Source organism: Mya arenaria, chromosome 17, assembly GCF_026914265.1.
Source record: "Mya arenaria isolate MELC-2E11 chromosome 17, ASM2691426v1".
NCBI classification, from domain to species: Eukaryota; Metazoa; Mollusca; class Bivalvia; order Myida; family Myidae; genus Mya; species Mya arenaria.
Genome location: NC_069138.1, coordinates 23220321 through 23292409, shown reverse-complemented (window position 1 = coordinate 23292409; position 72089 = coordinate 23220321). Strand labels below are relative to the sequence as shown.

Below are 72089 nucleotides of genomic sequence, written 5' to 3'. Positions count from 1 at the left end.
TAATCCATGGCCACATTGTCAGCATATACGGTACGCTTCCATACTCCATGATCACAGTGTCAGTATAAACGATATACGCTTCCATACTTCATTACCACATTGTCCGTATATACGGTATACGCTACCATACTACATGACCACATTGTCAGTATATACTATAAATGCAACAATACGACATGACCATATTGTCCGTAGATATGGTATACGCTTTATGTTCATGCTTTTCGGTGAAGCAGGAAGTTTCGTCAGTGATATATCGACAGTAAAAATAACAACTTGTAAAAATGATAACTTTGAAATTTACTTTAAAATCAATTTTTGTTATAGGCGAACTCAACTGGTTCGAACTCGCCTGGACCGACCAGAAATCTTCGAGCCAAGAACAGTTCCGGACTAGCGGACTCGCATATTCCCAGGATATACCTTGATACTTTTCAAAAGTCAAATCTTGTCGCACAGTATTTTCCAACCCCCACTGGTACCAACTAAGATCTAACGCCAATTTAAGAGAACAATCTTAGTGTTTTGTGTGATTGTAAAATTTATTGACCAATAGAGTGAATGGATTCACTTGGGCATTTTAAGGTATGTCTAAGAATTATATTAAATAGAGCCTCAGAAAGGAAGAGTGTTTATACATTGTCAACATTTTCCCCGTACCCTTCTGTTCTAATTCCGTACAGATTCCGTATTATTCATACAAATGACAATGGATGAGTATGCCTTAAGATAATGCACATAAACTCAATGTTATATCAACAATTGAATATATTTTCAAACTCTCTGACATTGTTATACGAACTTCAAGAACAATTCACACACAAATTAAACAATTTAAAACATCCAACCTATAATAACTTGGAAAAAGGTCAAATGCGAAAAACATAGAGTGGTCCTCAACTCTTCAGCTAAAACAACACCTGTCTAAAATGCGAATCGGATTGATCTCAGACAGTAAGGGTGATTGAATGCTATGAAAAAAAATATGGAAACTTGTAAACTTGTTTTAAACTTACCGTAAATTGACATTAAATTTGTTAACACTTTTGACCTTTCAAATATTTCATATTTATGTGCTCTACAATTTAATTTGTTTTGAATATAAACTTGCAATAATTGAGCATGAATTATTATATTCAAACAAAACAGATCTGGGAGAAAAGAATAAAAAAAACCGGCGAAGGAATAAATGACTACGTCATCGGCAATAAAAAAAAAGGCCAAAAGGGCGTCCCACGGATAGCAAAGGTGTATGCAAACACAAATAATCATTTACTCACTTATTCCTTGTTTAAACCACTTACTCTCAATTCCGTCATTTACATTGTCAACGTGGTATCGACCGTGAGCTGCACATCGCCGCCTTCCAAGACTGGTACCATACAAGTCCTTGACGGAAATAACTCAATTAACCCTGTTCATATTATAATAAAATTATATATTTTGTTTTTCAAAGGGTATATCTGGCAACAACAAAAATGACCTGCACCCGGTCAAGTTAACACGGGAAATAGAGATTGACAATGCGGTTTTAAGTAAGGATGTTAAAATGTGAAAGTTCGGAAATAGATAATACGTTTCTATTTTTTTTCCTCAAGTGAAGCGTTAGAAATAGTGTTTAGTATATATTATGAAAATATAAGGAAATGTTTTACTACGAATATAGTCCAAACCGAAGTACTACTAAACGTTATGGTAATTACAATTAACTATCTAGCACATGTACTTTTGAATCTTGAATATTTATATCTGATCGAAAAAAAAAGATAAAAAATAAATATATGACCTTGGTTGTCGGTAGTAAATTTCGAGACAAGCAAAGAAAATAGTTGCTAAATTTTTTGAAAACTATATGACAATACAATAAAACATAAGATATAATATACCCATTATACATATCAAATCATGCCCGCCATATCTACAGCGAACAGCGCAACGAGGAGAAATGAATACGAGCATTTATCTGCAAAGGCAAACATCAAAAAGAGCATTAAAACTGCACTCTCACAGATTGAACGTTTTGATAACTTTTCTTTTTTGTCTTGGAACAAGCTAATTTTGGGGAACATCTATGTAAACCAGTTCTATGAGACTGCTGACAAAAAATTAGGTCGCACATTTTATATACAAGTTCAAAAATGGATGTTTTATGCATTTTTCTTAAACCGTTAGTTTAAGCCATAAAACATTAAGTTTCGAACGGAAATATGAAAATCTACGATCTGATTTTTTGTCAGCAATCTTATATCATTGGTTTGCAGATATTTATGCAAAAAATATCTCTTTCCAAGACACACAATAAAAAAGTTGTAATAATGGTATATCTGTGAGAGTGCAGCTTTAAGGTAGGGGTTTTAAGTAGGGTTTAACTTAGGGTTTTAAGGAATGAAGATTCAACACGCTATAGGACTATATATATATTTTAATACTTCTAAAATTACATGCTTGCTATGATTCTATCAATAGAGAAGTGAACTCAATTATAAAATTTGGAGGCGCTGCCAATATAGCTAGGCGTGGTTGACAGATTGACATTTAAGTAACAATACACATTACACTTTCTTTGACTTTCTAAGCCAAATGTCACAAAAGGGCTTCTAGGCATGGATATCTAAGCCGAATATCACAAAAGGGCTTCTAGGCATGGATATCTAAGCCGAATATCACAAAAGGGCTTCTAGGCATGGATATCTAAGCCGAATGTCACAAAAGGGCTTCTAGGCATGGATATCTAAGCCGAATGTCACAAAAGGGCTTCTAGGCATGGATATCTAAGCCGAATATCACAAAAGGGCTTCTAGGCATGGATATCTAAGCCGAATATCACAAAAGGGCTTCTAGGCATGGATATCTAAGCCGAATATCACAAAAGGGCTTCTAGGCATGGATATCTAAGCCGAATATCACAAAAGGGCTTCTAGGCATGGATATCTAAGCCGAATATCACAAAAGGGCTTCTAGGCATGGATATCTAAGCCGAATATCACAAAAGGGCTTCTAGGCATGGATATCTAAGCCGAATGTCACAAAAGGGCTTCTAGGCATGGATATCTAAGCCGAATATCACAAAAGGGCTTCTAGGCATGGATATCTAAGCCGAATATCACAAAAGGGCTTCTAGGCATGGATATCTAAGCCGAATATCAAAAATAGATATAGTGTATATTCGGAAAAGTCCATTTTGGGGGAAAACATCAAGACTGTACAATTTAAACTTTATAACTAAATGTCTTTGAAATCAAGTGTGCGTAATATCGTTATATCTAAATGTTAAAAGAGCTTGAAAACTTAAAAACAAATAAAAATAAAAAATAAAAATTGCTAATGATTCGCTATGAACGCAAGATCTTAACAAATAATGTTCAAGCATTTAAAAGGAAATGGTAATGAAAGTCTGTTAGTTCTACCTGTAGCAACACTATTTACATCTCTAAAATCACAGGTTTATACTTCTCGATGTTAATGTCACAATGATTGTAATAAACCGGCTTCAAAAAGTCCTTCAATATGACTAAAATCCTAAAACTGTGATCACTAAATAGTAAAATGATTCTTGTGCGTGTTTCATCATTCGTAGATGTCAATTATAAGTGGCCCCTAATCAACCAGTCCTGCCGTTTTTCTTTTTCATCCAGAAAGTTTCAACCAGGCATCCTCACAACGATTAATGTTATTGGCAATATTATGGGCCCAATTAATACTGTGAAAGTATACTTCAATTTGATTCTGTGATTTGGTTTTCCTGAGTAGTTGTTAATAAATACACAGTCAACACCACTCAAAACTGCTTGACTCGAAATCCTTGTTGGCTCGAACTGGATGTAAAGGACCGATTTCTTTATACTGAAGGTAAGCATTTCCGGGCGCGCGTGCGTGCGTGCGTGCGTGCGTGTGTGTACGTGTGTGTGTGTGTGTGTGAGTGTCACTACATATCAGCTACATAAAAATTAATCAAATATTAAACAAATTATTTGCATATCATGCAAGTAACGTTTTCCATTTGTTTACACAACACTGTGCCTCTCGTGTTAACGAACGTAAGCGTATTCATTTATTATACTTTAATATGCTGATATATAACTAGCGGCGTATGATCTCTGTCATGACCATGAACACCAGAATAAACAGAAGGCCGAAAATTAATTCCATATAAATATGAAACGAAAACAACGACACAATGATTACGTTTTCAATCATTCTCAGTAGCAACCAACATTTCACAGGTAATCATTTACAGCGGACGAACGTTCGGTTGTCAAAATAATAGTCTAGTGTTATTCTTCGAAGAAAATTAAAAAAATATCATAAAATGTGTGGTAAATTAAGACAGATGAATGTTTGTTGTTATGTTTTTCAAATTGACGTATTTGTTGAAACCAAATTACATGTATTTCTATTTTCTGTCAGCAATTTAACCTCCATTTTTATGTCAAGAATATAAGAACCCGAATAAACATTTGATCCTTCAACAGATATGCAATATTTTATATCATTTTAAAAAAATCTTTAAGCTAGAAACTCTCTTAAATGTAATTATAATATACACGTTGGAATAGTTGCTTTATGATCATGTTTAACTCAATTGACTTTAACGATCAAAACAAAACAAAAACTGTTCGATTTGTGTACAGATAAAAAATATTAACCTTCATAAATGGGAATTTTGAAATAATTGCTGCGTGGCCACAATTTACCCCGTTAAAAAACGCCAAAATATTGGTAATTCATTTTTAAACTGTACACAAATCATATGTTTTTTGTTTGATCACTTAGGTCAAATGAGTAAAACTAGTCCACATTAACAGCCGCTTCAGAGTTTTTGACGATTTTTGATTTGGCGACTCTACGTTTAGGGAACAAAATAAGTATCAAAATGTTAAAAAAAGTTCCCTAAATGCGCATTATTGTGGTTAGAGTTAAACATGATCATAAAAAAGTATTTTTGGCATCAACCTATATTCTGCGTCTGTATTATATAAAGCAAACCTAAAATGAATTACGGTGATAAATAATATGCTTGTTCTTTAATGTATAAAGTATTTTGAAATGTTTGAGTTTCCCCCTTGACTGGAACAAATCACAAAACCCATGTGCAAAAGTAGAAACATGAATCGGCTTTCGTTCTTTCTACATAAGACTATTTCAAAATATATATTATAAGTATATTTACGGAATTTTCTTGATTTAAGATTCTTAAAAATTATATTAAATATTGCATATATGTTGAAGGATTAAATGCTTATTCGGGTCCCTCATTTTCCTGATATAAAAAATTGAGGTTAAATTGCTCACAGCAAATAGAAATAAATACAATTTGGTTAACAAAATATATCAATAGGACACAACATTAATAGATCTTAATTTCGTATCATATTTATATGAACTTAATTGTCGGCCATCTGTTTGTTCATGGTCATGATAGAGATAATACGCCATTGCAATAGTATCTGGAAATATTCTGTATTGTACTTAAATATTTTTTCGCTCGTAAACATGAGAAGTAAAAGTTTGTGAAACCAAAGCGATAATATGTCAGCTGCAGGATATGTAAAAATTTGTTAAACATTCCGATTCATTTCCATGAAGTTTGATAGTAGTGAAAGAAGGTTATTTCGGATGTTATTAACACACACACGCACGCAGGTACGCACGCATGCACGCACATACGCTCGCACGCACGCACGCACACACGCACACACGCAGACACGCACGCACGTACGCGTTATACTCGCAAAATGAGAATGTAATCCTCGTTAGAGCTACCCTGGTTTTAAGCGTGCACCATTGTAAAGCACTGTCACACAAGACCTCCCATTTAACGTCCTTTTCGGAAGACGGTAAGTATCTTTTCAGTGGTGCGGCTGGGAATCGAACCTGCGACCAATGGATTGACAGTCAAGCGTGTTACCACTAAACCACGGATCCGCCACACGTATACACGTCAAATATACCTTATCTTTATATAGCGTTGGCTTTTATGATAAGTGTCAGCATTCAAGGCGTGTGTGTGAAATAAAACTCGTGTTAGCTATTTGACACTCTTACCTACAGTTATTTCCCTTGTATTGTGGTATATCTGGATATGTTTTCAGAGTGTGTCAGATTGTTTGCAGGGAGTTGTGAGATGGAGGAGACGTCACTGCGATATGTGTGTTAAATTTTGTCAATAAACGTTTTTGTGCAACGATATTAAGCAGTGTGTTTATCCATACGTTCACGGAAGAGATTGAGGTAATTTATGAACGATGCTTTGCTGATTTGTAGGTATATGATTTATACACTATGGCGAAGTCTTGTTTTATTTGGTATACAACCCCGTTTAAGTAATGGTCATGTATACGTATCAGTTTCAGTAGTGTTTCGCAATATCTCTTATTAGAATCAAAGCACTGGTAGTGCTGAGCGGCTTGAACGACAATTCCTTGTGTGTGATACTCAAAACAGATCATATGAACGAAGCATGGCACTCGCTCCCTCGCTCTCACGCTTGCCCGTCCACACATCTCACCTGCCGTCATACCCTTCCGCCCACTCTTTCACTTACTACTCAAAACCCACTCACAAACTCACCCAAACACCATACTGATTCGGTGTATTGAGCAGCAGAATAAAACGTGCATCATAACAGAAGGTGGTATTCAGACTTAAAATAATCTTCCGACAAACTGTTAAAGTTTGAAGTACATACTTCTATGAAAATCAGTTGCATGGGATAAAATTCATACTTTTTACCCGAAATATATCATAAAAAAGCAACTAAAATTAAAATGCCAACCTACTGTGTCGATCATAAGGACTGTTTCGGATGATTTTGTACCGGGCTAGTCCCTTTGTTAATATTTTTTATGAACTGTATTATTACATATAATAATAAATGTATAATCGGCGGCTTCATTCAGTAGGCATATCGGGGTTGGTATTCATTACAAGTTTTAATCGGATCTTAGATTGTAGCTTATCGGATATTTTGCATGATAAAAATAATGGACATATTCAGTAAATGAAGTCAACGATGTATGACCTTAAGATTAACTTCAGTTGCATATTGAAAACCCCCCGAGTGAATTTACTATCAAGAGTTATCTCTGAACATATGACCCTCATATAAGTCGTGGGGTTAATACCGTTAGGTTCCAAATCTACTCTATTTTAATATCGTTGGTATCTTCAGCGGTTGCAAAATATGTAGTTTAAAGGCCTAGTTTAAGGAATGTTTGGCATGAAAATCCCCTGCTGTGCATCTCCTGCTAGTTGCACTGATGTCACAGTAGGGGCCAATATCCTGTGTATTTGTTTATTGGCCCAGGGCCAATTAGGGCCCATTTCTATAATACAACTTCCAAAACTGCACAGCAAGATACTCAGATCGGAGATCTGAAAAGAGGGATCAAGGTAAGTAGATTAAGATCAATAAACAGAGGTTTTGTCTGTTCACAGTTTCGGGGGGGGGGGGGCACTTATAGTAGGATTAAAATATGCCTTTAAGTCGAATTTCGCTTAAAAAAGAGCGCAAATACAATCTTTGATACATTTTGTGTTTTATTAAGTTTCTGTCACCTATTTCACATAATCATCATCAGTAAACAAATACATTTCAAATGATAACAAAATTGTATGGGGTCACCAGGCACCAATACACGAGCTAGCAGAGAAATAGCAAAATAGTGAGTCAAATACCATAATACATTAAAAGTTTAAGTGTGTTTTATATCATTGAAACTTATTTTCTTTATAAAAATGTACTTTATATCTATAGTTTGTTCAAGTCGCTACAAACACAAGTATCAATACGCTTTCCTCAAGATTTCTTGTTTAACACATAAAATCATACAATATTTTGCATTCAAATGAATGGAGTTCAGTCTTTAAATCATATAATAATAAACAAGTTATCAATACCGCCAATAAAAGTATTTTGTAGAACCATTCATACCTAAGTAAATGCCACTGCAGATGTGTGTTTACTTGGGTCCTGTGTCAGTTAAAAATAATATTTCAATATTTGCATAGAGGCCATGTACCTCCCCTTTGTATTGATATCAATTTCACAACCCTTTTGTTAGCATTGTGTTGTCTGAATTATGATTGTATTCACACATACACGCAAACAAAAAGAAATAACACAAAAAGAACGGTTTCCGGCGCTTAATTGATTTGTTCATCTTTCAGTGAAAAACATTGAATTGAACGTTTCAATACGTTGCAATAATTTATCAATAAGAGTTAGACCATGTGAACAGTTTTTTTCAAAATAATGTGCTTAACGGCCTTTCGTGACATTGACCGTGACCAGATGTCATACATTCTAACTTTATAAACAAATTCGTATGAGCTTCGATGACCTTGACCATGACGTGTTTACATTGTTTTCCTTTGATTTGAAAGTAACGCATTGCCATTTGGACAATGTGTACAGTTTTGCAAATATATTCATATATATTGGCTGTGACTTTTTGAATCTACAGCAAGTTACAAGTTTATTTAATTTCCAAACAGCATTATCACACAAGGCATTGCAATATTTTCCAAGAAATTTACGATACTTTATCTCACGGGAGCGGTTTCGAACCATTTAAGCCCTCTTGTTTTCTTACATAACCAAGACCGCGTAGACATACCTATGCTTTAACATAACAGAACAATGAACTGAACTTTTATTCACAAGAAAAAAACCAAACAAGTACATTGTATGTGGCGACAAACACAAAACGGTAAAGGTACATTCAAAATATAAGCATATGCAAACAGTGTTTGTTTAAACGAAAATATATTATTTAGTATAAACACAACAATTTATTTATTTGTTACTGTCGATCATTTCGTTTTATCCATAAAATATTATTTATTAGACTATAATATACACAGACAAAGCAATTCACCCAAACAAAACTCGCATATACTCATATATAATCGTCAATGAATGTTAAGATATAATAAGTGCCAGCCTAAACTGCTCACATACTGCTTAGTGGTATTAACATCGTCTTCTTACAGAGTGTGGTGACATTGAATTGGTTTAGTTCTACCATGTTATGTGTTTTTCGATTCGCCGATATGAGGAAAGTACAAAACAAATGTATCATTATGCTAAGAGATATGACACGGACCACCAGAGATATATGACCTTGACTTTAATCCGGTGTGGTTCCAATATAGGTTTTATTGTAGCCTTGCTTAGTTGACCACGTCAGTAAATGGATCAGTTATCAAAATATTTATATCAACCTATTTTAATTTGAAAATGTTAATTGTTACCATATGTTTTTGTTACATTACGTTTATAAACTTGAGACCTTTTTTTTTACTTCGCTGTAACAAAAGATGTGTTTATTTTTCTATATTGTACTTATATTGTACATTATGGGTATAAATGTGCGTATGCCGTTTAATGCTGAATAACGATATGTTGTATTATGTTATGTAATGTTATATTATGTTATGTTATGTTATGTTATGTTATGTTATGTCAACCAAGATTAGGTGTATTTGGTGTAGAGATGTACGAAATATTAGAACGCTGGACATATAAAGTAAACTGCATAAACATCTATTCATATCGGTTCCTACTTTGACATTTGTGCTTCGTGTACATTAAATGAATAAATAAAGTATGACGCATACAAGACAGTGTTACACAGCGAAGTATGGATTGACTCGTAACGGATAGCATGGCGATAAAGCAGGGTAAATAATTTACTAAGTTTGAAATCACGAGGAATTAAGTGTAAATGTTATTTAACGATTGGCAGTCGACGTGCATCATTTGAGTTTGAATTTTTGTGTTGAAAGTTACTAATCGTGTGGAAGAAAAACGTGTTTAACATGAATGTTAGTTATAAAACATGGATGATGGTAATGTGATTTAAAATTAGCTCTGTTCTATTCGGTTTAAATATGTCTGTGTGTTGTTTTAACAAATGTGTAGATGTACAGTTGGTTGCCCAAGTGCTTAAACCATAATAAAATTTAATAATATGCTTTGTGTTTCTTGAAATAAATGCTGTTTTATTTTTGATATGTTAAAGGATGCCTTTAATAGCTCATCCTCGAACATTAAGATTAAACCTTGCTCTTTAAACCTTTCACCTGGCACACCCTTCTACCTGTCACATGATATTCAGATACACATTTGTGTAAATCATTTGAGATCCAGAAACACACTTCTGCCTCTAATTTTATATTCAGGCACACACTTCTGCCTCTTATTTGATTTTCAGACACACACTTCTGCCTCTCATTTGATATTCGGACACACACGTCTGCCTTTTCATTTAATATTAAGACACACACTTCTGTCACTCACTTGAGATTCAGGCACACGCTTCTGCCTCTGACTTCAGATCCAGACACACACTTCTGCCTCTCATTTGATATTCAGAAACACACTTCTGCCACTCACTTGAGATCCAGGCACACGCTCCTGCCTCTCACTTCAGATCCAGACACACACTTCTGCCTCTCATTTGATATTCAGACACACACTTCTGCCACTCACTTTAGATCCAGGCACACGCTTCTGCCTCTAACTTGAGATCCAGACACACGCTTCTACATCCAACTCGATATTCCGGCTCACACCTCTGCCTCTCACTTGATATTCAGATACAGACTTCTGCCTTTCACTTGATATTCAGATACACGCTTCTGCCTCTTACTTGATATTCAGATACACACTTCTGCCTTTTACTTGATCTTCAGATACACACATCTGCCTCTCACTTGATATTCAGATACAGACTTCGGCCTCTCACTTGATATTCAGATACACACCTCTGCCTCTCACTTGATATTGAGAGACAGACTTCTGTCTCTCACTTGATATTCAGATTCACACCTCTGTCTCTCACTTGATATTCAGATTCAGACTTCTGCCTCTCACTAGATATTCAGATACACACCTCTGCCTCTCACTTGATATTCAGATACAGATTTCTGCCTCTCACTTGATATTCAGACTCACACCTCTGCCTCTCACTTGATATTCAGATACACACTCCTGCCTCACACCAGATATTCAGATACACACTTCTGCCTCTCAGTTGGCATTCAGATACAGACTTCTGCCTCTCAATTGATATTCGGATAAACACTTGTGCCTCTTACTTGATATTCAGATACAAACTTCTGCCTCTCACTTGATATTCAGATACTGACTTCTGCCTCTACTTTGATATTCAGATACACACATCAGCCTCTCACTTGATATTCAGATACAGATTTCTGCCTCTAACTTGATATTCAGATACACACTTCTGCTCCTCACTTGATATTCAGATACACACATCTGCCTCTCACCAGATATTCAGATACAGATTTCTGCCTCTAAATTGATAATCAGATACACACTTCTGCCCCTTACTTGATATTCGTATACACACTTCTATCTTTCACTTGATATTCAGATACACACTTCTGCCTCTAACTTGATATTCAGAAACACACTACTGCCTCTCACTTGATATTCGGACACACACTTCAGCCTCTAACTTGATATTCAGATACAAACTTCTGCCTCTAACTTAATATTCAGGTACACTCTTCTGCCTCTCACTTGATATTTGGATACACATTACAGCCTCTCACTTGATATTCAGATACACAATTCTGCCTCTCACTTGATTTTCAGATACTTACTTCTATATCTCATTTAAGAATCAGACACACACTTTTGTACCCCACAAGATACAGATAACTTGCTTTTATGTGCACTTTCGCCCTTCATAATAAAATAATTGCTGATATAAATTCAAATGAATAAACTTGTTTTTGCTGAGAATAGTATATTACATAACTAATTTATATCTTGATGAAATTAGAACAGATAAAATGCAAATATGTAATTTAATATATACATTTTATATGAAGGGCTTATGTTCTTTGTATGTAAAGTTTATCAGCAATTAGTTGTATAAAGTCATTTACTCAGCTTTTTATCGATCCTTTAATCCAATCCATTTCTGAGACGGTTTTGAGCCTTTGAAACAAATATACCATTTGTTTTATTTAAAGTCAGCTTGTTATTCAAGTAGTAGTTACACTTATTCTAATAACTAGATTTCAAATAATGGTTAGCTTAGACCTAATATGTTATCATATAATACTTTGATTAATAGTTTATGTATTTTTCCCTTGAACTCACGGAAAAGTGTGAAACTCAAATAAAACAGTTTTAATATTGAAACCACGATTGCGTTAGTTTGTGATTATTTAACAACAAATATATTTAAGAAAGGCTTACATTATTATGGAAATTAATAACTTTTAAATGTAAGTATCGTATCATGAAAAATAATCAAAACCATATCCCCTTTTCACATAGATAAAAGAGATATGTAACCATGCCAGAAACGTCATGCCACCCATTGATATATTTAATTCCAAGGACACCTTCAACCGTGCCTCCATCCGGCTGTCCCTCAGCAAAATGCTCATAAGACCAAACCTCACGCGACTCCCATTTCCACTGTCCTTTCATATCCCTATCGTTAGCTCCGATATAGACTTTACTATTTATTCCATTAAGCTGTGCGTTGATGAAGTCGTCTTCTTCCTGACTCGTTATCGAAGCAAGCGATGCGTTAGCCTGCTCGCATGCGTACTTTGCAGCGTCCCAGTTTTTGTTGATACGAAACAGCTGGTAACAGGATACGTCAAACACGATCTAATCCACTTCACACTATCAAAAACAAAAAAAAAGATGTGTATAATAGTATGCGAGTCATTGCGGAAGTTAAGTTTGTAACGCATGGCCTGTAATTCACTTGTGTCATATCTTTGGCACTGGTTTGAGTAGATGATTAAGTATGAAACCACATTCTTAAAATGGCATCAACTAAGTCATTTAAACTTACAAGCGAAATAAATAGCATTGCGATGTTTGACTGGATAGCAATCCATGAAATATACTGTTTGGGTTTGGGTTCTTTTATTTGTATTTTGGGTTTACCCATGATGATGGTTTAAGTTTCTTTATACTCACACTCGGGCAAGGCCCATTCTGCGAGTGCCCCTATAAGATTTTGAGTCATATAAGGTTTTTGGAGCATAGTGTACAGACAGAATGTTAGCCTGTTAAGCCACCTGTTATTATGGTTGATAATGTTTTAGCTATTACGCTAACTGCTGCTTCTGCAACTGCTACAGCTACTGCTACTGCTAGTCTGCTACTATTGCTACTTCTGATATTACTACTTGTCATACTTCTACTATTTTAACCCGCATCCTCATCATACCCATTTCACTTATAATAAGAATACCACTACTACTTTTACCCTCACCACCACCACCACCGTTACCTCTACCACTGCAATCTTTAACATTGTTTCCCTATCAATTGAAAAATTATTTATGTTTAAGAAATGATAGAATGCATAATTATCAGACATGTTTTCAATGATCGGTATTGCATTTATAAAGCTCCTATGCGCGTACAATATATCTCGGGTTTAAGTCCCGTTTTGGCGTAAGTTGGTTTGGTTTGTGGGGTCCAAGCCAAGTGGGTTTCCTCCGGGTACTGCTGTTTCAAACTTAACACATAACCATACTGTCGGTCAAAATCGTGCCAACGAGAGTAACTTAGCATAAGTAAATTTAAATATTTTTTTATCCCAATGATGTAAAATAAATCAGTTAATCATTAATTTAATATATTATTATACGTCAACATCAAAATGTATGCAATCCAAAACATACAAGATAAATGAGCAGCATTGACAATTAAACTTGATAGGAATAAAGTAGAAACCTCATGACGCAATAAAACTACTTTAATAACGTCGCATAAGTTGTGTCATTATATGAATATGAGTTAGAACAACATTCATTTTCAAAAATATGACCACCGCCCCTAACACCATCAATTTACTACACCTACTTTAATAAAATGTATTTATCTATTGAAATGTACCACACGTACATACTGGAACATTAACAAACCTTGCTTACGAAGACCTTCCATTGGTTGTCGACCTGCCATTGCACCACTCCCGTGCTTTTGCGTGACATCAGTTCACAATTGCCAGTAACTTCGTTGTATCGAGCCGCGTCACAATCTCTGTGGGACGTGTGCTCAAAGCCAGAACACAACGTCAGGCATTGGACGACCGATGGTGCGGCGGTCAAATTCAAAGAATTGCCCGTCACGGTTGTACCACTGATTGTCTTGTAGACTTTCGAAAATAAAAGGGCTCCCATTGCAAAGTTAACAAGCTGTAGCAGCGAAAGACAAATCCTGGTAACATTCATTTCGTGGAGCAGCTGAATGTTCACGAATATCGCAAAAAATAAGGATTGAAGACGCCTTAGCAATTTCCGAACAATTTCGTTGCGCAGCTTGCTCCAAACTGAGAGCAACACTCGGCCTCAGCAATATATGGTGGTTCGATGAAACCTTAGCTACCTCTGCAATGGATTTCCACACAAATGGTTTTTAATGTATTCAAACTATTGAAGCTTTTTAGTATCAATGAATAACTGATTCAGTTCATTTTTTTGTTTAATTATTGATTACCTTAATTCAATACGATAGATTTGAAGTCTTTTATATCTGTTGTCTGTTGTAGGTATTCATCCGATGCCATCAATTGTTTGAAACAGGTTTCTTTATAAGCTGCTCGGTTGCTATAACACTGTAACTTTTCCTCTGGGAACAAAAATGTATAAGTCATTTATCTGACCCTTTATTGACGTTTCAGCATTAAACAATTTTAAATAAGAAAGCTTTTTTTAAACTTTTTCAGACTTACCATATATACTATTATATGTATTATATTTGACATGTTAAGTCTCAAAATGAAAGGTAAAACGTTAATAAAGAGTTAAATAAAGGATTTACTGGGTTGTTTTCAACAATTACAAAATTAAGGTGTCAAGTACGTATGCTTTTGTATTGATTGATAAAAATCAAGCAAAATACTATGAAATTTACGAAACTGCTATAATATGTTATTTGCTGTTATGTTTTTTCTCATAGGTGCGGTAGCATATTGCCTTTTGTGTCGTCTGCAAAGCATAGCAGTCACAAAGGGATTACATTGCCCTGCATCGTCGTCCTCCTCGTCGATCAATAACTGTTGAACGATTTCGTGTACAGTATTCAATCTTAGAGTGTCAATTGACCATGGTCAGTAGATGATTCAAAATGGCAAGGCCATTGTGACCTTAAATGCAGTTGCAATCGGCCCTCAAGACACGCGACACAACCGATTCTCAGAAATGTAGTTTTTCTTTTGTAAAATACAATTTAAAGTTTATTTCTTTTTCAGATAACAGGATATAGCGATGACTACCAAAACGCGTTGACATGTTCATGTCATGATTTTTCACATAAAATGCAAGCGGAATTTAAGCATTCCTCAAACAATGATTGCTGAACTCCGTATAACACCAAACATGCTACACATTGAACCGACTGATAGCCAGTTGGTAATCTGACAATATATAGCGCTTTTCTTGTCAATATAACCTCAAGGTTTGAGCAATATAAACATCAAATATGGTCACATACGTCTGCAAAAATGTCTGTAAACAAAGTAAATCTGTTTCAGCAATGTAAGTTGCACTTTCCGTCCCGGATGGACAATAACAGTGAGTGTAAGTTTCGTAGTCCCTCATTCAGTGCTTGCCAATGCATTTTTTTTCAAACTGTAGCTAATGGATCTGTGAAGATATACGGACAGCTACAAGTAGCGAAACAACAAACGATGAACCTGTTTTAAAACAAAATAAAGTCAAACCCAAATAGATAGATAAGGAGAGGGAGAGACAAACAATGCATTCGAAGCGCAGACAGGCCACATAAAACACAATAGACATAAAATTACTGCAGTTCATCTTTATTTCAACCGAAATCACACATTAATATATATTTTGCAACATTTGAATTAAATGAAATACATTTTAAATACATAAATATACTCTTTTTTTTCTTTTTATTCAGACAAAACACCATACAAATGATACCCAAAGTCGCCACGCATCTAAAATCGCGCAATAAATGCTTTACTACAGAAGGTAAACCAACGTAAAATATAAAAAACTTTTTTTAAATATATTTCGATTTCCCCAGGAGGGATGAAATAACTGCATAGTATGAATACTGCACAGACCATTTAAAAACTGTATGCGTTATAATTATCTTAAATTGTCATCCAATCGAAGTAGTTGCAGGATGAACCAATCATAAGATGGCGGACATTTGATGATCAATTAATATTTAAGGCTATAAGATTTAATGTCATTTATTGAATAACTACATATTTGATGTGCGAAATCATTTACAGACTTTCTTAATTTCTTTTGCAATATATTCTTAATTTCGGAATAAGCGTCTTTGCAGATAACATCAAACGCAAACAAACATGTTGGTAATATGTTGCCTGGGATTTCCCCCTTTATATATTGAAAACTACACCCAAGTAGTATATGAATCAGAACAATGATTAAAAGTGCAGCATATTTATTGTTTTGTATTGCACATTGTTTGCCAAAAGTGTATATTAGTAAAAGTTATGTATGTTACGTGTTACTCTATATGACAATGTCATAAGCTTTTTTTCATATCAACATCAAAATGATTAAACGTTAAAGAAGACACCTAGGTTAAAATAACAATGATAAACAATGATCAGCATATCTTCAAACTTGTATAAGAATACAACCTACACGAACTTTCAGATCATTAAGTACTAGACTTGATCATTAAGAATTTCACCTTTCGCGGGTGTTTAAAGGTCCGTCTTCTGTCTCTCATCCGATACTGACTCCGTGCATAAGAGTTTGCGTTGCAAAAGTATCAAACATTGACGTTGTTTTCTAAGTCAGTAAGATGACCTGAAGAAATTTCTAAATGATTAATAAAGAAAGTCTCGTTCACTACGCTCACTCCGCCCATTCTTATTCATTAAGAACTTACTTCATGTCATCTAACTATTACTTAACTAGAAATAAAAAAAGTCGGATAATGAAATTTAAAACTCTCTGAAACGCCGTCAAGTTCACTCTTCTGTTGTGCCTAAACATTGAAGCGTTTGAAGAATTTTAATAGCGAACTATTAAAAACTTGATTTTTTTCTTAATTGAGTTCCCTTTTGTCATGGATACCTCTGTTGTTTTTAATACCGTAGTACTTATTTATATGTTGATTTTTTATTGTCTTTGACCTTTTTTTATTCAGTGGCATTTTGTCGGTTATTCAAATAACAAACACTTTTCAAAATCAAGAGATTACTCAAATTCGCTGCAAAATCACTAAGAGCATAATAGCACAGCAATTCAAAACATATTCAAATAGTATTCTCTCTTGCGTATAAAATGAGACGCGGGGATACTTGCAATAGAATTGATCAACAGTTGCTGCATATGATTCATCAGATAAAATAACATTGATTGATATATCGCCGTAACAAACAATAATAGACTGTAGGCCGCTAGGCCGCTCTTATAACCGTATCTCGGAATTTACCATCGGCAGATCGATATAACATTTTTAACTCCTGACGAATTCACGCGCGTACGGGTCTATCAACCTCAGCGCTGTTAGAACTGCTATGGTCAATGATATTATTTACAATTACATATACATATAAATTACCTAGTTACCAATCTGCTCCAAAAGCTACGGAGTGCGTTCTGCATATTAAGAAGCTTGCTAAATTAATATCTATTTTTAGATTTTGGCCGGGCCTGGGAACTAGATACTCGGTATACTCAAAATGTCAGCACACACAGGGCTGGGAATCAATTTCAAGTGAAATGAAATTGATTTTAAATTATTTTAAATAGTTTGCATACTTTTTAGAGTGCTTTACTAAAAAAGAACAATAAAATGCCATTTAATAACCCTTTAAGGCATTTGATAAAAATAAAAAGAATTTGTTTCAGTGACCGATCATAAAATATTTCACCTCGTGAACACCAAGAATACAAATTTCACTCGTGGTTACGACACTCGTGAAATATAGCTAATGGTGCTTACTCGGTGAATATATTGCGATCTTACAGTAAGGCAAACCATATCCTTTATATATTTGGACGCATAAGCCTTAATTGAAATCAAAGCACTGAAAGTACTGAGGGACGGTGCCTCTGGTGTATGTGCAAAAAAATATACAGGGAGAGCTGCCTGGTTTCAAAATCGTGTCGTTGTTATCATCTATTGACAGTTTGGTTATTTCAAGAGCCAACTTTCGTCATGCATGACTATTTTTTATGAATGCATGTTTTCGAAGAATCAAAATAGACATTTAGTATTTATTTTGATAAATACAGTGGGTGGTAACGTTTTGTCGACTACGGTTGCTACGGCATGGTTTGACCCGTTTAAACAGCTGTTTCCTGTGTCACATTGCAATGTTTTCAGGTTATGACACATTTCGATACCAACTATATTCATTTCTTATCGCTTTTATTGTGTATAATAATTGTTATGGCGTTAACATGTTAAATAATCACATCCCAAAAGGTAAATGTACTATTACGTTCGTTAATTCTTTGTTCTATTCGATTGAAAACCCCAGAAGTACAAATTTAAGAAAGAGTTTAGTTAGCGAATATTATTTGAACTGTTTCCTTAAGGTATGTAAGTTTACACACGCAAATATGTTTTAATATACAATTCTATATACTAACCAGTATACAAATGATATTTGTCATTACAAGTAGGTAGACCTATTGTCAATTACAGTATCCTCTTTGTTTGTTATTGATATGATTTATTAAGTTTTTCCTTGCAGGCAATCTTTTGAAAGAAAAGCTCAGTCATCTGAGATGCAGTGTTGCAGCACTGAAAAGCATTGGGTATGACTGTATACCTCAACGTATGATTAAACCAACTATTGCAAAAACTATGCAAACAGTAATCGGGGAGTAGGATTATTATTATATTTTTTAGTGTTATTAGACCCAGTCTTTTTAAAACAGACGCAATTGCCATTATAACATAGTATGAAATAAGAAAATACTTGCTACTGCTTCTTGCAAACTACCGATTTTTTTTACCAATATATGTAATCTTAATACAAAATATCACTGTCAAGGCAGGCATTTCATTTGAATTTGAGAAATGGCTTTTAAAAAACAAATTTGTACTGTAATGTTTTTTTATCTCTTAAGATAAATGTGTACTTTCACAAAAAATATTATCAAGAATTGTATTTGAAAAAAGATGTTAGACCATTTCTTTTTTTATTTTACTAACAACTTTCACGTTTTATGGATAATAGTAAAAAATATGAATCTTCTATTTTACAGTTGCCCATCATAGAGGGTTTCTCTTTGCCTGTAATCAGGATACATCAACTGACCTTTGAACTGCTTTTTCCAACTTGGGATTCAAACACATGCCGTCTTGGGTAGGAGAAAGTCAGACAGACACCTGTGGCTATATCACTATACTTCTTCAAGTCTTGCTCTATGAGTGATCATGATGTGAATAAAACAAAATGCGGTCATCTTTATGTTATATTAAATAAGTTATGAACAAATAAAATATTTCAAACATTTTATTAATTCGTTATTTTGAAAAACAGTATGAATAAACATACATGTATACCAATAGACAAACAAGTAATTGGCAAAGAATGGGTACAGAAATATAAGAATATTGAAGTTGGAGATTTCTTGTAAATATTGATTTTAATGTGACAGAAAATGCCCCAATTTGCCAAAAAGCATTGAATATCAATTGACAATGCTTGGATCTACAAAATCTGCCCAAATGGGTATAGATCTGTGAGTTGCTGTTTGGTATTTGTTCATAAAAGTCATGATATCTAAATCAAAGTTTAAAAAAAATGTTGCAAACATAAAACAGTGGAAGAATTGATGTTATGTTAAAATGATATACTTGTATAAGCTATTTAAACTGTATATGAGCAGATTCTTATGGAAATATGAGCTTTAAGTATTACTTTATTCCAAAATGGTGACCTAGAAGGTTTAGTTCCTTGTATTGGTCAATGTTATATTGTTCACTTAACAGCTTGAGGTAAATGCAAGATATAATACAGTCAAGTTCAGAAACCGCTCAACAGTTATAATAATAAAACCTTCCTCTCAATATGATGTACATTTGTGGGAAGTTATATCAAATCCTTCAAAAGGTTAAAGAGACATGGAGCAGACACAATTTGTTACAGACGGACAGACAGACAACTGGAGCTAAAAGAATTAGTTTATTTCAGAAGGAAACATACTTAGCCAAATGGTTCTTGAGAAAGTCATTAAAAATAATTTATAAAAAGTACAATAAACAGGCAGTCATAAAAGTTAACATGAACACTAACTTAGGCTTTGATGAGCTGGATGAAAAATGTCTTAAAAAGATAATTGAGAAGTTGCCCAAAATGTTACGGCTACATGTAAGAAATGAGCCAAGTATCAACAAGAGATGTTTGTCAACATTATGCCCCCACCTGAGCGCCATGTTGTCAGGATTATATGAACAATTGAACGAAATAAGCATGGACCGAAATGACAGCTGATTAGTCACTGACATTGGATGCCGTTGAGGCAGTTTTAAGATTATGACCATTCAAAGTGTGAGGATAGAGTGTGTTATGACCATGACCTTGATTATATGACCTCAAAATCATATGAGTCATCAGCTGGTCTACAAAAATCTAAATGTCAAGTTTGAGGGACATGGGTTCAGGCATTGACATGTTATCACACAGACAAGCTTTTTTCAATCAATGTCACTGTGACCTTGACGTTTGACCCGATGACCCCTAAAATGAAAGGGACTCATCTACAGGCCAGACACAACTCCAAGTCAGGTTTGAGTGCCATGGGTACAGGCATTGTCAAGTTATCACTCGAAACATTTTCGCATTCAAGGTCACTGTGAACTTGACCTTTGACCATACCTTAAAATCAATAAGCGTCATCTCCTTGTCAGGACCAACTTCCATGTCAAGTTTGATGATCATAGGTGCAGGCATTGTTGAGACATCCCTGAGAGAGGATTTGTTATCTTTTTTGCATTAAAGGTTATTGTGACCTTGACCTTGGCTTGATGATCCTCAAAGTCAAGAGGGGTCATCTACTGGTCAGGCCCAACCTTTATGTCAAGTTTGATGACCATTCAGACTGAATGGCATGATTGGTCCAGGAATTGTCGAGTTTGCTTTCAAGATCACTTTGACCTAGGGGTCATCTACTGGTAAGGTCCAACCTCCGAGTCAAGTTTGAGGGCCATGGGGGCAGGCATTGTTGATTTATCACTTGGACAACCTTTTACCATTCAAGGTCACTGTGACCTTGATCTTTGGCTCGATGATCCCCAAAACCAATAGGGGTCATCTACTGGTGAGGCCCAACTTCCATATCAAGTTTGATGACGAAAGGTCTAGGCATTGTTGAGTTATCACTCGGACAAGCTTTAAAATTAATTTACCATTCAAGGTCACTGTGACCTTGACCTTTGACCCGATGAGCCCTAAAATCATCTACTGGTCAGGCCTAACCTTCATGTCAAGTTTGATGACCATACGTCCAGGACCGACCGACATGTGCAAAGCAATATACCCCTCTTCTTCGAAGGGGCGCATAATAAAAAAATGTCTTATTATGCACAGCAGTCATTACATTGACAGAGACATTTTTCCTTTGAAGTGTTTATAAACTAAGTCAGTAGCTGAGTCCTTGGATGACATAACAGTGTAGTATGTTTGTTATAATATTTGTTTCCTTTTTAAAAGATATGCCAGCATGTATAAAGATGGTCTCTTCTTCCTGTATAGAGTCAACATCAAAGTCCACAGTAAATAGATTCAGCACGAAGACAGAATTTTCAAGTTTAAACAATTTACAATGTTGAATTGATGTAAATAGTTGCTCAGATCACAGCAAGGGTAAACTGAATCAGAATGGATCCATTGAAGGTATTGAAGCAGTTTCTGTTTGAAGGCTGTTCAACTCAAGCACAATCCTTTGATATGAGATGATGGCATAAACTGTTTTGTAAATTCTGTCCTTGAAAAGTCTTTGGTAGTCTCAAGTATCACCTTGAAAAACAGTTAAAATGAATTTTGTAGAAATTGGAAAGTCTATTGCTCTTTCGGTAACTTTCATTCTAGGTTCTGAAATATTTGTGACATGGCGCTGAGTCTCTGAAACGAAAAACAAAAATTATTTAAGAGCAAAAAAAACAATGATAAAAAAATGAGTACATATACAAAATATTTTTAATTTACACCTCTTAACAGTCACAGAATATTTCACAGAGCCATTTGTAAAATACGTATAATAAAACATCAGTTGTTTTCTCATTTAAATAAAGGGCACAACTCAAAATCACTTAAAGCCGGATTTATAGACCTAATAATTAGGACCTATACATCATATACAAATATAATACAATAAAATTAGTGTATTGTCTCTGACATGACAGACGGCTATAATGATACCTTGAATTTGGTTCTTTGACAACAGACTTATCTGCTAGAAATCATTAAAAACCCTTTTTATTTCATTTGTTTTCTTTAAGGCTGCACTCTTACAGATTAACAGTTTTAATAATATTTTATCTTTTGTCCAGGAATGAGCAAATTTTGTGTAAACATCTGAAAACCAGCGATACAAAAATGCTGACAAAAGATTTTATCACAGTTTTTCATATTTCTGTCGCAAATTAATGCTTTTGAAAAATGCATAAAACATCATTTTTTGAAAATAAATATGAAAACTTGCAATGTGATTTTTTTCAGCAGTCTTATATCACTTGTTGTTATGCATTTTCACATGCAATGTTACATATATACACTATCCAATGATGTGTATCATTCCATATATATGCTGCACATCTTTAATATTATGATTATAGAATGTGCATTACACTATATTCATGATAAGCTTAAAAGTTTGTATTAAATTGAGATTTGGTAAAATAAAATGCTACAAACTGACTGTAAATACATACATAATGCACGATTTCCACTTGATTCGCTCTTGTGGTGTATTTACTTTTATCTTGCTTATAAATAACACGAGTAAACCGGAAATATGGAAATTTAGTTACCCATCCGGCAACCTGCAGTTCTGTGTAACAATCCGTCCCGCCTAGTTACCAGCATCTTGGATCCATGTCAGGATCTGAAATAAAAAATGAATAATCTATTTATTTATAAACAGGCTGTTTTCTTTCTGAAGCTTAAAATATGGTTGACATTTTTCTTTAAATGCAAGGTGGTTTCTGTTTTAATAAAGCCATTGCTTGAGCTCAAGTAGTCATCAGTCGTGGGGTTCAAGATCTGAACCTGTCCCACTTTTGCACCCAGGTTTACCGTACTAATATTATACCGTTCATGAGTGTGTCCCAGTACTAACCCACAAAGGTCAGATTGTTTGCAAATCAAGTTATCAGGAACAGTTTGTCGAGCTGGTTGAACAATTCAACTGCAAGTTATTTTAAGTTCTAAGGGCCTGTGAGCCAAGTTGATAGAGCACAAACTTGCAAACTTGTCCCCAGTCCAAGTCCCATTACTAGCTGCAATGTTTTCAGAACGGCAATAAAATTGAAAAAAAATGTAGTTTGGGACAAACAAGTCTCCCAACTGTGACCAATAGAGCTTATGCTTACCTTCTGGCTGCTCTGGATATTTAAAAAAATAATACTTTTTGACCCATCCCACCCCCCGTATCCCCACCCCCAGGCAACTTTTAAATTTAGCTTCAATGTTGATTTAGAATTTCTGAACACTATTCGAGACATGATAATCTTGTAAATATAAGTCAAAGCAAGTTATTTAAAAATTATAAAAACTTTGACAGATGAAATGACAGATCAGTGTAAACACCGTCAAAAAATCAGTCTGTTTTTAGCTTGTTTGTTTTACTTAAAACACCGTAAAATTCAAATACCATGAGTCTAATGGTTGGATAGTATTTCAGTCTTTATTCCAGTGTTCTTATCACAACAAAACTCTTGAAATGCATCGAAATAAGAGCATTTTGTTTTTCAAAACATTTTGACAGTTTTCGCGAGGTTGCGTCCCCTGAAAATTTAGTCAAAACGGCGTCTTAACGGTTTGTTAATTTACTCACCGGGTTGCAGATTCCACAGAGTCGTCTTCTGTCTTGAAAAAAGATCGCCAATTTAGAATATTTTTGTTGTTGTGGCGGCCCTTTTTAGTCTACGAAGTTCGTACGCCACCCTAAGAGCTTTCGTAGAAAATTTCGTAGATCTACGAAGAAACAGGTGCTTGTTCATACGAAATTCTTAATAAAACGGCTAAACAGCCTGAGATCGTACAAAGTTCGTGAGCAAAACAGACTTCGTACGAAGTTTAATAAAACTGGCCCTTATTCTAGTAAAGCTTGGAGTCCGGATTTATTCTAGCAAGTAATTTGGTTGGTGCCAAAAAAAGGAAAACGTCCAATGTCATTAAATGTAACGATCAGCTAACGCAGGAAAAATCAAGATAAAATCAATCATGCATTCTTAAGTAATGTATTTTAAACATATCCTTTGTGCTTTAGAATTATAGGTTTATTGCATAATTATTAATGTTCTTGTATGCTATTGAATATTACTGGTGTTTGAAGCATTGAAAAACCGCACTCTTTCTTCGACCGAGACAGGTGGTAAATCGGTTTGTAACTTTTCAGCCGATTGCCCCTACTATGAACGCTGCCCTGAGCGGGCACCGTCCAAAAATGAAATAACATTGTAATATGTCTTAAGAATCTCTAAGGACTATAGAAATCTATAAAAGCACATAACAAACTATTCTTCAAACGACATATTTCACCAAGAGTCAAGAAACCTTTGCGGAATGTTATTTAGATTTTAAAGTTTTATACATGGGATTTTGTTTCCCATTGCAATAAGTAAAACCATAGTTATGGCCCTTGAATAAGAGAACATGACATTCTTTACATGTGTCGATCTAAACCTAAACAGAAGTTCACCTAGAATAAAAAAAACAAAGGTGAATATTTTCATGCGATGCAATTATGTACCTGGGGTTTGGTTTGCTGCTGAATAAAAAAAGGGAAATCTTTTCATGCGATGCAATTATGCACCTGGGGTTTGGTTTGCCGCTGCACCTAATATATCCATATTATAATTGTGATGCACATTTATTGGGAATGGACAAAATAATGGCCCTTGCTTTTGCAACAAACGCGGCATATGGGGCATCCCTGTCCTATGGACACTTTTTAGTTCCAATATATTTAATAGCATCCGAATCGTAGACTGATGTGGTGGAACCAGGTTTGTGGGTTAATGCACAGTCACCTGGTGGGGTAACAGGGATGTCACAACGGTATGATGGTCTGTATTAACCTGAAAAATCTTTAAATACAAGTGCCTTTACGTATAAAAAAACACATACAATTGAATTCATACTTGAACAATAATACTAACGTTTATCAGTGTTGTAACACTACCATTTTCTTGTTCTGTATTTACAAGAAACACCTGAATATGTTTATACATTTAAAAATGTAAAAGTCTCTCGAAACAAATATAGCTGTTTACTTTTTAATGCTATTGAAATAAAATTTGAACTTGCCCCAATCCTTGTCAATTAAAGGGGAGACTTAAATGGCTGCGTGAGTGAGTGAGTGCATGCGTGCGCGTGCGCGTGCGTGTGTGTGAGAGAAGACAATGCGGACTACAGGGACACACCCAGAAGTCAAAATTTCAAACACGATCCCCGTTTCAAACGCCCAAGGGCACAAACAGCTTTATCAATGAGACTACCGCCTTGGAACGGAAAGTTCACTATGAATTACACTAGTCAAAATGCAAATAGCTTTACGTCCGTCTAATCACTTATCAATAATTATAAATTTAAAAATGAATGACTCATCGAGGCAAGCATCGATTTGAAGACAAATGATAATGTTAAACGAACATATGATAAACTTATATCATACTTTGAAGTACTCAACCACCACGTACCTTGAATCGACTGAAACAAGCTAAAGCAACAGTACAAACTCTTAAAAGGTCGCCCCTTATATATTTTTAAAACAAATATCTTTGATACTGATTTTGCATCAAAAAAGCAAATTTAAGGTTAATAAAACCTGGTGGTAGAGTGGAGCGAAACCACGCATGTACGGTATTTTAAACAAAAAAAACATGATGCCATATCACAAGGACTAGTATTTAAGCTGAAGGATAATCTTTAATGAATATATTGTTAGCATCACGTGATAATGTCAATCAACCAATCACACTGCAGCATTTTGTGAAATCGCGTTACTAACGCTTTCAAAATCGTTGATTTCAAAGACAATATCTGAGCATATATCAATATTTGTTGAAAGGTTAGAGCCGGCTGTATCCTAGGCTTAACACTCCTTATGATTTTCAATACTTCTTTTCGTAAAAAATATTTTTTTTCTATAAAAAGTGCAGTTTACAAACCATGATATAGTCCAATAAAATAAAATCATCGTTGTTCAAACCAGCAGATAAAACTAGACGAAAAAAGAGTAAAACAACAATAAAAAAGATATATGCTACTTAGTATATTCTACGAAATATCAATACGAAATTGAAGGCCAACTTTTCGAACAGTCTGTTATAACTCCGGGGGTAACAGCTGGTTATTGTACTGAAAATGGTGTTAAGGACAACCCTTTATAACTAAGAAACCATCTTCGTACGCCAACGCTCACCTCGGTCTAGAAAAATACTCATGTAAAATAAAATTGTTTTAATATCGATTCAAATAAGTATTAGTTCATTTAGCAAATGAATTTGTTAACTAATTCAGTAGTTATAAAACGCTCTGTTCATATTCTTTAAACAAAGCTTTCAGTTCGAAATTCATTTAACCCGGTGAATACAGAAGTTTTTTTACAGGTGGATGCAACGTGTAAACAAAGTTCTTTCTATAATCTTGAATAAAATAAATGTGTGATCTGTAACACATTGACTGACGTATGTCTTTTAACTGTTTAGTACACTCCTGCTTTACCTTTGACCTCGCAACAAAACTCAGCAAATTAACTGTGTTTTTTCGTTTTTTTTTGTGTATGGCAGCTTTATGGCAAGAGTAATGTCGGTATTGTAAAGTCATTTAAAAACATTTTAAAGGAGGGATAGTTTACGTTACATGAATTAATTGTGAAGGGCAACAATGTCTTAACGTTAACGAGCAGTGCAAATATTATATTATGATTGTTCGTATTTGTTTTATCTAGCCTATTCAGTCTCATATTAATTATCAGTTGTTTCTGACAACTGATCCTTTGGTTACTAACAATACATTGAATGTATAGCTAATGCGGTTTCAATTTGAACCTGACAGTATGTTTGTATACATAGTATTATCCAAGCCACAAATCAAGCGGTAGATTCACTGCAAATTGATTAGGTAATAAATGTTCTTCTATTATTCATTGAATAGTATTGGTGTTATTATTTATTGTGATGTTGGACTTTTGTTTTGGTAATTGTTCAAGAATTCTCAGACTCAATGAGCTATTATTTTACATGAATGAGCTTTTTCAATAATTTATATCGTCCTCATTAATATTTAGATATGACAATTAAGAGGATGGATCTCTGAGGAAATCATATGTCAGGGTTACACTATATAGTACGTTAGTAATAAAACAACATTTTTACTCGGACGGAAAGTCAAATGAGCCAAAACAAATTGATTTTTTTATAATGAGCTTTATTGGAAAAGTTTCATCAAGTTTACTCCTATTTAAGGCTTCATTAGAGAATTCCAGTATTTTGAAACAGACAAATAGGCAATTCACTAATGACATTTTAATGGCATAGTTGAAATTGTAATGAAACATTGATCAGGATTGACTAATATTATTAAAAAAAATGTATGATTGCCAAATATACAATTCACAAAATGATATATTAATGGCATAGTTAAATAAGCGTAATGAAACATTAATGAGGCTTGACTTGTATTATTGAACCATGGATGATTTGAGTTTTGAATTGGAAATACGCCGGGGAAAATTGTAAAATACCGGTTAATTATGTAGTTAAGCTAAAGTTAATAATCAAACTATTCAATGATTCGTCAATATTTACGCAAACAAATGACTGTTGACAATTAAAAAGTCACAGTTTCATTCATCAGCCAAGCAGGTACTCATTAATGTAGAGTGATTTAATATCTCGAGATAATTTGATCTCAGACTTTGTGTCTGATGATCATTCGTCTGTTTCAAGAGATATTGTTGCCAGAGGGGAAATCCATTTGTACTAGTTAATGCTCATAAACTGGTAGTACGCAATCTGTCCGAGTTAAAGTGTAAACTACTACTTAAGTACTATATCGTGTTATCCTGACAATACAAATCGGTTACATTGATAAACCAACTGGTAGCGCTGTTCCATATTGCTCATACAGTGCAATTGCAAAAGCACCTTGTTTAGGAGTGTGCTTTCATCATTTTGATTTGAAAACAAGCCAATAGACATTTTGATGTTTTATACCGGTAGCGATCAGGTATTTCAAATCAAAATCTTGCAAAATGTAGCCCAATACGAAATGGATTTACCGTAAGAGGGCGACATTGGAACATTTAAGTTCAAAGGCGAATGATTAAGACTTTAAAAATAAATTATTCATCAAGTTGAAGATCCCAACACGAAGCATCACTATCAGAAAAGTTGTATTTGTTATGTTGTAGGTCCGAAGGCGATTCTAGTGGGTTTTAAATATGTTTGCTTTCAACATTGATATACAATTGATATGCACCAAGACCAAAGTATGCAAGAAAAAATCGGACTGACTTCTTTGTCGGTACATCGGCAAGCATCCGTCTTACGAACGTGCACTCGGGTCAGGAAACAAATACTTGATGTTATCAATTCAAATTAAAATGTTATTTATGTATCTACACGTATTATTAAATTTCTCAACAAGAGCAGGGAATTCACATCTTGAGCATGTTTTAAAAATGGTCTGCAAGTAAAGGTGCATGGTTAGCACACAATGGTCTGCGAGAACAATTGCATAGTTAGCTATCGAATGTCTGCAAGTAAAAGTTAATAGTTAGCACGAAAAGGCCTGCAAGTAAAAATGCATAGTACGAACTCAAATTACTGCAAGTAAAGGTGCATAGTTAGCACCCTAAGGTAAGCCGACTTTTGCTTGTAAAACTCGTGCTCAACTAATTAGTGTGGATACAAAACACCGTGTAATTGCTCAATTAGTTAGTGTGAGGGCAACAAACCGTGTTCCTCGTGCTCCAGTAGTTACTGTGAGGGCAATATACTGCGTAACTCGTGCTCTAGTAGTTAGTGTGTAGACAACAATAAACGATACTCGTGCCCAAGTAGTTAGCGTGGAGGCAACAAACCACGATACTCGTGCCCTAGTAGTTAGTGTGGAGGCTACAAACCACGATACTTGTGCCCAAGTAGTTAGTGTGGAGGCAACAAACCACGATACTCGTGCCCAAGTAGTTACTGTGGAGGCAACAAACCACGATACTCGTGCCCTAGTAGTTAGTGTGGAGGCAACAAACCGGGATACTCGTGCTCAAGTAGACAGTGTGGAGAATACAAAACGTGTAATTACACAAGTATTTAGTGTGGCGTGGAGGCAACAAATCGTGTTACTCGTGCTCAAGGAGTTATTGTGAAGGCAACAAACCGTGTTACTCATGCCCAAGGCAACCAACCTCATACCTTAATACTAGTATAACACCAACATAGATAAAATCGAATGTGTACATTGACCTTGATACAGTATAGTTTTACATACGTTTTAATGGCAATTAAACAAAAGATAAACTTCACTATAAACTTTGTATACGATACTTTATGCATTTTGGGAAGCAAGTATATTGTTGTTAGTTTGTACGATCTTTCAACACAACTTAAAACCGTACACTGGATTCAGTATCACTTTTAATTGCATGAACTGCATCATGTTGGTAAGGATTATATTTACGAGAATAAAACCAAACATTTTGTGTAAAGATTTAACCTCATCTGTAAATATTTTAGAGGTAATTGTAATTGGGTTTTTTGGAAAGCCAGCGGCGGATTATTTTTATTAAAAATACAAGTAATACATTTTCTTTTCTACCAATAATGATATTTCCTTTTAATAGGGAAACAACGCATTCATAAGATCACCTCTTTTACTCAAGATAGTGAAGTATTCATTAAAGTATCTGTCGATTCGGCTATACACGTTGATAGGGTCGGGATCATAGACATACTTGGGCTTTACCTATTTGTTTATTGTAGTATTATAATTTGTTTTATTATAAAGTTTCCTTAAGTTACCTCGATAAGATTTTCCATTTACATTTTTACTTTTATTCGGGATTTCTGGGATAAGAGTATGGGTGTGCACACAAACTGGTTTGAACTCCACGTAAATTTTACTGACCATACCAAAGCGGTGCCTAACAATGCTTAATAATCACACCTATTTTTTTATATATAATACATGTAATGTGTTGTTTGTGGAGTTTTGTGATGTTGTTCCATGTTTCTAGATTGGTTTATGTTCTATGTCTTTGGCGTTTACTTACTTTGTAGTTTGTGCCATTAAACTGGGTTTCATGTTTAAACTTTTGGCTAATGAGCTTGTTTCTGTAGTTTTTAATAAATATTGGTATTCAATATGCAACTTAAGTCAATATTGTCGTAAAACATCATTAACTTCATACGTTATTTATACCACGCAGTCCGATTGGCTACATTGTTCTTAGATCCAGTTTATACCACTATTGAATACCATCACAGGTATCAAAATTTGTATTCGGTATTAAGGACCTTTGTTCAAATTATTTCTAAGAAAGTATTATCTCAATGTTTAAATCTCAAGTAATAATATGACTTACACAATTGTAGATTACCTTAAGTTGAGACAGTCTCCGGAAGAAGATGAAGTCATAGAATAGTCGCCATTCAAACGGTTTTAATTAATAATTAAATATTAAACTACGAATTGGCCTTTTATATAAGTTTTATAACATATCTTAATAACTTTTTTAATGCAGCGAAATGATGTCTGGTCGTTTCTATATGGAAACATTCAAATTAATATTGATAATATAATTTTAATCTGTACACAAATCATATGCTTTATTTGTTTGACCATTAGTGTCAAATGAGTTAAATATAAGAACTCTTATTTCAAAACACTTTTAGTAATATCAAGGGCTTGTGAGAGCTATTTTATAGATTTAATTCCCATTAATAGCTGCTTATGGGGCCTTTATTAACAGGTAACATTAGCATTTTTCCATGTAATTCATAAATTATTCAAGAGTTCCCCTTTACAAAGACTGGCAATTTTTTATTTTTTTTTAAATACCGTTCTTTAGATGTAGATGTTCCTAGTTACCATCATATGGTATTTTTATTGCACAGTTGGTAAGATTTGCTTGAATATGTACAGATGTCAAACATTTCAGCTCTCACAGTAAACTTAAGACGGAAAAACTTCTAAAACAGGGTTTCAGATGTTATAAATTAAGAAAAAAATGGTCATTAAAATATTATATCAAAGTACAATAGTAGTCTTAAATTCTGATTGCTCATAGTATAGTTCATTCCGATTTTTTATTGTGATGTTTAAAAGAAAATTCGTAAAATCAAAATCTTTCCAGCAGGTAGTTGGGCAGAAAGACTCAAAGAATTACTTGGATTTTATTTAAATCGTAGATATAAAGGCATTACTTTGCAGAGCACTCGCATTCTAGTTTTTGTAAATGAATTTCTGAAACGAAATATAGGGTTGAATATAGCATCCTTACATGACTAAGCTTTAAGTCCTTTGATTTTATGAAAACTTTGTAAATTCATGTTATCTTTAAAACCTTCTTTGGCTGACTCGGAGTGTTTTGGCATGTGACGTCATTTTCTTCAAATGTTTTAATAAAATGCCATGTTCAATAAAATTCAAAATATGAGAGAAAACAAATTTACAGTTTGACCTATTTTTGTATGCAATGCCCCCGGTATAGAGTTTGGTCATGAAAAACTGACTTATTTTCTTAATAGCAAGGCATTTTATGAGAAATAATTTTCTATATTAAAAACTATAGCTGTCTCTAACAAATGTTATAACGTTAATTATGTAGTGGAATGGCAGCTTTTCTGATAGTGCATTGTTTATTCCCAGTTGGCTGATTATTCCTACCCGGATAGCGGTGTCAGTTCTGTGTTAGTAATACTCTGCAGATTCATGTATGTAATATAAGGTGGTTAAAACATCCTATGTTAAAGTAACTTGATTCGTTTTTCGGACATTTGAAACCCGGACAATATCGATTTTCCGAAACTGTGCAACGCGACACAAGTCAATGCAATATGCCTTGATAGACAGTAAGTAAACGAAGGCACATGCTTATTAAAAAACTATCCAGTTTTTAAAACGTGCATGTCTGACAAATGTTACTATTTGGCTTAACCCTGTGTGTCCACATAGAGGCTGATGATTATGTTCTTATTCTGAGCTTGGTTTTGAATCATTTGTCATTTTGGGTTGAGAAAACAATACCTGAAAACTGCTTATGTCCGGTTGAATAATGTCAAGATTTATAACGAAAAAATCACGTGCTTTGAACATCGCGGTGTATGAAAGTATCAATCTTAAAAAGATGCTATACGAATTGGTAGCTGCGCAATTTTAAACTTGGTTATCCATATTGACAACTGTATCATCTTATCCATCCATCCATACATCCACCTATCACTATATATGTGTGCAGTGAGTGCTTAGCGAACTTATGAAAGAAGATATCATCACATTCTGGTCAAAAAGCAAAGGCATTGTTTCAAAATAAGGAATGGTTTTAATTGCCATTTTTTTTACACTTTTCGACTAACAATGTATAGTGGCTTTGTGGTGATTTCTTTAATCTTAAGAAAGATATGTGTTCCCATTAACCTCAAACTGACACTTGTTTCCCCTATTTTATTTTATTTTATTTTATTTTTTTATTTTACTTTCGGAGTAAATGCAAGAAGAATTTTAGGAAATTATAATATTTCTTTGTAAACACTGCTCAAATTATTTCCATACCAATTAATGATGTAAAGGATGTTGGTTTTTCTCTAACAACTAAACAAACAATGACATTTTGAAACGTTTGAATGTTTGTACTCTAATTTTAGTACTCTCCAACAACTTTAGAAAAATTATGTATCCTCGCTGCATATAAAAGAAAGTCTTAATTCTCTCTCTCTCTCTCTCTCTCTCTCTCTCTCTCTCGCTCTCTCTCTTTCTCTGTATATATATAAGGTATTCATATCACACAATATTTCTGTAAATAAGATACTACCGGGGAGGGAATTAAGATGTATAATAGTTATTTCAATCAATGCGGTTTTCTCCCTTCTCTCTGCACTTCTCTAGCAGTGAAATTAGCTAAATGAACGAAATATTTCCAGTAGCATTGTATGTTAGATGGAATTTATCCTTTACCATTATCCATTAGTATGTATCTTATATTTTGAAAACTTATATTGGCGTTTATTCTCGAACTTCTTTGTAAGCTGTGTCGATACAATCTGCATTGATATGTATTTGTGTAAGTACACAAAATATCAACCCCTGCGTATGTTAGTCACATGCTTATGAAAATTCTAATTGCATGAATGTTTTCTATACATAACTGTATTCACTTACTCTTAAATTTGGGTTGATAAGCATAATAAAATAAATCACTAGAATAAAACTTTAAATGTTTCTGCCTTGATCATGAATGTTTTCACTTCTCATAGCAGCCAACGCTATTTTGCGTGTGCGCGTGTGGCGGATTCGTGGTCTAGTGAATACACACTTTACTGTCAATATCCATGGGTCGCAGGTTCCACTTACAAAATATGTCTTTATTGAGGTATAACGTGAATATTTGCATTACAGCCTAATTAATACACTTGCATTTAAAAAAATAATATTTCTTCGAATATATTATACTGCCAATGCTTTTCAAACATGCATTTATCTCATGAATAATGTTAGTGTTTTTTGTTACATAAAGAACGAATATCCGTACTTACCAACTCTGTTGTGTACTCATTTTTATAACACGCACAGGCCATGTTGGCCTACATTATGGAATGCGCAATGTATAAATTGTGTTGCTTTCTTTAATTATTTCTGTACTAAATCATTTTAACCAATAAAATATGGTTTGAACAATTATCTTTAAAATATAACAAAAAAAATCCGCTTGACCAACGGTCTACATATCATAATGCCATCTATCCGGAACAGGGACGAACGAGAAAAAGGACGAATGAAAACAATAACGAACGATAAAAAACGAACGAAATAAAAATGAACGAAGCAAGGCAAAAAAGAACAATAAAAAACAAGAAAGAACAAACGATAACAAGGACGAACGAGAACAAGGACGAATGAGAAAAAGAACAAAAACGAACGAAAAAAGTACGAACGAGAACAAGAAAAATCGAGAAAAAGGACGAATGATAACAAGGACGAACGATAACAAGGACCAACGATAACAAGGACGAACGATAACAAGGACGAACGAGAACAAGGACGAACGAGAACAAGGACAAATGAGAACAAGAACAGAAACTAGCTAATCAAAATCGAACGAAACAAGAACGAACGAAATAAGGACGAACGAAACAATAACGAACGAGAACAAACACGAACGAAACAAAAACGAACGAAATGTACAAAAGTGCGTTTTCTACGTCAATTGTTTCACAAATTGATAATTTTAGATATGCAAGAAAACAATTCAATCATGTGTTTCCGGTCCGAATCGAAAATTCCGACCCTCGGGCACGCTGCGTGGCCGGTAACTCGGCAAGCCTCGTAACCGGCTTACGGGCGTGCCCTCGGGTCGAACTTTTCTATCCGTACCGGAAACACACGATAGAAACTTATAATCTCAGTTTTTCCTCGGCCAGTCAACCACATCTGTACGCTTCATTTTGTCAGGCATGTTGTTATCAAGACATATTTTGCTCATGTTGCTAGTCCATGCTGTATAACACATTCGGTTTCCCAAGCGCTTCACTGAGACTTCCAAAATAATACCATTGAAAAGTATTGACTTTGTTGTTTTCTATAGGAGGTTATAGAATGGTTTTCAGTTTATAATACACTTCGATATATCAGAAGTATCTGTTCACTTAGCAATACGTTCGATATAACAAGATTAACTGTTCAGTTTTCAATACACTTCTATATATCACGATTAACTGTTCAGTTTTCAATACACTCCGATATATCAGAATTACCTGTTCAGTTTTCAGTACACACCGATATATCAGGATTCTTGTTCAGTTTACAGCACTCTTCGATATATCACGATAAACTGTTCAGTTTTCAATATACTTCGATATATCAGGATTAACTGTTCAATTTACAATACTCTTCGATATATCACGATAAACTGTTCAATTTTCAATACACTTCGATATATCAGGATGTACTGTACAGTTTTCAATACAGTTCGATATATCAGGATTAACTGTTCAGGATTTACTGTTCATTTTACAATTAACTTCGGTATTTCATGATTAACTGTTGAGTTTTCAATAAACTTCGATATATCAGGATTAACTGTTCATTGTACAATTCACTTAGATATATCAGGATTACCTGTTCATTTTACAATTCATTTCGATATGTCAGGATTAACTGTTTAGTTTACATCACACTTCGATATATCAGGATAAACTGTTTAGTTTACAATAATTTTCGATATATCAGAATAAACTGTTCAGTTTACAATATACTTCGATATATCAGGATTAATTGTTCACTTAACAATACATTCGATATATCAAGACTAACTGTTCAGTTTTCAATACACTTCAATATATCAGGATTAACTGTTCAGTTTTCAATACACTTCGATATATCACGATTAACTGTTCAATTTAATACACTCCGATATATATAAGGATTACCTGTTCAGTTTTCAATACACTCCGATATATCAGGATTCTTATTCAGTTTACAGCACCCTTTGATATATCACGATAAACTGTTCAGTTTTCAATAGACTTCGATATACCAGGATGTACTGTTCATTTAACAATTGACTTCAATTCATCAAGATTCTCTGTTGAGTTTAAAATACACTTCGATAAATCAGGATTAACTGTTCATTTTACAATTAACTTCGATATATCAGGATTTACTGTTAAGTTTTCAATACACTTCGATATATCAGGATGAACTGTTCACTAAATAATACATTCGATATATCAGGATTAACTTTTGAGATTCCAATACACTTCGATATATCAGGATTAACTGTTGATTTTACAATTCATTTCGATATATCAGGATTAACAGTTGAGTTAATTACATACTTCGATATATTAGGATTAAATGTTCAGTTTACAACCTTCTTCGATATGTCAGGATTAACTGTTGAGTTTACAACACACTTCGATATTTCCGGATTGACTGTTCAGTTTACAATACACTTTGATATATCAGGATTAATTGTTCAGTTTACAATACACCTCGATATATCAGGATTAACAGTTCAGTTTCCAATACACTTCGATATATCACGATTAACTGTTCAGTTTTCAATACACTTCGTTATATCAGGATTAACTGTTCAATTTTCAACACACTCCGATATATCAGGATTACCTGTTCAGTTTTTAATACACTCCGATATATCAGGATTAACTGTTCACTTTACAAAACGCTTCGATTTTTCAGGATTATCTGTTCAGTTTACAACACACTTCGATATATCAGGATTAACTGTTCATTTTACAACACACTTCGATTTGTCAGGTTTAGTTTACAACACCCTTCGATATATCAGGATTATCAGTTCAGTCTACAACACACTTCCATGTGTCAGAATTAACTGTTGAGTTTACAATAAACTTTATAATGACTGTGTTATCTGTAAATTTCAAAATACATTTAAGCTGACAGTTTACAATATACTTTAATATGACAAGATAAAATGTATTGGTGTTTCCAATGCAGAAATATATAGGTCGGCGGAGAGGTATACTAGATACATAGGCTGGGTATGGACTGTGTTTGTATGAAAGATATCAAAAATATTAACGGTATAATCACATATAACATGTGTAACATTTACAGTAAGAAACGATACAAAACAGTCACATTTATTACAAATTAGCAGTATGAAAACATAGCAAATGAAAAAAAACTTAAATTTTAATGATACAAAAAATCAAACAAACATACATTATTTGAGTAGGACGTATAAAAAACGTATCAATATATTGAGATTTTAATCACAGCACTACATTGTAAATAACGAGCGGATATGGATGGACATTTAAACTAACACAAATTGTACATTAACCAGAATAACCTTAGTTCGTAATTGCAACCGGCCGAGCATTTAAAAGAATATTGACTCATCTTTTCATGGCACCTGAGTTTAAATGGATTGTTTGTATGGATATTAAAAAATAAATACACCGTGAACTCTGGTAATATCGAGTTACAAACCTTTCTTTCATAAATATCATATAGCCGACTTAGGCACAAAATATCTGCAGACGTGTTTCATATATCATTATATGTACCCAAAATGGTATGAATTCACATTTAGGGAATAAAAAAAAAACCTGTGTTTCCGGTAACCCGATCGACCCTATTTTTCCTCGCCGACCCTAATCTTTTTTTAGACATAAAAGTAAAAAAAAAATGTTTTAAACATATCTTGATTATTTTCGTTTTTGTCTTTCTCTGTCCCCGGAGAATAAACTTTCATTCCTGACTATGTATTACCGAGACGCTTTGTCAACAGGAAAACAAAATGGCAGAGTTTGGCGAACCCGGTCCGATATTTTCATGGTTCGCTGTGTTATTTATCCATGTCCAAAATAAAACTTTTTCACGATTAGGCTTTGCATATATCATGCAGGCTTCTTACGATTAGGCTTTGCGAATTCATGCAGGCTATCTGCGACGTTCCGAAACAAATTTGATTAACCGTTGCATTAATTTATCCGCAGTTATCAATGGTTATTTATTTCGCCTAATTTAAGTCCCATCAACTGAAATCCAAACAAAAACCTGCGAAAGTTAATAACACATTTATTGGAATGTGTCAGTTGCAGATCAAACGATACAATTTGTGAGCACGAGCGGTGATTAGATCAAAGGCGCGTGGCTATGGTTTGCATTTAAATCGGTCAGTCGGATACCGTATGATCCCATTTGATTGCCAGGATTTCGTCTAGGCTGGTAAGAAAATACCATACGATCGAAAATGTTATAATCAATACTCGTCGTCTGGGAATCTTAAAACATTGACCAAAATGTTTGAATTCACTTCAAATATGAATGAAACATTGATTGTACTAAAATAAGATACGTAAAATAATACCTCCACATAAGGGAACTCACAGTTGACAAGAAAATCGGCGATTGGCTAGAACATTATTACAGATTTGTAGAAATTTAAGTGCTGGAGTGGTTCTAAAAACCGATCGTGTCTTATAAACGAGTATTGCATACAAAAAAACACAAGATTTTATGGGCAAAATTGGCGGGAAAATACAGTAGTCGAAGGTAAAAAAATGATTTCAGGCATTAAACAATGCTGTTTTTTCTGACTTTTTGTTAATTATGAAACCCTTGGATCTAACATAATTGATCTGATGCAACAGAATATTGCATGAAATCGAAATGTATATATATATATATATATATATATATATATATATATATATATATATATATATATATATATATATATCCACTTATTGAGCTTACTAAAAACGTATGATTAAATAGTATGTATTCGAACATGTTTCCAATATATATATATTTCTAGGGAAGAAAATTTCTTCAGTGTGTACATCTACATTCCTGCCAAGGCAAGGAGAATCACTTCGCATTTGGTGCACATCGTATGTTGAAAACACGGCCTCTATATTGCAGGGAGAACACATTTCTCTTAAAGAAACGCTGCAGAAGAACATTGAAGAACATAAACAAGAAACACTTGAAGTGAAGACCAAAGTCTTGGAACATCAAGTAGAAACCGTTAAACTGAAAGAGCAAATTGTAGAACATAGAAACGAAACTGTTGGGCTGAGATCTCAAATAGTTGATCAAAGTAGTGAATTGGCTGAATTGAGAGAAAATATGGTGCAATTACAAAAGCAGTCCGTTGCTATAGAAACATACTGCAGAACGACGTCGAGCATTTTAAAGAATGTAGCCATCAGACGAACGAGCTGTACAGGTGAGTGTATTTTTTAGTACCTTCTTCAACTGTTTTAATATGATAATAACCCTAAGAATGCCTTTGTCGTTTGGAACTTTTACTTTTTTAAGATGGTATTATAGTCCAACAGCAAAATGGGTTATTTTAGCCGAACCTTGTATGACAGTAAATAGAACAAAAATGTTGCATATTTTTGTAGCCTAGAAACTCTAATGCAAAATTCTCATTGATGGCCTAGCGCTATCTCGAGTGTCTTTTTTATTCAGATGGCTTCTAAACAGCCACATCTGGGTACAATAGCTGTATATATAATTGAAAAGATGGAAATAAATAATTGTTAATCAAAAACATATCATATTCATTTTTTTTAAATATGCCAACCAGGATGGAGGCCAGAATCACAAGTTAAATTCCTTCTCACCTTATCCTTTTGTATTGACGGTTTCTTAGAAATGACTTTAATTGTATTGTTTTAACATAAATATATACTTCTAGTTATCCAAATAGTATTTTCTACGAAATTCACCTTTAAAAAAGACGTGCAAGCTGTCTAACTGTTCCATTAATGATTATTTACCAAAATGGTCTTGTGGTCTTCAAGGCATCTTCAATTGTTATTATCTTATATATACATCAGTGGATATTAACTGGATGTTAACATCAGTAGATAGTTATTTTTGACAAAATATTTAAAATAAGTTAAAATTGAATCGTAAGATACGGGTGTTAATAGTGTTTGGCGAGTATATAGTTGATGACGCATGTATTGTTTAAGAGTAATTTTATAAAAGTATTTTTTCCATTGTCAGGAAAGCCAACGAAATGGTTCAAAACTCTTTCACAGTCTAATATATACTCTTTCTGATTGTTTTATATGTCACCTTTCATTAGAACTAAATACGAAATACAAATTGTGGCCAAACGTGTTTTTTAATAATCAAAAATTTAGATAGAGATTATTCTTAAACCTTCATTAACGACGGGTGTCCCGAAAAGTGTAGACAACCGCAACTGCAGAATTCATAATAGTTATCAAACTGATTCTCTAATTTTGTTCAAATATGTTATCTGCAAGCATGTGAAAAGCGGAGAAGACCTGAAACACTAAAAAAGATATCCAATTTAATATTAACCATTACACGTACCCAGGCACACCCGACGTCATACTGGTTGCAACAATATTATAGTTGATTCAAAACATATTACGAAAGAATACATCCAAACATTAAAAATAAACATAGGGAGCACAGAGTAGAAATTCCAGAATAATAATGACTGACATATGTAATAAGTGAGGATAAAATCGAAAATAAAGCTCAAAGTTTATGCGATAAATCTATTCGTAATATATATATATATATATATATGATATATTTAGGTGATTTCATAATGGCCTAGTTATTTGCCCGACGTTACCTGTATTTGCCTGAGCCCGAAAGGGCGAAGGCAAATACACCTGACCGAAGACAAATAACAGGGCCAATATGAAATCACCTAATTAATAAGTATTAATTTTTATTTGTAAGCTATTACCATTGTAGTTAAAATATTCTGATAACTTATCTCACATTGAAGCCGTTTTGATCCCTTATTTATTCATGTTGTCTGCTTTTCTAGACTTGACTTTGCGGCTTTTGAAATGCATCCTTAAAGTGACATTGCACATAGTTATGACTAAAGAACTGTTCATTGTAAGGGAGCATGTTTTTTCGTCTTAATTTTGTATATCGTTTGCAAAAACGTCAAATGTTTCACCTTGTCTCTGTATCTCGTCAACTACGTAAATGTTTATTAATATATAATATTAAGTTATAATGCGACAAATTACGACAAGTCATTTATTTGAAGAACGTTTTGCGTGTTATTTTGTTATTATGCGTTTAAAACGTACCATTTTATTGTTAACGCACATATCATACTTGTATTAACTGTACCAGTAGTGTTTACTGAAATAAGTGATTGTTGCATTTTCAAATTCAAGCTGCAACTGTAACCGACCATTTTGACCGTATGAAAGTTGATATTGTGCATGTTCTTGACCCACATTCACTCGTCACAATCAATTTACTTTGATTCCGATGTATAAGCAGGGCAAAATATTATCTTTAGCCAAACTTAGTCGTTTTAAAACAACGTGCAGTGAAATCCAAAGTCTTGCAAATGATAGGTATTTCATGATGAACAATGATCGTATTACCAATGGTAAGAGATTTGTCTATGATGTTTACTTATGTGATACTTTATGCAAGAGAATGTACGTAACTAACATATATCCAAGTTATAATTTCAATATACTGTGTCCTCAAAACAGATGAATTCAAGAAAACTATGAATGCAGAGCTGTTAGAGGATGTTTACCCGCCAGATAAATAAGACGAAATCATACGCAGAATAGCTACTGATATATTTGTTGTTGTAGCTGGGTACGGCAAATCTTCTTTCCTCAGAACAGCTCTACGTTATACAATCAATGGAAGAGTACAAACCGGAGTTTTGTGCAATGATAACTGACCCTACTGATTGGAAGCACATTGAACCAAAGGAGTTAAAACTTGTTTTGTTCAAATGCCCGTTTGGAGAGAGAGAACCAAACAAAGAGAAGACAAGAGCGATGCTGGATATTCTAAATAATGTTCAACTGACGACGAAAGATTCTGAGCATCCACTGGTAGTAATTGTCGTAACAAAATGGGAGATAATGCAAACAGCACTGAAGAGTGTCGATGGCCATCATGTATTACTAGATGAGCCAGTTAAATTGTACAAAAAAAAACAACAGACTAGAATCGGATGCTATTGACGACGGTTTGTCACTTATAAGATTGGGGTGGGGGGTTAAAATCACGGAAAAATATAATGTGAAAAATTAACGTATACTAAACCAGACCGCGGAATCGAAAGGTAACTCAATGAAGACAATGCTAGGTAAGATGTGACCTAATTTATTAAATGTCTATTGTACGTCATAATCGAATCCTTTAAAGCTAACACAAGTCAATGGTTAACTGTTCACTGTTGGTTGTATTTTTATGTTGATTTTTTCGCATGTTCATAAATAAGGCAAAGTTCTAAAATTGGTAGACTTAATCTTTATATTCTTGTTTCTACATTTTATAGATATTACAAAGTCCTTCCGGGAAGATTACAGCACTCCGGTTAGAGAGGAATCTGTGGAGCTTGTTCGAGTGAAAATGAAAGAAAGCAAATTTGTTCTCATAAGTGGTGAACAGAGAGAGACGAATACAGCTGTTGCACTGCGTCTTGCAAACGATTATGATGATAGACGTTTTCTCATTGTTCGAAACACGTCTGCTATTTCAAACATTGATCTGCAAAACATTTCTTTGCTAATGGTAGAAGACATAGCAGGGAAATATAAGTATGATGATGTGAGACTTACAAACTGGCTAGAGACATTTGACTCCTTACTCTCATTGGTGCGAAAAGGAAAACTGAATTTGGTCGCCACAATTGATACTGATAAGATAAAAAGATGTAAAAAAGACCTTGAACAGCATCCGATTTATAGACATGAAGTCCGGGTATTCCCAAATGATTCTATTTTTGTCAAGCAAGAAAAGGGAACGCCATTTCCTTTGGTACCACAACACTTAACTGGTAAGTTTTCAATACAATATGTTAATTAATTATCTTAAATTAATCTAACATCTAACATAAATGCGAAAACAACCACAGAAAATTATTAACAGCAAGGTTGATTGTAATGATCTTGTTCTTGCGTGTCATCAACGAATCATTGGTGTGACTAATGTGGTTTATGATAAAAAAAGTTATATTTCAGGTGCTGTTAATGATTTAGACAATACAGATGATGAGCCAAATGGTCTAACAATGAGGTAATATATTCTTAAAAGTCAGACGTTCTATAAGTATTGTATAAAATGTCTTGATCACATAACCAAAGTACCACATATCGTTATATATGTCATTTAATAAGTTCACAGAATTATTAGTATGCGCCCATTTCATCAATTGAAAATAATGTAGATAACTGTCGGACTATTTCATTGCATACCTTCATATGCTTTTTGTGAACATTGATGGCAATAATACAATGAAAAATACAGGAAAAAGCCCAGTTGTCGAAAAGTAAAAACCTCTTTTTGGGGCACATAATTACCTAGCATTGTTTTCTTTGAGTTCCTTTTTGATCCCGCGGTCTGGTACGTATGCCTAATATTTCCATCGCAAATGCTTAAGAGCATTCGATAACTTAATGGTCTCATTTTTTCAAGCTACTACAATCATTTGGATTAATGTAGATCTGATACTCGGATTAATAAAAAATACATTTCAACGTTAAAATTTTCGTTTAAAAGGTATAAATATAATAATTCAAGGACAAATCTATAAAAACATCCTAAAATGTATTCTAATTTGAATAATACATGTGAAATAAAATTCTTTTAACGACGTCATAAGTTTGTCATAACGTGCAAGTTATGTTTCTAAAAAACAACATGTCGATCTCATAGAACTGATTCATTTTCATTTGTGTTTTATTTGTATCAGTATATACGATATACGCTTCCATACTACATGACCACATCATCAGTATATACGGCATACGCCTCCATACTACATGATTATAACATCCGTATATATAGTTTACGCTTCCATGTTACATGATCACATCTCCAGTATATACGGTATACCACATGAACACATCATGGTCAGCTCGTTTATCGCTGAGCTCTGCTTATGTTTTCCACAGCAAAAGGCGTGATTTCATCATAAACCAACGATGCTTACATTAATTCACATTGTAACGATTGGGAACGATAGCTATTTTGAGAAAAAAAATATTTTATTACAAACAAACAAATGTTATACAAACAGCTAAATGGCCTGCGTTCAGCAGGATTTAAATCACAAATCATCGACAATAGATAGAACTGAAAATTCCGCAAAAATACTATTTTAAACTGTTTCTATTTTTGCGTTTTGATTTTGTTCAGGATGGTTTTGTCGGTTAAGTGCTCTGTTTACTTGACGTTTAAAGCATAAAACGTCTTGCGTTTCAATGATAATAAACAAACTAAAAGATAGAACAGACTATGCAAGAGGGCTGAAATAATAATCCCAAATACATTGAATGTTTGATATATGCAAGGGGACCAGTTTCGGTTTGTACTGGATATTAGTCAGGGTAATGGCCTTTTAGTAAAAACTGTATAACATACACTTATTATATCTGAAATGTAGAATATGTAGTAGTAGTTTCGGTAGTGGAGATAGTTGTGTTGGTAGTGGTTGTGGAAGTAAAGTGGTGTTGGGTTGCAGAAGTTAAGTTACAGTGGTATTCGAGGTAAGATTATGGTGGTAGAGGTTTTGGTGGAGTTATTTGCTTAAGTAAGCCTAATGTGGTTGTGGTTGTAGAAGTAAGGTTATTTTGGCTTGCGGAAGAAAATTTATGGTGGTAGTGGTTTTGGAAGTAGGGTTATGGTGTTAGCAATTGCTTAAGTAAGGCTGTGGTGGCTGTGGTATTAATGGTTGTGGACATACGGCTGTGGTGATAATGGTTGTGGAAGTAAGGCTGTGGTGGTAGTAATTGAAAATTAAAAATATTATGGAAGTGGTTCTTTTAGTGGATGTGGTGGATGAGGTTTTGGAAGTTCTGTTGTGTTGGTAGTGGTTGAATTGGTAATGGTTGTGGAAGTAAGGTTGTGGTGATAGTAATTGTAGAAGTAAAGCGGCTGTGGTACTGGTTGTGAAAGTAAGGTTGTGGTGTTAGTGGTTGTGGAAGAAAAACTTCGGTGGTCGTCGTCGTTGAAGTAAGGCTGTGGTGGTAGAGGTTGTGGAAGTAAGGCTGTTGTGGTACAAGTTGTCGAAATAAGGTTGTGGATGAAATGCATGTGGAAGTAAGGCTGTGGTGGTAGTGGTTGTTGAAGTAAGGCTATGGTGTTAGTGGATGTCGAAGTAAGACTGTGGTAGAAGTGGTTGTTGATGTAAGACTGTGTTAGAAGTGGTTGTTGAAGTAAGAATGTGTTGGACGAGGTTGTACAAGTAAGGTTGTGGTGGTAGTGGCTGTGGAAGTAAGGCTGTGGTAGAAGTGGTTGTTGAAGCAAGACTGTGTTGGAAAGGGTTGTTGAAATAAGGTTGTGGTAGTAGTGATTGTTGAAGTAAGACAGTGTTGGAAGTGGTTGTTGAAGTAAGAATGTGTTGGAAATGGATGTACAAGTAACACTGTGCTGGAAGTGGTTGTGGAAGTAAGGCTGTGAGAGTGTTTGTTGAGGTAAGACTGTGTTGGAAGTGGTTGTTGAGGTAAGGTTGTGGTAGTAGTGGTTGTTGAAGTAAAGCTATGGTGGTAGTGGTTGTTGAAGTAAGGCTTTGGTGGTAGTGGTAGGGGTACTATGGCTGTTGTGGTAGTGGCTGTTGAAGTCAGGTTGTGGTGGTAGTGTTTGTGGATGTGGTTGTTGTGCTAGTGATTGTAGATTTTAGGCTGCGATGGTAGTGGTTGTGAAAGTGAGGATGTGGTTAAAGTGATTCTGGTGGTAGTAGTTGTTGAAATAAGGTACTGATTGTAGTGGTTATTGAGGTGATGTTAAGGTGCTAGTGGTTATGGAAGTAAAGCTGTGGTGGAAGTGGTAGTTGAAATAAGACTGTGTTGTATTGGTTGTGGTGGTAGTGGTTGTGGAAGTTAGGCTGTTTTGGTAGTGGCTGTTGAAGTAATCCTGTTGTGGTAGTGGTTTTGGAAGTAAGGCTGTAGAGGTGGTTGTTGTGGAAATAAGGTTGTGGTGTTATTGACTGTGGTGGTAGTGGTTGTGGTAGTTAGGTTGTTTTGGAAGTGATTGTTTAAGTAATGCAGTAGTGGTAGTGGTTTTGGAAGTAAGGCTGTAGTGGTAGTGGTTTTGGAAGTAAAGCTGTAGTGGTTGTTGTTGTGGAATTTATGTTGTGATGGTAGTGGAAGTGGAAGTGAAGTTATGGTGGTAGAAGTTGTCGAAGTGAGGCTGTTTTGTTAACTGTTCGGGATATATGGTTATGGTGGTATTGGTTGTTGACTTGAGGTTATTGTGGAATTGGTTGAGGAAGTAAGAATATGGTTGAAGTCGTTGTGAAATTAAGGTTATGGTGGTAGTTATGTTGATGTACGGCTGTGGTGTTGTGGTGTTAGTAGACGTAAAGTGGTTATGTTGGCTTAGGTTATGGCAGTAATGTTGATGTGTTAGTGGTTGTGGGATTTGGGTTGTTGTGGTTTAAGTTGTGAAGGTAAGGAAATTTGTTATATAAGGCTGTGTTTTTAGTGGTTGTGGAAGTGAGGTTATGGTGGTAGTCGTTGAAGTACGGCTGTTGTTGTGGAAGTAAGATTATGCTGGGAGTGGTTTAGGAATGATGTTTTGGTGAAAGTAGTTGTTTCAGGATAGTGGTTGCGGTTGAAGTGGATGTTGAACGAAGGCTGCTGTTGTGGTAGCGGTTAGTGTGATGTTAAATGATGCAGTTAGGCTGTGGTGAAAGTGGTAGTGATTGTGCAAATAGTGTTGTACTTGTTGTTGCTGTGGTTGTGGTCGTAAGGCTGGTGTGGATGCGGAATAACGTTATGGTGGTGATGGTAGTATTAATAAGGGCGTCGTGGTTGCCAACGTATTGGTTGTGTACATAAGGCTGTGGAAGTAGTGGTTGTGGAATTAATGCTTCGTGTGTGCGTGTGCGTGTGTGCGTGTTTGTGTTTATGTGTGTGTGTGTGCGTGCGTGCGTGCGTGAGCGCGCGAGCGAGTGTGTGTGTGTGTGTGTGTGTGCGTGCGTTCGTGCGTTTGTTTGTGTGTGTGTGTGTGCGTTTGCGCTTATATCCTTTGGAGGTTAATCATATGAGTACACAGCAACCTTCCGAGGCACAATTTACTTCCGAGGTTAATTGTCCCGTTACCTCGGAAGTTTAAACCTCTGAACAGCGTTATAATGTGCACCAGACTCTCCTGGTTAAATATGAAGATTACCTCTAAATAACGTTGTATAGTGTGTCGTGTGTTTGAGTGTGCTTGCACACATTGACATACGAAAACAGGGCGCGGAAAAAGTTTAAAGTCGGGCATGCGCATTGGCTCTCCGTTTCGCTGCGCATGCCTAGTCCGCCCCCGCGGGCACCTGTTTAATTCGCGCATTGGGCATGCGCACTACCATCGACACCTCACGTGGTGTGGGAACAACATGGCGGCTTGCCGAGGTAAGTTGTGTATTATCGATTCTAATGATGGCGGACAGTTTTTCTGCTGTAGGATTTTTGCAAATTGGTTGGATTTTGAAGTGTGTACGTATCAATTCTATTGTAATACCTTTTTATGGAAAGTAATGGATGTCGGAGAACACTTCAACATCGTTCTGTACCATTGTTTTAAGACTGTTTCGTAACACAGCACATGACATTAGTCATTTTAGAATGACTATACATGGCACATACCTGTACTGTATAATGATATATCATATATATATACACTTTATAGTAAGGTTTTTAACGGTGTTTAGTACGTGCTTATGTGGTGGTTAAAGGAGATAATAGTGTGTGAAAACTGGCTCTCTCAATATCGAAAACATGCAACAGATGCGAGGTGCCTGATCATGCAGTTAGAACTCAAGAACTGACATTTTGTGGTTTACCAGTAGGCAAGAATTAGCAGTCGTGAAAATCATACTTTTGAATTCTTATAGTTTTGCTTGGCATCAAATTTTTTAACAAGCACTGCTATTTAAAATTCAGAATTTGAGCAAGCCCGAAAGTAGTCCAAATAATTGTACGTTGACGGATTTTTTTTAGATTTTTGATATGGCAAATCCTTCACGTACAAATTGTTTAGTATCAAAAGTGGGTAGTTGTTCCGATCAGGATTCGGGGTTAAAGCATATAGCGTCTATACAATATAATAACAAGAAATATTACCAGATAATGTTATTTTATATTAGTTCCGTACGCATACAAAAAAAATATCCAACTTGTAATTATGAGTTTGACGGCTTTTCTTCATTTCATTCTGTCAAAACATAACGATATATACATGAAGGGCACCTGCAAGGCTTTTAAATCGCTTGGAACATTTCGGCCATGGCCAACTTGTTACGATTGTATAACGAGGTCTATCTCGAAGTTTTGTCGTAGGAGGCCGAGTTATTACGATTGTATCAAGTTGTTCCCCTTCGCATAATTGTTATCTGTGTCAGTCAACTTTCATTTTATTGGAAAGGTAAACAACTTGTTTTAATGCATTAAATGCTTGTTTAGTGCAAAATAATATTTCACTTACATGGCAAAATATGAATTTAACTCTTTATGATCAATTTCAACCATAAAATTCTTTACTTAAAACAATTTCAATATTTTTAAAACACCCCCGTTTTTGGCACATTCCCGTTTAGACGTTAGGGATTGGAAGAATCCCTTATGACACGTCTATTATTTTAGACTAGCCCGAAAGACATTTTACCAGTGCAGGGCTGCAGGGCTTGTGCTTATATTGACCACTATAATTATACATTGACAGTATCTGTCAATGTATAATTATAGTGGTCAATATTTAATATTGACCACTATAATTATACATTGACAGTGATATATTTTACGATTTTTGATATGGCAAATCATTCACGTACAAGTTATTTTGTATCGAATGTGGGTAGTTATTCCGATTGCATCTATAAAATATCTTAAAAACAAGAAATATTACCAGATAATGTTACTTAAATAATAGTTCCGTACACAAAAAAAAACAAATATCCAACAAATTATTATGAGTTTGATGCATGTTTCTTCATTTCATACTGTCAAAACATAACAATATACAATACATGAATGACACCTGCAAGGCTGTGGTTCACAGTTTAACAACAATTGGAACACTTCAGCCATGGCCGAGTTGTAACGATTGTATATAAGAGGTCTTTCTCGAAGCTTGCCGAAGATGGTCAAGTTTTAAGCTTGGTACAATTGTTGTCTGTGTCGGTCAAGTTTCGTTTTGTTGGAAAGGTAAATCCTTTGTTTTAATGCATCTAATGCTTGTTTTGTGCAAAATATCTTTGCACTTGCACTGTAAAATATGAATATAAACCTTTATTATCTATTTCAAACCTAAAATGCTTCTCTAAATACAATTTCAATATTTTTCAAAACCCCCGTTTTTGCACAAACCCGTATATAAGTTATGGATCGGAAGAATCCCATATAACATGTCTATTATTTTAGACTAGGCAAGAATCTGCATGTGCAGCCACAATCGATGCAGTATGATTTGTATATATATACATTGACAACACAAACATCAACAGAATAAATGCCCCAGATTTGAGTAAAACAAAAATTAATATCAATTTATTTCCTAAATCATGGTCTTAAATGTGCGGCAACATGGGCATGTTGTTTAAGTCAGAAGTCATTTTTACAGTCATTGTTGGAGTATTAAAGTTTTATTGCATAACTGATCTGATTAAATTTATTGCCTTTGTTTTAAAAAGGATGAATTCAGGTGTGAAATATAGAATATAAGTATATTATTGCATAATACTAATACAGTTAAATGGAAACTATAAGCTTTCACTGATCTTTATCGTAATGTGAAAGCAAAAGTAAGATGTTAAAAGGCTGCCAAACCATGTTTTCAAATTTGTCTTTCTGTTAATCTTTGAAATTTAAATGGCTGTAACACAATTGTTTATTTTCAAATAAAAACGATCCTATTATTGATTGTAAAAAGACCCATCCATTTCAGAAGATGTCGAAATATCGGAAGAATGAGAGCATGTGTTTCTTTTTCATATTTTCCACAGCAGTGGTCGAAATTAGCACAAGCCCGCAAGCCCTGCACTGGTAAAATGTCTTCCAGGCTTGCTCAAATTCTGAATTTTATATAGCAGGGCTTGTTCAAAAACATGATTCCATGCAATAGTATAAGAATTCGGGCTTGTTTATCCGAAAGTCTAATTTCAATGACTGCCACAGTAATAGCAGATCGAGATAGGACTCAGTACACATCCATGTACTCCTCATTTCTTTTGGAACTTTCAGGCCTTATGATATATGGATTTTGTCCAAGTGGCCTTTGGTTAAAAATGCTATTTCACAGACTGACTTCAGAAAACCTTCATTAGTAACTCTTGCCCGTTTTTTTAAATGCATGCTGTTTTGACAACATCTAGTTAATATGTTTATGGGAAAAGTAGATTCACGAAATTATTTAGACTACATTGATTCATTATGACTTACTTATTTGATAATGAGATAAGCTAGGGTCTAATTATGCAAACACATTGTCTGCTCATAAAGCACCAATCACACAGGGCAGTATTGGGAGCTATGCTAAAAAGCCTAGATGAAACACTTTGATACACAGCATTGATTAAGCATGTCATTTGTGTAAACCCAGATGGTTATGTCATTAACTGGCGCGAGAAGTAAGTGGATTGAATAGTGGCTCAGTCTGCGAAATAACCCATGTGCCCGATGCCCGGGGCAAGTAAAAATCCCGCCGGGCAAGTAAAAAATCGTATTTGCTTGCCCGATCGGGCAAGTGAAAAAAGAGAACGAAATCGTTTATCCGAAAATCAACAAACAAAGTAAATACTCTAAATTTGATGACGTATTACTCGACTTTGTAAAAGTCGCTAAATTTGATGACGTTTTACGCGGTCTGTATCGACTGGTACACTTACTCCGCAGTCCGAATCAATAGACGCTTATAACTATGCGTATAAAATTGAAAGCCGATTGGACGCTTGATTTAAACCAGTCCGATGCAAGCGTTTCAAAGACAATTCTGATGTGATCTTTGCTTATATTATATTTGAAATTTATTCGGGCAAGTGAAAATTGGTCCGGGCAAGTTAAAATTGCCAGGGAGATGCCCGAAAGGGCAAGTTCATCTGAAAAGTTATTTCGCAGACTGGTGGCTGTTTACATCAGACTGTTGTTGATATGTTGTCATTGTTCCAGCCTCATTTTATTGCAATTGCAGATGTTTTTGGCCAGAATCAACGCCCTTGCAGAAAAAAGCCAACCAAAACTACCTTCAGACAAACACGGCTGAAATTGAGCTGAATTTGTGCTATATGCAGTATATCGATCAATACATAGGTATGATTTTGTCGTGATACATTAGCAGCATATTTGTGAACTTAGTCAGGGAATTGAATTTAGAAAAAAATACTGCTCACCCCTTTGTGTTTGTTAGAAAAATGTATGTACTTAAAAACAACAACAATGTTTTCTGTGTCATAATCAAAGCATAAGGTTTGTAAAAACAAAAAATGTTTTGAGTAGGTCTGATATGCAGTCTGCACAAAATATCTTGCCGATGTTCTCATCATTGTCTGTATTGAAGTCTAATTCTAGGTGGAGTTTCGTCTCCCATTGAGTAACAGTTTCTTTGGACAGTTTGTTAATTTTGGCTGCTATGTCGGATTATTTTGATCATCACCATCGGCCTTCGTAGATATTAAATATCAATGCATAAAAAACTTTAAAAATATTATTGCTTTTCATGATGATGGACTGTGCCTCAAAATTGATATAAGTCAAATACTGCCGTCTAGAATCTGAGCACGAAATAACAGTCTACAACGTGTGAGTTGTGTATACGTCATCATTTTGTGTGTTTACAAGAAATGGAAAGTAAACAAATTGAAAGTTGCTCTTTCAAGAGTTTTCACTTGCATTTTTATACCCCCGACAAACGAAGTTTGAAGGGGGTATATTGGAGTCACCCTGTGGTCGGTTTGTCGGTCGGTCCGTTGCAATTTACCTTGTCTGGAGTATAACTTAAAAACTACTGGATATATAAATATTGCCCTTTATTTGTTGTTTTTTGCTGTCATTTTTTTTTGTCTTTGTTTTTTTTTGGAGGTAAACTATACATTGCAAAAAGGAGACTCTAGACAAGTACACTTTTGATAGGCCAAAAAAGAACACTTTTTTAACATTCCATCTAGAAAAAGCAATCAAAGTAAATGTGAATTTAAAATTTGGTGGCATGGCACAATATTTATCTCAGGTTTTACGATAAGTATCTCTTCTCCTTAAAGTCCCCCCACTTCTCCCTAATTTGACTGGTGGGAGAAGTGACTTCTCCCTAAAAATTCAGCCTTGTGAGAGCCCTGGTGATAACAACCCGAGATGGTAAAGAAAGTGTCTGAAGTGAAAATGAACAAGAAAGAAGAATTAAGAGCAATCGGTCGGGATATCAGACAACGCGAAAACTTTTTTTTCTTCACAGGACATTGCGACAGGTAAACACTGAAAGTTTACCTGTCGCACCAAATTTTTACCTGTCGCAATGTTACAAACAGTATTCAGTTACATCAGCCTAAACCTTGATTTTAAGCCTCTTTTTAAATAAGTTTTGTAACTCCCCATTATAGCAGGTTTAGATCTACTTGGTTAGATGTGTACTATTATAAATTACAAAAAAGAAGCTAAACATCAGGTCAAAAAAATCAATATTTCGGATCTTAAGTCATTATTTTTTCCTCCCAAAAAAACTCATATCCGGTTCGTCTACCCATGGAGCAGCCAGATCTTACTCTTTTAATTCATCTTTAAATTAAAGATACAGTACAGTTAAAAAATATAACGAATTTTACTACAATTCAAACTCAGACACAACAAAAGTAGAGTTCTTGTTATTGGCAATGTTAAACAGAGCGGAAAGAGTGTCAGCTCGGTATATTCATCATATTTAAATTAACACGATTGCCGGGAACCACTTTGCCGAAAAAAATACATACAGAATTTAGCAAGGTCCGAACATTTCCGTAAAATTCCGTCTATTAAAAAGTAGTAGAGTACGAACTGAAATCGTAACCTTACGTGTTTTTTCGGCTTTTACGGAAACATGTGCAAAACGGGGTTTACAAATAGTGATACACGGATTTACAGGCTGAATAGTCATGATATAATAGTTACAAATAACTCTGACCATTTATTTAGAAACTGAAAGTAAATTTTCCGAAAATTAAACGGTGCTGACTGTAATTTTTCACCGGACATTGTGACCGACCAAAACAAAAGTTCCGTCGGTCAAAATGGAAATATACCGGACATGTCCGACTGTCCGACGGACATTCGCATTGTCTGGGATATTACTACAATGTGTGCATGAACATGCATGTACTTTGATATCAATACAATGCATTGTTTTCCCATTTAAGAAAGCACCATGTTTTTGGCCCACCCTGCCCTTTTTAATTCCTGGCTAAAACACTATTTACTGGTTCCAGGTAATGGAGTGTTTGCTAGGCAAGAGCTCTTGAAGGGGCAGTTTATTCTCGAGTACAGAGGAGAACTATGTAAACAGCAGTCTGATGGTGATGAAATGTTCAAATACCATTTCAGACATAACAACAAGGAATACTGGTATGTATATATAGTTTTTGTGTAAGCTATAATTTTTGTATTTTGTATATCTTGTCGTGTCTGGGCGGTAATTTTGGGTTAAAATTCAGCTCTATTCCCAGTGCAAAAAACATACATTTTTCCCATGACTGGAAAATATGTGTGGTTTAAAATATTAAGCCATGTCGGGTGCATTCTCCAAACAAAAAAAACATTATCAAAGTCAATAGTTTTCTTGGTTTCAATATTTTAAACTGAAGCATTGTTGTTCACAAAATAAAAAAAAATATAATGACACCCAAAGTGGTGAAAAAAACACATAGGAACATTAAACACATTATTATTATTATTATTTACCAGACTTCTCAAGCACTTTTTTCATGTACATTAACACGTTCAAAAGTACTGTACAGAATTACTAGAATGTTACAATATTTAAAAAGATAAAAATAAAAATATTTAAAAAATTAAAACATCAATATTACTCAAGTCACAGAATTAATTCAAATGTAAAATAAGAGTTAAAAAGACACACATAAAAATAAGATACAGATAAGACTCAAGACTCTAAAGCGACAAGGTTATCAAAGTAATTAGTCCAGATAAAACTTCTTAAAAAAGTGAGTTTTAAGTGCTCTTTTAAACACTGGCAGAGTTTCACAGCTTCTAAGTGTTCTAGGTAGGGCATTCCAGAGTTTAGGGGCTGCCGTCATGAATGCACGATCACCATAAGTCACAGTCCTACTACGCGGTACAACCAGTGTTAAACAATCATTTTGGGACCTAAGTTGTCTGGATGGGATATACATGTCTAGCATGTTGCGTATGTATGTAGGGGCCTGTCCGTGAAGCGCTTTAAACACAGTAGTGAGGATTTTGTACTCAACTCGGATGTGCACCGGAAGCCAATGTAGTTCCTTTAACACAGGGGTTATGTGGCTGTTACGTGGTGTCCTGGTGATAACCCGAGCAGCCGTATTTTGAACATTTTGGAGTTTATTGAGAACGTACTTTGGAGATCCACAAAGCAGCGAATTACAATAATCCAGCCTTGATGTCACTAACGTGTTTATCAGGGTTCTGGTTGAGTCAACGGTCAGGTATTTCCGAATTTGACCTATAGGGACATTAAACACATAGGGACATTTGTCATAATACATTTCCTTTCTTTGTAGTAATGTTATGTTTCAATTGTTTTAATAGCATCGATGCCTCAAAAGACACGTGTCTGGCATGCATGGTCAACGACTTGGACCGATACACAAAGCCTAATTGCAAAATGGTTAAAGTTGTTGATGACAGACATCAACCAAGACTCTGTCTGTATGCAACTGAAATGATCAGCAAAGACACTGAATTGAGGTACGATTATGGTGTTGCTGATGTACCTTGGAGAAAGCGAAAGGTAAATAAAATGTTTTAATTTTCTCTTCTTTTTAATTGAAGTCAAAATACTGAATGCATTGTACTCAAACTCTGTTGGATGTTAAATAAAGTCTGACGGGTATTGCATCTCACTTGGGTAAAATTTGTATTATTGATTTCCCCTATTGATACCCCAATTTGGTGTGAGCTTTATGACGTCACAAATTTTAATAATAGACCATCATACAACCTCAACCTCTAGTTTCGTTAAGTTTTGAATTATTTCTTTCATTGCTTGTTTTTATGAATTATTCCCTTTAAAACCTATAAAAACTTACGGATATATACTACTATTTTGTCTTGATTGAAATGTAAGTTATAATTTATTACATAGCCTATGGTGTAGATACAGACATGACTTAATCAATAATTGAATTCCTTGTAAATGAAATTGTTTTATTAGCAAGGTGCACACAATCAAAGCTATTTCATTCAAATGGACTTAACTTGAATCCAGACAACTATCGGCAACTTTATGATAGTAAGTTGAATCATAATGTTGACATCAATGTCTCTGCATTTACAAACTTGTATACCATATTTTGCAGAAAAATGATGTCAAGCCTGTGGTTTTTGAACAATTCAGTAATATCGAGATGTTCTTTGTTAATTGTTTTTGTTATTTGCATGGTTTTTCTGAATATGCAAAATTGAGAACTACATATTCAGTGTACATGAAAAGTCTTTTAGCGTTCAAAAATATTGATTATTAAAACATTTGGTACTTACTGTTTCTAAGAAGCATGTACATGGGATTTAATGTTTAATAAAAAAAAATCATATTGCCTTAAAAAATTTAAAGCAAACAATTCTTTTTGTATTATTAAATACAGAGAGACAATTTTTTTCTGTCGTAGTTCGAATTTACACATGACATATGATATATAAAAGCCTGGCAATGTCATGTTCTCTGACTCATTTCATGTACACTGTATTTGCCTTACATTATTTTATTTTCCAATTTCATCTAAAAGTTATATGACTTAATTTTCCGCCCAACCATTTGAATATTCATAATTTTGTTCTCCATTTGAACAAGATTACGGAAAGCCCTGTCCTACTATTGCCGTAAAAATCCACAAAGTAATAAAAAAATCTCAATAGTTTTTTTACTTTTTCAGTCTGTGTCTTGTTTTTTTGTTTGTTAGAATTTTGTGTTTAAAAGTTGTTCATCAGAACGTTTGTGGGAATCTTAAAACTGTTGAAATGAATAGTTTTTTCCATAATTAATTCATTATGTGATTGGCCTTTGTCAAGACCACACAATCATCTATACTGCAATTCATCATTATGTAAAATTACCTCCAGCTCATTTATCCTTAGTGTGTTAGAATTGTACCTCAGAAGGTTTGTCATAATTTTAAATTGTAAAATGATTTTATGGTGCTTGATTTACATGGTTGTGTGCTGAAGACAGATACTTTTATGATATCTCATAAATGATTATGAATCCCAATTGGGCTAATTAAAATCATCCGTGTGTCCTTTGTCCCTCCCAGTTGTGTCTGGACTGTTATGAAGTCATCTATGGACTGATTTTAAAATACTTTTGCAAATGTGTTATGCATACAAAGACGTTATGTTGTGTGCAAGGCCAATGTCCTTACCTCCAAAGTCAAAATTACACTATATAACCCGGACTGTATCCTCTTCATGTATAGACAGTTCTCAAAGTAACTTGCTGTTTTGCATACAAAGATGACATTCCACTTGCAGGACCCGTGTCCCTACCTCAAAGGTCACACTTATGGTTTGATTTCTATGGAATGCTGCGTTTAATGACATAGAGTATATCTGTTCATGTCCGAACTCTATCTTTCACATGTATGGAAATTTTGAAATTATTTGGCACACATGTTTAGTATACTTTAGGCATGTGTTACGTGCAAGGTTTGTGTTCTTACCTCCAGGGTCAAAGTCACACTTTGTGTTTGATCATTATAGATTGTTCAATATACATACCGTACATTGAGTATAGGTGGTCATATCCAGGCTGTAACCTTTTGATGTTTGGACAGATTTTAAAATAACTTTGCACATCTGTAAACCACATAAAGACAGCCTTTAAGACCTGTTTCCCTTTGTAAAAGATCCAGGTCACACTTGTCCATGTTTTATTACCTCACAAAGTATGCCAAAAGTTTTTAAATAATGGTGTGTTGCTGTGTGATAAATGACTGTATATAACTTAAAATTTTAAAATGACCTTACAACTCCTGAAACCCTGTCTTTGAACATAAGACAAATACTTCTCATGGCATTGTGACATGGCAGATGTGCGCGTGGTATAGAATTTTGATACATTTCAGATGCTGTTAAAGATGGTCATACAGCTGCAGATACTACAGAGGTCACAGAAACATCTGAAGATGCCCTCAGTGAATCAGCAGAAGTCTTGGAACATGCTTATCATGGTAAACTTGAGTGCTAATTAGTTTATACTAATTGATTTAAGCCTGATTGTGTAAAAGCTAACAGCTTATTTTAAACACACTCCAGTCGGTTTCCTTGGTCAAAATCACCAGTACTGAGTGTAAATATGAGAGGAAAATAGAACATTTTCCTCACTGGGGATCAAACCTAGCACCTCTTGGCTGCGATGCGGACACTATAACTCTGAGCCATCCTTACATTAATTGTGTTTATGATCTGAAACAGGTACATACATGTTTCTGTTGCATCTAGACAAGCATCGACTTTAAAGTACCTCATGATGTATGCTAAAAGTTTGTAATGAATTGTGTGTGTGTGTGTGTGTGTGTGTGTGTGTGTGTGTGTTGGAGTCAAACCTCAGAAAGTTTGTTAAGCTTAATTCAGTAAAACTTATGCTTGTTCTCAATCAACAGATTTATTCAGTCTGGGTTATTTAATCACTCATTGGGTGTCACCTTGGGGGACATTGTTTCTCGGAATGACAAACACATGCTGATTTATACATCTAGATCTTGTATGTTCGTAATTTGGCGATGTAAGCATCTAGTTTAATTGTTAATAATTGCTTGTGTTATTTTTGTACTTGAATACCAGTATATATGTGTGAAGCTTTTAGCTTTAATGAGTTTGTAACAGAATACAATCAACTCAACTGTGTGTTTCAGATGCTGTAGGGAACAGTGGGACAGTTGCCCCATCCACAGTTGTCTCTGAACATGCTAAAGGGCCGCCTCAAGGTAAATTGAATACAAAAACCAACTTTCTTTACATAGTTATTTCTCGCTGGTGACCACAATCTGTTGATGTTAATTACTTAAGACTATTTTTCTGTGATGAGGTACCTCATAAAGTAGACATAATGCTTGTAAAGATGAACATGGAATATGTGTGTGTGTGTGTGTTGCTTACAAATGTTAGATATCTTGTCATCTATTAAAATCAGGCTTATTATACTCTTTAACATGTATTTGGACAAAGTATGCGTAAAAATATTGGTGAAATGTGTGTGTTGAAATGAAGAACCTCTGTGTGAATTGGGTCATCTTGTGTCGGAAAACTTAATTGTTAGGTCAAATAAGAAATAGCCTATTTATACCGTCTTAACCATTTTTTTACCTTTCTTAAACATGGTGAGATTGCTTCCCTGTACAAGTTCTTGGACAACTCTTATACTTGTTTAACATAATTGAATTGATCATCAGATTGGCAGATGTTTAAACCATACAGATGTAATTCAATCATACTTCATTTGAAAGTTTTCAAAAGACATATTTCTATGTTTTATTACCTCACAGAATATGCCAACAGCTTGAAACTAATGGTGTGTTACCGTTTGTCAAAATTGTAGCTCTGAGTGCTTGTATGGTAACTTAAAACTAAACTTACATCTCCTGAAACCTATGTTTGTGAACATAAGACAAATACTTTAAATACTATCTCACGGCATTGTGACATGGCAGATGTGCGCGTGGTATAGAATTTTGATACATTTCAGATGCTGTTAAAGATGGTCATACAGCTGCAGATACTACAGAGGTCACAGAAACATCTGAAGATGCCCTCAGTGAATCAGCAGAAGTCTTGGAACATGCTTATCATGGTAAACTTGAGTGCTCATTAGTTTATACTACTTTATTTAAGCCCGATTGTGTAAAGCTAACAGCTAATTTTAAACACACTCCAGTCGGTTTCCTTAGTCAAATTCAGTACTAAGACAGTGTACATATGAGTGGAAACTAGAACATTTTCTGAGCGGGAATCAAACCTAGTGCTCACCTCTTGGTTGTGAGGAGGACACTCTACCTCTGAGCCATCCTGACATTAATTGATCTTATGACTGAAACAGGTACATTCTTTTTTCTGTTGCACCTAGACCAGCACAGTCTTTAAAGTACCTCATGATGTATACTAAAAGTTTGTAATGGAATGTGTGTGTTGAAGTTAAACCTCAGAATGTTTTTTAAGCTTTATTTAGTAAAACTTATTCTTGTTCTTAAATTATTAGATTCATAGAGTCTGGGTTATTTTGTCACTTATTTGGTGTCACCTCAGGGACATTATTTCTCAGAACAACAAACAATTGTTGATTTATACATCCAGATATTGTATGTTTGTTATTTAGTGATGTAAGCATCTAGTTAGTTTATAATTGCATGTGCTATTTTTATGCCCCCCGAAGGTGGGCATATTAAATTGCATCGTCAGTCTGTCTGTCCGTCCGTCCGGCTCCGTAACTTTCCCTTGTATGGACAGATTTTAAAATAACTTGCCACATGTGTTCCACATACCAAGACGACGTGTGGCGTGCAAGACTCGTGTCCCTACCTCAAAAGTCAAGGTCACACTTAGTGTTTATTCACAATGGAGTGCTGCATATAAGGACATAGAGTATAGGTTGTCGTGTTCGGGCTGTAACTTTCTCTTGTATGGACAGATTTTAAAATAACTTGCCACATGTGTTCAACATACCAAGACAACGTGTCACGTGCAAGACCCGTGTCCCTACCTCAAAGGTCAAGGTCACACTTAGTGTTTATTCACAATGGAGTGCTGCATATAAGGACATAGAGTATAGGTTGCCGTGTCTGGGCTGTAACTTTCTCTTGTATGGACAGATTTTAAAATAACTTGCCACATGTGTTCAACATACCAAGACGACATGTCGCATGCAAGACCCGTGTCCCTACCTCAAAGGTCAAGGTCACACTTAGTGTTTATTCACAATGGAGTGCTGCATATAAGGACATAGAGTATAGGTTGTCGTGTCCGGGCTGTAACTTGCCCTTGTATGGACAGATTTTAAAATAACTTGCCACATGTGTTCCACATACCAAGACGACGTGTCGCGTGCAAGACCCGTGTCCCTACCTCAAAGGTCAAGGTCACACTTAGTGTTTATTCACAATGGAGTGCTGCATATAAGGACATAGAGTATTGGTTGTCGTGTCCGGGCTGTTACTTTCCCTTGTATGGACAGATTTTAAAATCACTTGCTACATGTGTTCCACATACGAAGACGACGTGTCGTGTGCAAGACCCGTGTCCCTACCTCTAAGGTGAAAGATACACAAGTGTTTATTCACAAGGGAATTCTGAATATAAGGACATAACAGTGTAGGTTGTCAAGTATGGGTGGTATTTTTTATGCCCCCACAAAGTGGCGGCATATAGGGTTGCCCTTGTCCGTACGTACGTACGTACGTACGTCCCGAAGATTGTTTCCGATCTAATTCTTGAAAACCGTTTGTCCAATCCTCACCAAACTTTAAACACATGTTTGTGACCATAATATCTTGATCAAGTTCGATAGTCATGGAAATCGCTTTAGTCATTTAGGAGTTACGGCCCTTTTTTGCCAAAAATTCCCGAAGATTGTTTCCGATCTAATTCTTGAAAACCGTTTGTCCAATCCTCACCAAACTTTAAACACATGTTTGTGACCACAATATCTTGATCAAGTTCGATAGTCATGGAAATCGCTTTAGTCATTTAGGAGTTACGGCCCTTTTTTGCCAAAAATACTTCAAAAATATATGTTTCCAATCTAATTCTTGAAAAGTATGTGTCCAATCCTCACCAAGCTTTACATACATGATTGTGACCATAATATCTTGATCAAGTTCGATAGCCATGGAAATCGCTTTTGTTATTTAGGAGTTACGGCCCTTTATTTGCAAAAAAAGACTTGAAAAATACGTCCCGAAGATTGTTTCCGATCTAATTCTTGAAAACTGTTTGTCCAATCCTCACCAAACTTTTAACACATGTTTGTGACCATAATATCTTGATCAAGTTCGATAGCCATGGAAATCGCTTTAATCATTTAGGAGTTAGGGCCCTCAGATTATCCTGAATAATCATTATGGCTTATTTTCTGTGACAAAAAATCGAAGTGGGGGCATCCGTGTCCTATGGACACATTTCTAGTTTATGTTCAGAGGCAATTTAAAATAACTTGCCATATGTATAACTTTTCATGTACTGTCTGACCTTGTTCGTAGGTCAATATCACATTCGGGGGCATTCGTCACATACTGTGACAGCTCTTGTTTATACCTGAATATCAGTATATTTTTGTGAAGTTTTAAGCTTTAATGAGTTTGTAACAGTTTACATTCAACTTAAATTTGTGTTTCAGATGCTGTAGAAATCAGAGGGATAGTTTACCATCCACAGTTGTCTCTGAACATGCTGAAGGGCCGCCTCAAGGTAAATTGAATACGAAACCAACTTTCTTTGAGTAATTATTTGTCGCTGGTGATCACAGTCTGTTCATGTTCATAACTTAAAGACTTTTTCTGTCAAAAGGTACCTCATAAAGTAGACACAATGCTTATTAAGATATACCTCGGAATGTGTGTGTTTGTGTGTGTGTGTGTTCCTTACAAAATGTTATAAATTTTAAAATACCATCAGCTATACTGCGGTTTGATTACCTCACAAAGTATGCTAAAAGCTTCTCAAGATTTGTGTATTGCTCACTTGTTGTGTGTTCAACTTGTACCTCAGAATGTTTGTATGTAACTTAAAATTGATTTTAGGACATCTGACATATGTTTGTGTACATACAATCCTATCAGTTTTAGCATGTCTGTTTTTCAAAGAAAATATCACCATGGTGCCTGGTCAGCGGGGGAGTGAAAAATCTTCAAATAAAGTTACAACTCTTTGGGCAATCATGGCCCTCTTGTTAACATATTAGCATATTTTCTTGGTTGAAACATTGATAATCATTTCATAATGAACAAAGGGAATGAAAACCAGGCAATATCTGAAGAGAATGATGAAGTTGATTCTGTAAAAGTGAAATGACCATGGAGAAAAAATAATGGAATTCAAGATCGAGATTAAATGTATAAGGTAACCGGAAAGGTCTTGTTTCCTTCACCGGTCAAACCTGAATGTGTCTGTTTTAAAAGCTTGTCAGAAAGACATACATCATTACATGTATCCCTGATACAGAATGAACCCACAACTGTTTGAGTGAGATACCTGCACATAGACTAGATAATTAACCTTGCTCTCAAGGAATCTTGTTTTGTCATTTCATTTTATTGATTAAGGATGTGTTCAGTGCACATATTATGAATAATGTTAGTTTCTTTCATGTACTACTATAAACAATAAAAACACTGGTGACTGCTTTGCCAATGGAAAGGGCTACAACAGACACCTTTCCATGGAGTTGTGAAACACTTCTACATCAGCTAGGTGACTTGTGCTAAACTTTACCTATCCGGTATATAAAACAATGCTATGTACCGTAAGCATACTTAGTAATCTTAAGCAATTGTTTGCAGGACATGTTTTTCTATTTTTGTACATTTCTTTTTGCAGCAATGTTCAAGATTTGACCCAGGAGCAGCTACAGGATATGGTTGATCAGAGTGAGAGGCATCTGCGGAAAATTTTTGGAGGATATATTCTCTGCGAGAGACATATTGCATTCAAGCAGGAAGGAAGAAGCAAAAGTAAGGCATTTATGAGCTCAAACAATTTCAGGAATAAATGCACTGTACTTTTATGGGTAATGTATGAACTTTAGGCCACACCAAATATTTGTTTATTTGTTCGATTGTGACCAAGAAAAGTTGAAGCAAGGAGCGGGAGCAACAAAATTCATATTTCCCATTTCTTTCACAACCAGGAGTTGACAAAGCTGATTTTTTTAATCGTATAATGCCATAAATACATTCTTGAATTTTCCCTCCTATTAAAATACAAGTTAAAATAAAGAACAAACAACACAAAAAGTATGCACATTATTATTCCTTGTATTTTAATATCTTTTACACCCAAACACCAGTAGAGTAAAATAACTTTTTGCATTAAAACCTTATCGTTTGAATGAGGAAACCAGAATTCTTATACTTCTGCTTGGCAATACAATTTTAAACAAGCCCTGCTGTATAAAACCCAGGATCTAAGCCAGCCCGGAACGTATTTTACGAGTGCGGCGCTTGTAGGCTTGTGCTAATTTCAACCACAAGTGAACAATATGCTTGGTCCAAAATGGTCAGCAAACAGTACCATTAACCCTACAGAATTATCAGGAGCTCTGCACTTGTAATTCAACTTTTTATGGTATTCTGCATCATAATGTTGTTTGGAAATATGGTGTTCATTATTCAACAATATTTATATATAGAGTGAGATTTCCAAAATTACTAGAAAACTGGCACCAGTTTTTTAGAATGACTATTTAATGCTATTACAGTTCTGTTTGCCCATGACTTCAACCCAACCCTCTATAACACAGGTATATAATATAGACTGAACCGAGAATGTTGCAGTTTGAAACACTTTCAATGCATTTCAGATGCTGTTAAGACGATGATTATACAGTTGCAGAAACAACAGAGATCTCGGAACCATCTCAAGATGCTCTTGGTGCATCAACAGAAGATCAGAAGTGGACCATGCTTATCTTGGTAAACTGCAGGCTTAATTGAGCATTTTATCTGTAAATAGGTACATACTTTTTAATGTTGCACCTAGACATGCATTGACTTTAGTACCTCATGATGTATGCTAAAAGTGTGTAATGAATTGTGTGTGTTGAAGTTCAACCGCAGATGTTTGTTCACCTTGATTTATTGTTGCCCAAAATGACAACACTTCTTGATTAATACATTTAGATCTAATAATTTTTGTAACATTTATAATTTATGTATCCAGTAAGTTAATAATTGCATGTGTTAATTTTGTACCTGAATACCAGTAAGCTTTCATAATATTGTAGCAGTTAACATTCAACTTAACTGTGTGTTTCAGATGCTACAGGGAACAATGGTACAGTTTTCCCATCCACTGTCATCTCTGAACATGCTGAAGGGCTGCCTGAAGGTAAATTCATGTTTGTATGTTGCGTGCAGATGTAGACTTATCTTGTTTCTCATTAAAAGTGTTCGCTTAAAAAAAAGAGTTTTATTTATGATCCAATAGATTTGCAGCAATGTTGCTGTCTGTTATATAGACAAAGTATGCTTCCAGTTACTGATGAAATGTGGGTGTTGAAATGAAGCACATCAGTGTGCACTGGGTCATCTTTTGTCGAAAAACTAACTTGTTAGGTCACTTAAAAAAGCCCTGTTATACTCAAGAGAACATTTTGGCACTGTCTTGATAAATCTGGTCATAATTTTTTCCTTGACAAAATCTTGGACAAATTTGATACTTGTTTTCCATAATTGTATTAATCGTGAGATTGACCATTGTTTAGACAACACAGCTCAAATGCAATCATATTTGTTTTAAAGGCTTTCTAAAGACAAGTCTCTATGAGTTTTTTTACCTCCTAAAGTATGCAAAAAGCTTTCTAAAATTGGTGTGTTGCTGTTTGTTAAAATTCTACCTCTGAATGCTTGTATACAACTTAAAGTTGTGTACATGAGGCAAATATTTTATATCTCACAAATGATGTTGCAATCATGAAATGTTATACATTTTTGCCGATTTTGTGATTTTTTAATCCACTTGTGGAATGGTGAGACCAACATTCACATGATCATTTAGAGTTTCAAGCTCTAGTTCCAATTTCCTCAAACCAGTTTGCACATATCTTCGAACTCTTCTGTTGCTCATAACATTGGTAGTTATATATATGATTTAAGGTGTAACGATATTCCTGGCTTGGTGATTTATTCATGTTATTTAACCTTTATCTTTTGTCCAGCTTAAATCCTCTCTTGCATTTCAGCCAGGAACTTTCAGCGTTTAACAGAGGAGCAAGGCCAACTCCTAAGAAAATGTCGAAGTGTTCAACATTATAATTTACTATGAGACGGGAACTGAAGATGATAGACTGTATTAATTCAATCAAAAGCCACAAGTGTTTGAATTCTCTGAAGTGGAATTAAATAAAAAGCACATTACACAGTTGGATAACGACAGATTGCACACTGAAACAATAATAAGTGTTCAAAGTGCTAGTACATCTTGTACATAGTGTCAAGGTGTCCAAGCATGTCTCTGTAAGCCAATGGTTCACTGCATATGAGGTTATTTTATATCTTACAGTGGATTGCAGCAAAAGGCCAGAGGAAAATATGTTTTGGTACTCATCCGTATTTTGAAGAAGAAAAATGGGGCTGAATGGCATGTTTATTTTTTTTTATTTGACGGGCGGGCTGGGATGAGAATCTAAAATATTTTTTCTCTGGCTTAAGGCTTTATTCTTAGTATGTATCTATTATGTCATCATGATGAAGTCATCGTTACTATTCTACATTGTTAAAAATTAGATTCAATCATTTTTAGATTTCCGGAGGTTTTGAAGAGCATATTTTTAACAGCCAATGGGATCATAAGCACATTTCGAGTGTTACATGACCCAGCCTTTTTATCAAAAGTTGCTCAGAGTTCATTTTTGTGTGTCAGAGTAATAGGCCTTGGAAACTTCAAAATGGCTGAAAAGGCTTGTCCAAGCACTTTATTTTCGCTTGCACTGTTTATCATCTAGGTTAATAAATATAATTTCAGTTGATTTGCAGAAAGTTTACCAGGATAAGAATTTGTCGATTGTTTCTATACAATAATAATTTCAATAAATTAACTTTATTTTCAAACAGTTTTGACACAATGACCACAATGAATTTATATTTTGTCACAACTAAAACTGGGACCAAGGTCTACTGCATTGTAAATGAACAAGAGATGTTTGTCAAACATTATGCCCCCTGAGCGCCAAGTTGCCAGAAATATTTGGACAATTGAATGAAATATGCATGGACTGAAATGACAGCTGATTTGTCATTGGATGCATATGAGGCAGGTCATCTACTGGTCATACCTAATCTTCATGTCAAGTTTGATGACCATAGGTCCGGGAATTGTTGAGTTATCACTCGGACAAGCTTTGGTCTTCCAACAGACCGACCGACATGTGCAAAGCAATTATATAACCCCTCTGCTTCGAAGGGGGGCATAATTAAACTAGATGTTCACTGAAAACTGATACTTCAACTCATGCATTTAGTGACATATAAATTTCTACTGTCTACTATATAAGAAAATAAAATATGGACAATCAGAAAACCTTTTTTCAGCTTACAGTCACACTGACCTTGACCTTTGACCCACTGACCTCAAAATCAATAGGGTTCATCTGCTGGTCATGACCAATAAGCCTACCTAGTATGAGGTCCCTGGGTCAAAGCGTTCTCAAGTTATTGATCGGAAACCGTTTTTCATGTTAAGGTCACACTGACCTTGACCTTTGACCTCAAAATCAATAGGGTTCATCTGCTGGTCATGACCAATACACCTACCAAGTATGAGGTTCCTGGGTCAAAGCGTTCTCAAGTTATTGATCGGAAACCGTTTTTCATGTAAAGGTCACACTGACCTTGACCTTTGACCCACTGACCTCAAAATCAATAGGGTTCATCTGCTGGTCATGACCAATAAGCCTACCTAGTATGAGGTCCCTGGGTCAAAGCGTTCTCAAGTTATTGATCGGAAACCGTTTTTCATGTTAAGGTCACACTGACCTTGACCTTTGACCCACTGACCTCAAAATCAATAGGGTTCATCTGCTGGTCATGACCAATACACCTACCAAGTATGAGGTTCCTGGGTCAAAGCGTTCTCAAGTTATTGATCGGAAACCGTTTTTCATGTAAAGGTCACACTGACCTTGACCTTTGACCCACTGACCTCAAAATCAATAGGGTTCATCTGCTGGTGATGACCAATACACATACCAAGTATGAGGTCCCTCGGTCAAAGCGTTCTCAAGTTATTGATCGGAAACCATTTGGTATTCCGACCGACCGACCGACCGACCGACAGACAGACAGACCGACCGACCGACCGACCGACCGACATGTGCAAAACAATATACCCCACTTTTTTCAAAAGGGGGCATAAAAATAGAATTTAACAAAATGGGTATGTCATGTACAACACTGATACAATGTTCTCAGTAGTGGTGACATTATGTCATAATAATTTTTGTCACAAATAGATTTTTAGAGTTGCCGATTGTTTTATTCAAACAGTAATTTCTCATTTGAATTTTATGGAGAAGTGTATTTTATACACATTCACAGTTAATGTGTAATTTCATGGTGTCAGTCATTGGTTTGCAGTTCATGTTACTTTGTAGTTTCTCACTTGTATTTTGTGACATATTCTTGACATGTAAAGATGGCAAATGTATGTGATGAATGTGAGAGATTAACATTGTTCATTGCACAATGTATTCACATATGTGCTTGTTAACCTCGTTCACTATTTTATTTCCCTCTGCATGTAACCAAAAATGACTTGTATATAAAATGTCCATGATTTATTTAAAATTCCATAATCATGGCAACTCGACTCAGTCTCTGCAATATTCAAGTGTAGATCAAGGGGCAATCCCCTGGCATTATTAATTATTAAAATATTTAATTTTACTCGTTTTAATTTTCGAAAAAAGGTGAGGGCTCGCTCCACGGCGCTTCTTGTTTGTTTGTTTTTAGATTATTTTTGCTCTGAAGCAAAATGATGACCCCCAATTCTTTTGCTTATATTTTTTAATGAAATGTATAAAATACATGTACTTCAACGTGAAATAAATTTGCCTTAAAAGGATGCTTTGTTTTACACTGATGGTGAACAAAAAGTTCCTTCACGGAGTTCCACCTACAGAATGGAATGTATACAATGTATTGAGCGATCTATATAATGGACTTGAGGAACAAAATACTACGTCATTATCTTGATGAAACCCTGAAGTGGCTTTAAGGGGGATCCGCTGCTGGGAATTGGCTCTTTGTGCTCTAAATGGTAGCCAAAAAGTTATACTATAAGCCAGTGGCCAACACAGTTCGGGTAACCGTTTAATATTGTGGTCAGTTTGAAACGTTACGTGTGAAATAATGAAGATTTACATTAACAAGAGGACACATTTCAAAACCAAAATAAATTTAGACGTTTTTTATGAAGTATATTTTTACTCTAGCACCGCTTATTAGCAGCCAACCTACAAGTCCGAGTTTCCGAATGACAAATATGTCAAATTCTCTTACTCAGTTATTTCCCTTGACAATTATATCCGATTTCTTTTGCATCATCGCTTTTAGATTTGACAGCCAACAAATTATACGCAATGTGAATAATAAGATGAAAATAAGCTCCATGGGTACACATAGGTATAAATAAAGGAAGAAACATAAACTTAGGCAAAACTATGCAGGTATCATTTTTAGTTTTAATTTTATTTCCGTCGGCTGTGTTTGGTTAGAATAAGGCAAAGGCCGATCAAGGGTTAAGTACAAAGCTCGTCTTTGTTAATTGTGATTAAGTTGATGAAAGAAACACCACTGGAACACGTGTTACATGTCTATCCGGTCTCCGGACAGATGAACAGTTTGTTAAATCGAAGTCTCGATGTCAAAGTAGTCTGATAGTCCGCCGATACAAAAGAGAAAACGATTTTAGACTCCTGGCGTCTATCATTTACCATTCCAAATGACATTAATGGTGCCGCTTGTTTTTACAATTTGTTTACGAGGTTGTGCGTACGCAAACTAATTAAACCCCAGTAAAATTACATTTTGCTGAAGTTCCAAAGTTTTAACCCAACAATCCTTGATAAACAGTCCCCTACTATTATACATTATATATGTTGTGTGTCGTTTGTGCATGTTTGTGTTGTTTGTCTGTGTTTCTGGCTTTAACCCTATGTCATTATGTTTAAACTTTCGACTACTGAACTTGTATCTGTACTTTCAAGTCAGTATTAATATACATTAATGTAGAAATGTTTGCTATGCACCTTTTAAGTCTCAAAATGCGTTTGATATAAGAGCAATAATCAACGATATCACGGCATTGTTCCCAGGTTTGAAGTATTAGTTTAGTTTATTTACTTATTTTTGTTTGCAACGATTGTGAAACAAAGTTGGTACGATTAATCACTCAAGTTGTTACGCGACAGTGTGGTGTTGTGTTGTGCGGGAAACCTGAGTGCCAAGAGAAATACCACTAGTCCAGCTTGGTTACCACAAACCAAACCAACATGCGCCCAGGCTGGGAACCAAACCCGGGAGTGCGTTAACCGAACAACCTTAAAGGCCTAGTTTAAGCCTTCTATAAGTGCCCCCCCCCCCCAAGTACCCAACCTCTGTTGATCTTAATCTTAATGCCTAATTGGCTTATCAGATCTCCAATCTGAGTATCCTGTTGCGCAGTTTTCATTGTTTTATTATAAAAATTGACCCTAAATGGCCCTGAGCCAATAAACCAATGCACATGATATTGGCCCCTACTGTGGAACCAGTGTGATAAGTAGGAGATGCACAGCAGGGGATTATCATGCCAAACATTCCTTAAACTAGGCCTTTAAGAGCTAAAGAAAGCGGATTCTGACTGGCGCGGTTACACCGCCTCATGATTGAATTTTGACAAGTTTCCGTGACAGGAAACAAAACAACGCAGTCTGTTTAAATTTCATGGTGTGCGCTCTACCCACCCTCCGGGGCAAAACACGGATATTTTTAGAGTCATCAAACAATTCTGAAAATGATGAAGCGGGAAGAAAAAAACCGTGTACAATAATGTGTCAAATGCAGCATAATACTTGTTCAAAGTCGTTAATGCCACACACAAAGTACACGAACGCAAAATGTTATGGTTAGATGACATGAAGTAAAATCTGTATGATAAGGAATGGGCGGAGCTTACGAATGCTAAATAAATAATAATAATAAGAAGAAGAAGGAAACAAAAGGCCCAAGTGGGATAGATTGGGGTTTGCTCTGGAGGATGAACACTTGAGGTAAAATCCTCCTAGGGGTCAAAACTTCATGATGAGTGCTAGTAAACTCGAGAATTAATGTATGATTTAACACAACGATATTTTACCTCGGTGAGTAAACACGTATTCACTGATCATCAACGTTATGAGTTAAAACAAGTATTCACTAATCATCAACATTATGAGGCAGTTGTGTGTAATATGCAAACGAGGAGATGACAGACACATGTCATACCATATATGGAGATGCCTCTAAATGATGTTGAAAAGTTGAAGAACAAACTATTGATGTTATTTGAATTCTCGACAGCAATTTACAATATATGCCCCATTTACGATATTAATTTGAAAGATGGTTGCTCTATCTTCAACAGAAAGGGCAGACCTCGGTACGTCGGTGTAGCTCTATATAACTCACAAGTATATATAAACGCGTACGGGTGTGTGTGTGTGTGTGTGTGTGTGTGTGTGTGTGCGCGCGTGCGCGTGTGTGCATGCGTGTCTATGTGTCTATTTATGTCCGTGTGTGTATGTCTGTGCCTGTGTGTCTACGTGTATATGTAAAGGTTTATGAGTTTTGGTTCTTTTCAGTTATAGTAAGTTGTTTAACAAATCGTCTACATTACTTTCAGATCACATAGAATCGTTTCGGTTGCACAACTTTGTGGCCCTGGCAACTATATTAGTATGGAGGAGGTTGATTATCTTATCATGATCATGAACACCAGAACAAACAGAAGGCCGATTATGCGATAAAGTACACGAAGATGGGCTTACACGAATTTGTTAAAACCGGCATCATTGATCAGCATCAGACTATTCTAAGGAGTATTCGACAACCTAATGCAGTTTGTGGTCAATGTTTTACGGCAAATTTATTTATGTGTCCTACAAGGGGACTTTGTTCCAATCCTCGTGATTGCAAATTCCACGACACTCCTTTAAAGGTTCCTCGCCCATGCCCAAATAACGTATGTGATGATATGCGTCGGGCAATTGAAGATGCCCATCGATTTGGAAGGCCTTCGTGGAAAAATACATGTGCGAGCAAGTGGTATGCAAGCTATTGGGAAGTTGCAAAATGCTTTCTTTCACCGGATGGATACGAAACATAGCATCATTAGAGCTAACGGACTTAAATGGAACATTTAGTTTGCTAGTAAACTGCAAAAAATTTTCGCAACGGGTATCTATTGATATTGGTCAGCAGCCAAACAAATTAACCAAGGTAAGTGTTAATATGAAATACATGCGAACATATTTCTGCAATGCTTTTGAATCACCTTTACGATCAGCTATCAGCTTGTTACTGATATATTGAGCATGTTTTATCTTCCAGGCAAAAGATGTTGGACGTGCAATTGGACATAGCTATTATATGAAGATTTCAGATCAACAGCTAGCTGTGTATTTTCAAACACTAATAACATTGCTCGAAGACAAAACATGCCTTGCAAATGATGAGTGCTCTCGAGTGGCTGTTCTTCGACTGAAACAGGTAGGCGTCTAAAGAGTTTGCCTGCATTAAAGCTTTTAAGAGTCAAGATTGTTACTTATAGTGTAAAAACCGAGAATGCTAAATGCGAGCAATTTAGAACCTATATGTATGTTTTTGTTAACTATACACAGATACAACAATTACAAAATCAAACATGTATCAAAATTATGAATAGCTAAGCGAGCAGCTAAAACATTAGGGCCTCGGATGATAAATGGAACTTCTAACACTTATAAATTAACAAAAACAATATGAAACAATACCACACAATATAGTTCTGCAATTTGTGTGGTGTTCGTCTCAATGATTTTTTATAAACGCATTGTTATTCAGTTATACAAATTTAATACGTATCTTCCACCAGAAAACGACATTAAAATGGAGTTGTTCATTAGCATCATATCATTCATCCTAAATAAACAATTGCAATGTTCAATTGTATGTACCTAAAATAAACAAGGCATGCACGAAACCAAAGTTTGATTTTTTATGCTTATGATAACAGTTGCAACAGTATACAC

The 72089-nt window shown here is 35.0% G+C and overlaps 2 long non-coding RNA genes across 3 annotated transcripts; both read left to right on the top strand.

Annotated features, from left to right (window-relative positions):
- The first annotated feature begins 46933 nt into the window (after window positions 1-46933).
- LOC128224839 (uncharacterized) lies at window positions 46934-53488 on the top strand. Of its 2 annotated transcripts, none has more exons than XR_008259552.1 (3): window positions 46934-47320; window positions 51093-51211; window positions 53353-53488. It is a non-coding gene; the product is annotated as an uncharacterized LOC128224839 (long non-coding RNA). The 2 variants fall into 2 exon arrangements; XR_008259553.1 differs by lacking the exon at window positions 46934-47320 and adding an exon at window positions 48967-49111.
- A 1187-nt stretch (window positions 53489-54675) lies between these two features.
- Window positions 54676-62733, top strand: LOC128224838 (uncharacterized). The gene is made up of 6 exons (XR_008259551.1): window positions 54676-54872; window positions 57202-57306; window positions 57991-58062; window positions 58821-58925; window positions 61464-61534; window positions 62663-62733. It is a non-coding gene; the product is annotated as an uncharacterized LOC128224838 (long non-coding RNA).
- The last annotated feature ends 9356 nt before the right edge of the window (window positions 62734-72089 follow it).